The sequence below is a fragment of the Trematomus bernacchii genome, unplaced genomic scaffold (assembly GCF_902827165.1).
Source record: "Trematomus bernacchii unplaced genomic scaffold, fTreBer1.1, whole genome shotgun sequence".
In the NCBI taxonomy this organism is placed as follows: domain Eukaryota; kingdom Metazoa; phylum Chordata; class Actinopteri; order Perciformes; family Nototheniidae; genus Trematomus; species Trematomus bernacchii.
In genome coordinates, this window is record NW_022987708.1 from 3,383,885 (window position 1) to 3,455,973 (window position 72,089).

Consider the following 72,089-nt stretch of genomic DNA (forward strand, 5'->3'; position numbering starts at 1 on the left):
TACATTTGTGGAAAGTTGCATTGACAATTATTTTGAACTAAATACAGATTAAACTTCATCCAGCATTAGATGGGAAGCATTTAAAGTGTATATAAGAGGAGAAATGATCAGTTATACAAATTCAAAAACTAAGCAGCATAATCAAGAATTACAAACATTAGAAAACTAAATTAAGAAAGCAGAGACTGAAATTTACTGTCACAATGATCCTGAAAAATTACGTGATCTATCCGTCATGAGAGCTCGTTACGATAAGTTAACAAGTGACAGAGTGGCTAAAAGCCTAATGTGGACTAAACAAACGTACTACGATCAAGGGCAAAAAGCGGGTCAATTACTGGCCTGGAGAGTAAAGAAAATGCAAGCAGAAAGAATAATTAATGGTATAAAATCAGTATCTGGCAACTTAACTGAAGACCCAAAAGAGATAAATAATAATTTTAGAGACTTTTATAAATCAGTATACTAATCAGAATACAAATCAGAATACACAGAAAACAGGTAAACTCAGAGCAATTTCCTTGATAGGCTACAGTTTCATACTCTGTCAGATGATGAAAAAGCAAAACTAGATAGTCCATTGACAATAGCCGACCTTTGTGAAGCTATAGGGAATATCAACAGTGGTAAAGCACCCGGACCAGACGGGTTTCCCATAGAGTTTTATAAAACATTTAAAAAACAACTTGTAAAGCCGCTTCTCGATATGAATGAAGAATTTTTTGTCAAAGGAACGCTCCCAGATTCATTGAGATTAGCTATGATAACTTTAATATTAAAACCAAACAAGCCACCAACAGAATGCTCATCTTACAGACCAATTAGCTTAATGGGATGTGATACAAAAATACTTTGCAAAGTGCTTTCTGGACGATTGGATAAATATCTCCCTCAATTAATTGTTGATGATCAACAAGGTTTTGTGCAAAAACGACAGGGATTTCACAACATTAGAAGAGTTTTAAATATACTACATGAGAAACATAACGCGAAGGACACAGCAATGCTTTCAGTGGATGCGTGTTAAGCATTTGATAGGATTGAATGGACTTATCTTTTTGAAGTACTTCCAAGATTCGGGTTTGGTGAAACCCTTCTGAAATGGATTCAGCTGCCATACACAAACCCAACTGTTGAGATCCTAACTAACAACACTATCTCGGCACCCTTTAATTTAGAGAGATCTACCCGACAGGGTTGCCCTCTGTCTCCACTACTATTTAAATTAGCAATCGAACCTTTAGCTATGGCCGTTAGAGCACATACAGAATTATCAGGCATTACTCTTGGGGGGATAGAACATCGCATTTCTTTATACGCAGATGATATAATATTTTTCTTGACAAATATAAAACATAGTATTCCCAATTTAATGAGCGTAATAGAGGAATTTGGTGAATTTTCTGGATACAAAATTAATAACTCTAAATCAGTGTTGATGTTTCTGAATGACAAAGAGAGACACAGTCCCATAGTGGATACTCCCATTTATGACAACAACTGACGGTTTCAGATATTTGGGTGTTAAAATCACTCCGGAACTCAGAGACATAGTTTCAGCTAATTATGATCCCCTGGTAGATGGAGTGACTGAAAAACTAAGCTGCTGGTCCAACTTTTCTACATCTACGATCGGACGAATAAATATCATAAAAATGACCATGCTACCTCCATTTTTATATTATTTTCAAACGCTTCCATTGCCACTACCAAATGTTCTACGAAAAGCTTAAAGGGCCCATGTCATGGCCATTTCATAATTCCATTGTTGAGGTATACTAAAATAGATTTATACTGTGCAATTTTCCAAACTCACATTGGTTTCTCATACAGCATCTCTGTAAAGTATGTGTATTCACCAGGTATTCACTCTCTGTCCTAACCGGCTTGTTGGAGCTCCTGCCCCCCCCCCCTCCCTGTGAGCCCAGTGTGCTCTGATTGGTCGGGACGTTGAGAGGCTCGTTGCTGCGATCTGCTGCGAGGAGCGGACAGGCTTCCGGGTCGGCGATACAGCGAGAACAAGCAAAACTCATCCTGAGCACACACAAGCACTCACAGCCGAAGTAAAAACAATAAGTGTGGCTTGATATTGAGTAAGAAAAAGGTTTATAACGCTGTGAGAATGGGTCTGCGGAGAGCATTTCTCCGCGATCCCAACTTAGCAGCCCGAAAAACGTTTACCTATTTAAACAGTCGTGGTAGATACCTTGTTTGTTTTAAACATCATAAATACACAAACAACAATGAATACTTACAGGTTGTGTACCCGAATCTCCCGCTGGTCCAAACAAAGTAGGAACAGCATCGTTCTTCAGTGCCCTACGCTGTACATATCCGGCATGAATCGCTGAGAGGTTTGGGAAGCTTTGTTTCGTGAAAGGCTGCCAGAGGGTGTGGCCTCTGGGTATTCACACGTCACAGTACCCAGGAAGTTTTGGGGCAGCATAGACTGTGTTAGAGTTTTACTCGCTACAGGGTGTACTTTGAGGGTTTTTGACTCTGCAGACCATTTACATGCATAAAAACCTTCATAACACACAAGGGGACGGGTAATAACCGGAAAAGCATGACATGGGACCTTTAACAAATTATTTAGTCAATTCATCTGGAACAGCAGAAAAGCCAGACTCCGTCTTAAACTATTATACCTACCTTATGAGAGGGGGGGTCTTCAATTCCCTTATCTTAAATGGTTTTATATGGCTGCCCAACTAAACTCAGATTCATATTATTTTTGTACAACAACACCCCCGACTTGGGTAAACATAGAGCAGACATCAACTCCATATCCAGATCTGACATAAAAAATGTATCTTTACTCTTCAGATATTAATACATTGAAGAAACGTACAAAAAACCCTTTTCTTAAGAACACAATCTCAGTTTGGTATGCGGCACACAAACATGTAGACGACACACCTACGTTGTCTCAATTTACTCCTGTTTGGAGCAATGAGCAGTTTACACCTGGGAAAAGAGATGAAGGATTTAAATCATGGAATACAAAAGGCATTCAGAAAATGATGGATCTATAGGGAGGGGGAGGCTGTGGCTCAGTGGGTAGTGTGCTGGACTTCGAATCAGGGGATAGCAAGTTCGAGTCCCACTGCAGTCAGCATGTCGTTGTGTCCCTGGGCAAGACACTTCACCCCAAATTGCTCCTGTGGGGATTGTCCACTGTATTGAGTATGTAAGTCGCTTTGGATAAAAGAGTCTAACAAGTAACATGTAATGTATATACTGTACAGACAGAGTTTTGCTTTCTTTTGATCAGCTATGTCGGAGATATCAAATCCCTAAAAAGCACTTTTTAAAATATTTACAGTTAAAAAGTTACATGTCATCAAAACATAAACAGATAATGTCTATACCACCTTTATCGAAACTTGAGGAAATAACACTTGCAAGTTTGGAAGGAAAGGGCCTAGTATCTAAATTCTACAACATGATGGTTGCATTTGACACTGGATCAGCATTAGATAAATTAAGTGCATGGAAAACGGATATAAAAGAGGATATTGATGAGGAAGATTGGAATGCTGCTTGCCTAAAAGCACAAAGTCAGACAATAAATACTAGGTTCAAATTACTTCAGTATAAATGGTTATTGAGAGAGTACATAACTCCTGTCAAACTTCATCATGTGTCTCCCAATATTCCAGATGTTTGCTTTAAGTGTTTGAATGAGAAAGGAACTTTATTTCATTATCTTTGGGAATGTCCACAAATTCAAATCTTCTGGAAGGATGTTTTTAGGTGTCTGTCAGAGATGTTTAACATTAATGTCCCTTTGAACGTCAAACCTTGTGTACTTGGAATATATCCAAAGGACTTCAAACAGACTTCAAAACGGACCAAGCTTCTGGATTTTGGCCTTCTTCAAGCCAGGAGGGCTATCGCTTTATGTTGGAAAAGTACGGATGCCCCATCACTGAGGATTTGGTTGAAGGAACTTTCTGGTAGTGTTGGTCTAGAAAGACTGACTTACATCTCTAAGGGCAAGCGGAAGGACTTTGTTCAGCTCTGGGAGCCGTATATGCACATTATGAGGGATGGGAATGTGGACTGCCTCTGAAAAGAAACTGTGAAATAATTTTGTTTTATTTATTACATTTTTGTAGGCCTATGCTTTTAATACTGGTGCAAGTTGAGGGTGTGTGTATGCGTGTATGTGTTTGTGATGTACATTGTTGTTCAATAAGAAAATAAACATATTGTGAAAAAATAAATAAAAAGAAGTGAAAAAGCATGACTAGTGGTCACTAAGACAAACTTCTCTCATCCAACACACACATACGCTTATACAACAACATGAGCACATCAGGAACTCAAAATTGCAAACCATTATTGCTTTTTACATGAACCAGATGCCCATCACCGTCCATCTTTCAATAATGAAATACAGTTCTGATCAGTGTTATCAGCATCTAGACCAACTCGTTGTTGTGTGAAATGAAAAGCTGCCTCAGTGTGAGCCGTCACACACCTAAACCACATCAGAAGCTGCCAGGAGCTTCTCACGGGACGCTGATATCCAAAAACATTCCATAAACAAACAATATTTGTCTATGCTAGACAATCTGTTCCATCTTAATTTGAAATTAAAAAGCCCTTGAAATGTTTGTACCGAAAATATATGCATTGTAATGATGCTTCTGAATTTAATTATTTGAATTTTCAACAATTCATTTTCACTTTTTAATAAATATTCATGAATCCAGAATCAAAAGTTCATATTTAGTTGTTAATTAACATGCATATTAGCAGTATATTGGCTCTCATTATAAAACACTTAGTAATGCCTTATTCTACATGACCATATTCTACAAGTAATAAGCCATTAGTTGAGAGTTTTTCCTCAATAGCCCTCTAATTAGTGCTTATTTATTGCAAGTAAGGAAGTTGTTGTACTGAGTTTTGGTCTTAATATACTCTGCTCAATATGGGCCTAATAAGGCAGTAGTAGCACAAGAATAGTAATTATCCCATAATGACACTTAAAGGTGGGGTAGGTAAGTTTGAGAAACCGGCTCGAGTGCGCAAGAATTTGAAAATACACAACCGGAAAAAATCTGCCACTTCCTTATAAGAGCCCCTCCTCCAACACACACGAACGCGCACATGACCAATGAGAGCACGAGATAGGCCATCCAGTTATTTTAGCCGGGCCGGCTTTCACTGACGTCAGGACAGCGGAGCTGACCTATCAGGGGAATGAGAGGTTGCCGTGGCATGGTAACAGCATGGTAACACGACGCTCGTAACTCGGCCCCCTCCTTTGCAGGGGGGCGTGGTCAGCTGCAGCATGCAAAGACAGGGTGGAGGAGTGCAAAATAGAGCGAAATGAGGCATGGCTAAAATGCATGATCTGTTTGGTATTTTGAAAAAGAAAACGTATAAATATACCTTATATAGGTATGGCCCTACAATATATTATTCAAATATAGCATGATAGGTCCACTTTAAGTATATACAAGGTCACACAGTATGATCACAAATACTTAAAATCTGTTAAAAATCAGTTTTTATTAAAAAGTACAGGCTGCATGTGTTCTCAGCCTTCGAGAAACTTGACATGTTTTGGTATGTGTCTGAACCTCTCTTCAGTGGTTCATTAATAAAACAGATATTTCAACGTGTGCCTACTTTGTTCATCTCTCTATATGGCACTGGATGAAGCCATAGCCCCGCCTCTCCCCACCTCTGCTGCTTACTGCTGTAGCATGGCCAGTAGCTACTGTCAGTAGCTACTGCTAGTGCTACTGCTACTGACCATGCTACAGATGTTAGTACAAAATCTACAGCTCGACCATGCTACAGATGTTAGTGCAAAATCTACAGCTCCTCTACCACGACCATCAGCAACAAGTGGACATGGAGAATTACATGAACTACTACATGTTGCTAAATCCACCGCGGGGCTTAAACAGAAGGGCAACCATGGCAACCATGCTCCGGGGTCTTCTTCGCTGCTTTTGGTGTATTTTGTGGCGGCAGCAGCGCCACTTACAGGCCTGGCATATGTACTACAGCGTTTCCAGCGGGTCGAGCGCTCTCGTGTGAACAGACACGTTAAATGAATCGAATGCGTGTGAACGGAAGACGCATACGGTGCGTAAATGCAAACGTTCCCGTGTAAAGGCAGCCTTAGAATAGGGAACCTGTTCAGGTCAATTAGAGTCAAATTACTAGCTTATTGGTTATGAACAAGACTTCACTTTAAAATAGGGAACATGTTCTTAGATATAAATACCTAATTTTGAGTTATTTAGATACAATTAACACTTATATTTTCATGTATTGTTACATAAGAATAGATCATATTTGTTAAAGGGCCCATGTCATGCTTTTCCGGTTATTACCCGTCCCCTTGTGTGTTATGAAGGTTTTTATGCATGTAAACGGTGTGCAGAGTCAAAACCCTCAAAGTACACCCTGTAGCGAGTAAAACTCTAACACAGAAAATACCTCCCCAAAACGCATCGTTGGAGATATGTCACTGCCCATTTGAGTCTTCCATTTAGTTCCGGGTACTGCATGATGTCATGCCGTACCCGGAACGAAATGGACCAATCCCGAAGAGCTATGGCCACACCCAGCGGCGCTGGCCGCACCCTCTGCCAGCCTAATATTTACTGTTGGAAGCTCTGGTTCAGTTCACAATCGATCCAGTCATGCCAATGCCAAGGACCTGTTTCCTGAAATGTGAGGAGAAATCTGAGCTGTTTGTCCAACCGACGGAAGAACCACGACGAAGTCAGTGGTTGAAATTTCTTTTTAACACTGTTCCTTCAGAGGTTCGAAGAACGTTACTGTGTGCGCGGCATTTCACAGACGAAAGCTTCCAAAACATTGCCCAGTTTGAGGCCGGATATGCACAGCATTTGAAACTGAAGGACGATGCTATTCCTAGTTTGTTTGGACCGTTTGGAGCAGGGGAAGATTCGGGTACACAACCTGTAAGTTTGCATTGTTATTTGTGTATTTATCAAACAAGGTATCTACAGGGTTGCCAACTTCGGGTACCTGGCTGGAGTGAGATTTTGATATCATGGGTTTAATTCGGTTTAATTACACATATGCGCACGAAATGACTGCTATCGTGTCAGCAGCGGGACCTTAGCATATATATAGGATATTTATAAAACGGACAAGTAAAATCAAGCAATCTGATTGGTTCTTAGCCGTGGTATACTGAGCGTATACCACGGGTAGAATTGTAAGTTACTTTTCACAACAACTCAGTATCCCTCCGCGTCTGAGATAAACAGTATACAGTTGGGCTGAAAAGCAAACTGCCTGCAGTTTGCTTTTCAAACTGGAACAAGAAAGCAGCGGAGAAGTAACGGGGCAGAAACCCTCCTTTTTACGCAACGGTCCAGACATAGACATCAAACGGCAAAAACATATTCAGTGTGCAGTTCCTTTGGCATTAGGGCAGGGATATTTAGATACTTTCCAAGGTTTGACATAATGAATTGTGCTACTTTTAAAGCAAGCAACGATGTTTTCAAATCTGTAATCAAAAAGGTCCGCAAAAACATTTAAGATTAACTTCGACCTCCGGGGGGGGGGGGGGTCTTACTATGGAGGAGTGGATTGAGGAGTGCCTATCTCCAGAACAAAAAGCACCTAAACGACGACATGTAGAGCTACGTGAAGAGCAGGTAGACCAACTGGAAAAGTATCACCATTCAAAAGCTTCCTGATGCGGGTCTTGAAACAAAGCAGAGAAATTATGACCGTTAGTGGCCACAGGTGCGAAAGCTCTCTCCAGAGCTACTGGAAGCCGAATCTCGGGGACCGGAGAAAGTGGAGCAATATTCTCGCCACGCCAAGCAACAGCCTAGAACAACCTCAGCCTATACAAGTAACCACGTAAGCCATGCTACTGATGCTGGACAGTTTTTCAGTGGGTGCACAATAAACGGCAACATACACATTAATGTAAATAAATAGCCAAATAATGGATCAACGCTCTCTGTCTAATATGTTCGCTAGCTGTTGTTAGTGTTGTTGCATAGCAACCACCTCGCACTATGTTTCGTTCAGAAGGCAACAGAGGGACTATTTTATTTTGAACATCATTATTTACTAATAAAAACTATTTAAATTAGAGTGTGTATTTTTCTTTCATATTGCCACACTTGGTAACCGTTTTATAAAAGCAATAGCTCACTTCAGGCCGTGATATATGCTCATTATATCACAGCTAAGGGGGTTGTCGACCCTCCGCTTCGCGTCGGGCCGAACCACGCCCCTTAGCTGTGATATAATGAGCATATACCACGGCCTGTCGTGAGCTATTGCTTAAATATACAATATATACAAATACACAATAATGGACACAGACTATAAAGGGCACACAGTTTCATTCACTAATGAAAGTCAAACATGTTTGTTTCCACTGTTTTATTGTGTGCCTGTCGCGATAAGCAATTAATTGACTTATCGTACGATAAATAAAAATGAACTCGATAACTTTTCTGACCTCGATAAATTGCCATTTACATGAGGATGTGACTAGCAGTTTGAAAGGATGTACTTGAATTATTATTATATATTATCATTATGTCAGTGGTCTAAAATGGTCATACAACGGTGCCGACAATATTATCGTTAATCGCAATAATTTCCGGGAAAATGTGTCCAACAAAATTAATTATCGTGAGAGGCCTATACATGAAACACACACACACAAACAAATCTACAGACTTACTCCAAACTGCCAAATATATTAATTAACACACTCACTCTCATATACTCTTTGACTCTATTTTGGCCTAGTAGAACAATAAGCAGCAGACTTTTACTTTTTTATCATTTCTACTGGATCTTAGATCTGCGCATGCGCTCCAGAGTATTTTTGTTGGGTAATCTATGGTAGGGCTAACCCATACAGTGGTGGGGCTCAAGTCAGTATTTGCAATGTAATTACATACACGCTCCCCCCGACAGTGAAACGCCACGCGTGAGGTTTAGATTATTTCCCTGTCTCAATCCAAATTGAACTGTATGAAATAAAAAGGCACATTTGTCTTGTAGTAAATAAAAAGGGCGACCTGGATCCAATCCTGCAATTTCCCCACAGGTGAAAGAGTTGACATGCTGAAAACCCAACCCCTGCAGGGGGGTCTGGGGGGATTCTCCCCCAGGAGATTTTTTTTAAATACTAACATAAAATACACATTCTGGTACTCTCTTGAGAAGAAAAATAAATAAATCTATTACTACACATTTAAAAAAATGAATGCCATTTGAGTTTTCTGTGACTTTGTTCTGAAAGCTGAACCTGCTGCTCCTCACAGAGAGAAGAGGGAAGAGGCTGTGTGAATTACTTTACATTGTGTATAAGGGTGGATAGCCCCCATTGTTCTGTGTGTCAAAATGAAAGACAGCCCACACACCTATCAATCATCAAACCGTGGGGTCTTATTTCATTACGTGTTGATTTCTATCAACACGTAATGTTGTATCGATGTATAGAGATATACTACCGCAAAAGTATTCTCCGTCGGGACTTCCTGCAACAACACCACGCCGTTATCGTGATTCTGATTGGCCAGAAGACATTATCAAAGATGTTCTATTGAGAAGACGATCACTACGTGACAAAAGTTTTCAAAACCGTTTCTAGTCTTCGTATTCTTGTTTTTGGCGTGAGAATAGTTTGGGCAGCGTGAGAGCGTGAGATTGAGAGTGAAAGCGTGTGTCACACGCCAGATGCGTGAGAGTTGGCAACCCTGGTATCTACCACGACTGTTTAAATGTGTAAACATGTTTCGGACTGCTAAGCCAGTGCTAACTGTGCTAACTAAGTTGCTAGCGTTTCCATATCAACTCTAATATCAGCAGATGGCCTTACATACATGTATCTCATAGCAGGAGAATGTCTGCATTCACACACGAAATACTCATAGACAGTATACTCCAGGTGATTTACCGTACGGTCAGTCGCGAAACGTAATTACATTATAGCTGGCGTTCCGAGCGTGTATGCTACCGAGCTAAACAACAAGGCTACTAAGAGCTAGACATGAGTTTGCTCGGAAAAACATTGTTTTTATGCCAGCTACAATGAATGTAGCAGACTACCCATATAAGATTGCAATTGTAAACATGTGCTTGATAGCGTAATATGAACCACTATCTGTTGTTCATAGTATAGTATAGCATATTGAACAACTTTACAACTAGCAAACGTAGATTAGCATTGTAATCCAGCTGGCAAGCTGACGAACATCAAACAACTAAATTTATTTCACACTTCCAGCAGAGACAACGGGGAAATCCCCTCTCTTTGCCCGCTCACAGACCCCCAAAGGACGGTACATTACAGTTGGCTTTCCTCCGACGCTGATAGCATGTATAGCTAACGAGGCTAGCTATACATGCTAGCGGGAAACATTGTATTCATGCCAGTTACAATGAATGACCGAACGTAGCAATTAGCGATTGCAATTATAAACACGTTATTGCTAGCCTAATATGAACCACTAGCTTTTGTTCATAGTAGTTTTATTACACTCCATTATAGTTGCTGTTCCTCCGAGCTAACGTTCATATCGTGTTTGCTAACAAGGTAAACAAGATAGCTAGGTTAGTATATTAGCTGGCAAGCTTACTGTGTTGATTAGATAGATGGATTAGATAGATCCACACTCCTACCACAACTACTACTAACGAATCTAAAACAACTACGTTTCTCTAATATTTTGTGATTTGCATTTGATTTCGTCCAGCCAGATCCTGGCGGAAAATACATGACGGGGACGGGACTACCACACTGAGGCCTCGTCCTAAAAAGCCCCGGCTGCGATAGGCAAGATGCCGACAACGGGGAGGAATGGATGATATACCGTGTATATATGTATATTTATGTTCATTTTGTACATTTCTAAAAATAAAGTTTGATGGAAATACTTAGGCCTATCCTTTCTTCCCTGAATTATTTGCTCCTATAACATATCATTCATATATAGCAAACCATGATTTGATTTCTCATCAAACAGTAGTAGTTTATTACAGGTAAAAATAACTTACTCTTGTATAACAACAGTTGTAGGTACAGTTCGGTTAGTTAGCGTATAAAATATACGGCTGTACCGACGCCATTATAAGACTGATGTTCCGAGAGCGAGCCGAAAAAAGCACTGTTAGACATGGGCGGAGCCTCTCTGGTGGTTGACTAATCAGAACAGAGTGGCCGAGCTGACCAATCGGAGCACACTAGGCTCACAGGGAGGGGGGGGCAAGAGCTCCAACGAGTCGTTTAGTGGAGAGAGTGAATACTGCTGAATACACATACTTTACAGAGATGCTGTATGCGAAACCAATGTGAGTTTCGAAAATTGCACAGTATAAATCTATTTTAGTATACCTCAACAATGTAATTATGATCAGTGGAAATGGCCATGACATGGGCCCTTTAAGTGTTATTATGGGAGAATTACTATTCTTGTGGTACTACTGCCTTATTAGGCCCATATTGAGCAGAGCATATTAAGACCCAAACTCATGTACAACAACTTCCTTACTTGCAATAAATAAAAACTAATTAGAGGGTTATTGAGGAAAATCTCTCAACTAATGGCCTATTAGAATATGGTCATGTAGAATAAGGCATTAATAACTGTTTTATAATGACTAATAAAGAGCCAATATACTGCTAATATGCATGTTAATTAACAACTAGTTGATGGTTAATTTGTATACCTTAAAGTGGACCTATCATGCTATATTTGAATAATATAGTATAGGACCATACCTATATAAGGCATATTTATACTTTTTTTTTTTCAAAATACCAAACAGATCATGCATTTTAGCCATGCCTCATTTTGCTCAATTTGACATATTTTAGCTCTGTTTTTGCAAGGGCAGATTCTGTGAGAACAGCACCATCTACAGGCCTGGCATATGTACTACAGCGTCTCCAGTGTTTTCGAACGGCAATGGCCGTGGCTGTCTCCTCCTGATTGGTGGAGTTGGCCCAATAGCCGTAGCGCCACTGTCCTGACGTCAGGACAGTGTTCAAATCTGGATCAGTTTTTATCAGATCCGTTGCAGCCCCTTTTTTAGAGATTTGGGTATGGAGGAAAATAGTGAGGGTTGTGTTTTCTGACACTTGGTGAGTTCCCTGTGCCACACTACATCAGTATTGTTTTCTGAAACATGTGGACATCTGTGCTGCTGCACTGTCTGGAGCAGTGTGTTATTTTCATAATCTGTGCATCACAGAGGGCATAACCTGCTCCTCATACATTAACATACAGGTGCTAATAATGGCACACATTTGAGAGGAAATCCCAGAAAAGGTTCAATGAAAAAAAAAAGAAGGAAATTATCATGGCACATACAAGCTCCTACCAAACACACTGCTGGCATGTTTAATTTGTGGTTTGGCGTGAAAACCGCTTTTATTTTTAGTTCACTTCCAATCCTATTAGAACTAAATGCTTGTGTAGCGCCTGCTTGTCCCTGCCCCCACTAAATCCTCTGACCCCTTCACCTCTGACACCTTATCCTTACACATTCACAGTGAATATAGGTGTGTGTGTGAATGAGGAGTAGAACATATCTTAAACTGTGGGATTCCATGAATGAGGTTTAAAAAAGTCCCTTCTCTTTCTTCTCAGCAGAATGTTCAGTCCTCCAGTAGAGCTCGCATGTGACCACTTCCCCCTGCATCATGAGGGCCTGATCATCTCATGATGTTCAATGTCAGCACAGACTGCATCCTCTTTTGTGAACGACATTCATTATAGTTTAGTCATAAATATGTGTAAAGCACTAGGCATTCATCACTTTGAGAGAAGTGCTCATTTAATACATGTTTTGTGCATGAATGCTAGGTGCAATTACTATTTTGCAGCGTCCATACAATGTCACAGGCTATTCTGTGGTTTAGATCTCATTACCCTTGAAATATTTTAACATCATCCCTGCAAATCCTGCAGCACCTTCAACTGATGCAAAATGGATCACTCCAGTCTCCCACACACTCCCCCCCTGCCTGAAGCGCCTCCATTGGACTCCTTTGTTTAGTTCTGTAACAGTGACATCACTATGTAGCACTCGCGCTTCTATTGGCTATAGCGCACACAAACCTATAGACACATTCACACCCTCACATACACACATTGTGCAGAACATGTTTTATTTTTGGGTGGTTGCTCCTCAAGGTCCAGGGAAAGGGGGGTTTCCTATTGGTTCCAAGGAAAAAGACGTCAGTACAAGAAGACAATCAGAGGATGTCTAATGACAGGAACCACTGATAACAGGGCTCTCAGACACACACACACACACACACACACACACACACACACACACACACACACACACACACACACACACACACACACACACACACACACACACAAACACTAGGGTTAACACACAACAAACGGAGATGAATGTCATTATCCTTCTGCGGTTGAAGAATGCGTGCACTTTTAATGTGTATGTTTGTTCTTGTATGTGTCTTTGTTGTTGTCACCATACATCTTAGCATGTTCAGTCACAGGGACTCAAACAGGGATTTGGGAGATTCCTCATTTTCCAACACGCTAAAGAACACAGAAACCAACAACATGCTCGTAAATCACTACGTTCAACGCTTTAGTACTGAACTAAAACAGGCTGCTAGGATTATCCAAAAGCTGTCACTGTAACATGATGCCCATCCTCTCAGAGCACCCCTGTTACACTGCACTGTCTGTCATGTGACATATTAATTTAGTGGGAATGCTGATACAGCATTCCAACTATATGTTATGCTACGGACAAAATTCTTATTATTCCGTCCAATTATTTTGTCCGTCTTCTCCTCCCACATTCAACATCGCAGAAACTCCGTTCAAACATCAAACGTTCAGCTCGGTCGGGAATCGACTGCTATTACTTTTATCATTCATAACTTTCATAATTCCAGAGATACATCCCATAATTCATCACATTTTTAACATTTGAACTTTAACATTGCGCAGCTCGTTAAGTTAGAGTGCGTGATGTCACAGCTAGAGGGAAGGAAATCTTGAAATTTCTCTTCATATTTTTTTTTAAAACTGCCATAATTCCCAAACCCTACATTCCTGAGACATACTTTTTCATGAGAAACGTAGGAAAACATCTCGTAGCTTGAAAAATGACAAATAATTAAGCAAAATAATTAAACAAAATGCCTCTTGAGGGCATGAAGTGACAAAAACGTTCAATATGTCTCCATTAAAGCCCATTGTAATTTCAGGCAGATATTTCCTCACAGCAGCAGCCGCACACCTTTCTTAAACTGCCAAAAAGGCCACATTATTAACCCGAAAGTACACAAAAATTACACTTCAGATACTCAACTTGCTTGACATGCTTCACGTTTTGAAATTTCACAGATATCTGTTATCGTTCTTCCACAAAACGTTCACATGTAAGAGGTTCATCTCTTATTCAGAACAATGAAACCTTTGATCTTTTCATAGCTTTTTCAGGCAGATATTTCCTCACAGCAGCAGCCGCACACCTTTAGTTAAACTGCCAAAAAGGCCACATTATTAACCCGAAAGTACACAAATATTACACTTCAGATACTCAACTTCCTTGACATGCTTCACGTTTTGAAATTTCACAGATATCTGTTATCGTTCTTCCACACAACGTTCACATGTAAGAGGTTCATCTCTCATTCAGAACAATGAAACCTCAGATCTTTTCATAGCTCGTTAGCTCAACTATAAACACCTGTGCAATGGAACACGATGATGTCATCACTCCAACTGACAGCAGTCAGTTCTAACTGTTCATTTCATACTCACACACACACACACTCTCTCTCTCTCTCTCTTGCGGCTTTCACACCGGCGCTTTTCACTTTCTAGCTCCTCGCAAGAGCTTTTCTGGTTCAGCTCCCGTTTCCCTTTTCAGCTCCCGCTCTGTTCACACCGCTCACACCGCTCAAGAGCCGGGATGGTACTGCGTCATTGCCTCATCGTTTGCGTCATGACGTAACCGTTTACGTGCCTGCTTCCTAAAACCCAAACCGCGCGGAAATCACAACAACAATGGCCGATTGTATTGAAGCGCTGTTCGCTGTCTCCTCTTACGAGACGAAATGGAAGGCATCGGACGACTTTTCAAGGGACGACTGAATATTGCCATGAAGTTGTGTACAACCAACCCCCTTTACACCCCTTTCCAGAGAACGGTAGACAAGAAGGAGCTGACGTTAGATCTGCATTGATGGAGTATTTCAACATGGGGGACCACTAATATTACTGCAGTTAAACCTGATCTATTTTGTATCATGCCTCTTACAATAAAATCACTGGATCAGACTTGAATTGTGTTTTCTTTTGTATACAAATCACAGAATGTAAACAGATAAACAGGTATGAACAATATTCTTATAAAAATAGTGCATACCCAAAAGGTTTAGACCAGGGGTCTCCAACCTTTCTTCACCTGAGAGCTACATTTATTGACATAGTAGTCATAGGTTGAATTAAGCTACTTTTGTAAACATGTGAAATTGCAATCCCCAAAGTTTATCAAAAATCAATACTTCTCATTAAGGTCAAAGACAACGACAATTTCTCACATTATTATGGCCCACATACAGTAAGCACATCACTGAAAATTCACATAAATGTCCAAGAGAAAAATAAAATGTTATAAGACTTGACTTGTTTATTTTACATACAAATCAAAGAATGTATGAACAATATTCTTATAAAAATAGTGCATACCCAAAAGGTTTAGACCAGGGGTCTCCAACCTTTCTTCACCTGAGAGCTACATTTATTAAGCTACTTTTGTAAACGTGTGAAATTGCAATACCCAAAGCGTATCAAAATAAAAATAAAATGTGTGTGAGTGTGTGCAGTCACCTGAGCTGCTGTGCAGATACAGCTGTGCTCAACATTCATCAGGGATTGGTCGCTCTCTCTTTGGATGTGTTATGAACAATTTAGTGCTAACCTCAGCTTTATGTCATTACATTTGTGCTGGGTAAGGGCACAGTACATTTGAGTTTGTTTCCTTCACTTAGATTTATGTCAGTATTTTATATCCTAACTTCTTTCTAAAGAGAAATAGGAATAAAATAAATGGTGTGCCTTGCTCCAGCTTGACAATGACACATTTATTTTAGATAACACAGGTAACGATTCCATTTAGCATCATTTTGTTTAAAGAATGCATGGCAGAATCAGACTTAGCATACAAGTAGTCATACTTGTCATCTACCACTGTTTTAGTTCAGTGTTTTATCATAGTGACATTAGCTAGTTTGCAGTGGATCACTGAAAAAATAAAATGTAATAAGACATGACTTTTGACTTATGTTTATTGTACATACAAATCAAAGAATCAGAAGTATGGACAATATTTGTACTGTATATTATATAATAGAGTATTTAAAAAAGAATGTATACAAAGTATTCACAAAAAAGTGTGGAGAACATACTGTATATACTATAACTAAGTGTATTTAAAAAAGAATGTATACAAGTATTCACAAAAAAGTGTGGAGAACATACTGTATATATTATATAACTAAGTGTATTTAAAAAATGATGTACACAAAAGGGGCATGAACAATGGAGATACAAAAATAATGTCATTGTTTGCTGTTGGCCTCCATCACCTTCACCATCCTGTCTAACAAGCCAAGCATGTGACTGTCCTGCTCGGCCTTTGCGATTCTGGCGAGTCCGTCGATCCGGCTCTGCTCGATTCTGCTCTGCTCTGTGACGTTGAAGATCCGTAGGAACTCAGCATTGCCGTTCTGCACCTCCTGAAGCATCGCCCGGCTATGCTCTTCGTCCCTGGCTTCACTCCTCTCCATTAACGGGACAAGGCCAGATGACGAATCCCGCTTCCTTTTAACTACAAAGGGAAAAATAATAATGAGGTCAACACCGTGTTCATGGCATTCTATGAGGTGTAAATTATATACTGTGTAATGAAATGTTTTATTGTTATTATGGCTGCAGTTGCATAACTTCAACAACTACTACAATGACATGATAAATGGCAACAGGGAACAGTATTACCATTATGAACACTGTAAACCTTACCCTGTTTGTTACGGCCCACTGGCTGGGTTAGGGTCACCAGAGATTCCTGGGAAGAGCTGCTTGTTGTGGCAAGAGACCCAAGCATGTGCACGGGCGAGACACGCCGACGGTGGTGGTGGTTCCGACTCACTGCACTCCAAACGAGATATGCCTGTAAACACAATATAAACACAATGAACAAAAGTAGCCCTTCAACAAATCATACATAGTTAGTGAGAAGAAAGAAGATACATTGGAGGCGTTCGCTGTCTTTGCCATGGGGATACCTTTGTTTATTATTGTTAGCATTAGCATGCTAGCGCATGGGTGCCCACGCGGTAGCTGTAGTAGGTAAACTTTAGCTATTATTGCCAGGTCTGTCTATAGCTACATGGTTTAGTTTATGTTGTAAAACAAAAAGGCACAAATAACACAAATCAGTAATGCATAACTCACCAGCATTAAATGACTCGTCCTCCAACCCAATTGACGAGAGACAAAGCGAATTCACGGTGCATCCCACACCACTCGTCGGTCTGTCTCCGAGGACCGAGTTTAGCAAGTCAAAATGTGGACTTGTTTTCGTACGACCGCTGCCACTCCGTCCAAGCTCTTTCTTTTGGTCCCGATAATCCTTCTTCAGTTTTTTTTATTTGTTGCTAATTTGTAAAATGCTACGATCATAACCAGCGGACGCCATCTCTCGCTTCAATTGCTGCAGAATGGCTTTGGCCCGCGTGCTCCCCTCCAGCTTCCTTTGTACCTCTTCGGAAGACCAGATTGCCACTGGTTTCTTCAGTGGACCACTGCTGCTTATTCGGTGTTTTGAGGTCTTCCATCGTTGTGTACAAACTGGATAAAACGCAGGCATTTTGTTGTTGTTCAGGAGGTTGACCCCGCCTCCGCCTCGACGGACGTAAGAGAGACGTAAGCGACGCCGCGTCATAGCTCCAAAGCTCTTGCCTCTGGACCGACAACTTTTTGGAGCTGGAAGTGAACCGCATTCCGGAGCTATGACGCGCCGCCGCTGCGGTGTGAACAGGAAAAACCGGCGCTTTTCAGGCTCTAGCTCCCAGCAGGAGCTGGAAAAGCGCCGGTGTGAAAGGGGCATCTCTCTCTCTCACAAACTCTCTCTCTCTCTCTGTTCAAAAAGCGCTCAAAATTCACATGTGTGCTAACAGTCCAGCCGTGAAGACATCTACGAGACAGTTTTGAGATTTCTTCAAATGCCGTTGCCATGGCAACACAATGCTCGCCATGAAGCACGATGTCGCTGTAAGTCCAATGGACACGGTCCGATCGTCCCCCAATCTTCACTTGTATATCACCGGTCCATGCCTCAACAGCTCTACGCCAAATCTGAGATCTCACCATATGCCGTTTCCATGGAAACGCATCCCTCGCCATAAAAGACGATGTCGCTATAACTCCTATGAAAATGTTCAAAAAGTGCTAAAACTTCACATGTGTGCTAACAGTCCAGCCGTGAAGACATCTACGGGACAGTTTTGAGATTTCTTCAAATGCCGTTGCCATGGCGACAGACCACTCGCCATGAAGCACGATGTCGCTGTAAGTCCAATGGACACGGTCCGATCGTTCCCCAATCTTTACTTGTATATCACCGGTCCATGCCTCAACAGCTCTACGCCAAATCTGAGATCTCACCATATGCCGTTTCCATGGAAACGCATCCCTCGCCACGATGTCGCTATAACTCCTATGAACATTTTCAAAATAAGAACAACTTTACTAACTGACTAAATATCATAGTGTGATAAGATGTGTATAAGATGCTTATTTATAATGTTTTTCAAAGGTCATCTGTGTTTGCTGTGTGTTCGAAAGGCAGGGTGATTGTTATGCAGCATACTCCATTGCCTATATAATAGTAACCAATGTTAGACGTAGTCTCGTCTGAGTGGAAATTATGAATGTTAATGAGAGAGCAGGGAGGTTTTGTCCGTTCTGTGAGAGGAAATCATTTGTATGTAAACATGGTTTATCTTATTAGTCATCATATTGTTTCTGTTGACCTCCTCTCTCTGCCCACTGTGATGTTATTTTGAGCGTCCCCCTCCTAAGCTCTGTCATTATTCTCCTCTGAGGAATGCAGCCTTGTCTGGCACTGCCTGGACGTCATCTTCACCTGAACAACAGCTGCAGCAGATGTTAGGAGTCCCAGTGAGGTTGAAATTAAGATACTTCCTTACTAACTTTTTTCTGTTTACCCCTGAAAAACAGAGCCTGGAAGGATAGACCTAATTCTTATAGGGCATTGGGTGTGAAAAAAAGCTGATGTAAAACCATGTATGGCAGCTCGTTGTTATGATCTGCTGCTTTCTGTTAGCAATATGGACCTCCTTTAAAGTGGACCTATCATGCTATATTTAAATGATATATTGTAGGGCCATACCTATATAAGGTATATTTATACGTTTCTGTTTTCAAAATACCAAACAGATCCTGCATTTTAGCCATGCCTCATTTCGCTCCATTTGCTGTTCTCCAGCCCTGTTTTTGCAGGGGGCTGATTCTGTGAGCTGCAGCTGACCACGCCCCCCTGCAGGAGAGGGGAGCGCGCTCTGATCAAGTCAGAAGAGTGGGAGAAAAATAGATCTCCGTCCTCCATGTTTTATTATCTTATTATATAGAGTCGTTATTAATTTGTTTTAAAGCTCAATAAATAACAAAGAAGACCTTTGACCGGCACTTTTCTAATTTTGTCCGGAAGATTTAAACTTTAACGGACATCTTGACCGGCGAAAGAAAACCTAACTGAAACTCTGCCGCACGGTCCCCTCGTTCCTTGGAAGAGGCGGAGAGGTGGGTGTTTGTCATCTGCTGGTGGACTAACCGGAGAGAATTACAGTGCTTGCCCCGACGGGGAGGGATTGCATTGAATTAAAGCAGCAGGAGCAAACGCTTGCCTCGGGGAGGGAGAAAAAAAGCCACAGCGGAGAATAAACAGAAGGGTAACCATGGTAACCATGCGCGGGAAGTCTTCTTCGCTGCTTTTGTGGTAGACTACAGCGCCACTTACAGGCGGAGAGTTGGCCTAATAGCCGTAGCGCAACCGTCCTGACGTCAGGACAGTGTTCAAATCTGGATCAGTTTTTATCAGATCCGTTGCAGCCCCTTTTTTAGAGATTTGGGTATGGAGGAAAATAGAGAGGGTTGTGTTTTCTGACACTTGGTGAGTTCCCTGGAACACCGGGGACACATATTCATGTATAAAAGACGTACAAAAGTGCATTTTGCATGATAGGTCCCCTTTAAATAAACATTATGTCTCGAAAACAGTCCATCCTCTTCATTCAACTTAAAGTGGACCTATCATGCTGTATTTGAATAATATAGTGTAGGACCATACCTATATAAGGCATATTTATACCTTTTTTTTTTTCAAAATACCAAACAGATCATGCATTTTAGCCATGCCTCATTTTGCTCAATTTGACAATTTCTAGCTCTGTTTTTGCAAGGGCTGATTCTGTGAGAACAGCACCATCTACTGGCCTGGCATATGTACTACAGCGTCTCCAGCGCTTTCGAACGGCAATGGCCGTGGCTGTCTCCTCCTGATTGGTGGAGTTGGCCCAATAGCCGTAGCGCCACTGTCCTGACGTCAGGACAGTGTTCAAATCTGGATCAGTTTTTATCAGATCCGTTGCAGCCCCTTTTTTAGAGATTTGGGTATGGAGGAAAATAGAGAGGGTTGTGTTTTCTGACACTTGGTGAGTTCCCTGGAATACCGGGGACACATATTCATGTATAAAAGACGTACAAAAGTGCATTTTGCATGATAGGTCCCCTTTAAGTATTGTATATCAAAATGGCCAAACATTATTGACGTCTGAATCATAAAGTCCCCAAAAACCTAAGAGACTATTTTCCTCTTTTTTCAGACTCTGTGAACTTCAAACTGAACTTGTCCCCTTATAATTAATGTTTTACCATGGATGTGTACTAACTTGTTTTTAATTGTATTTAATTTGTCAGTATTTAGCCATATACTTTTGCCTTTTATTTGCACTGTACCTTTGCTGTTGTATACTGTACATTTTCACACTGCGGGATGAATAAAGGATTTCTGATTTCTCATAGTTCTACCCCACTATATATGGATATAGTATATCTAGTATAGCAGCCCACAGAGTGAAGACACGTGGTGTATGACACTCAGAGAGTGAATACATTCTAGTATGTTGTTCCCAAGTGAAAGTCAAAGTAATGGTGTAAAAATGTATAAAAGGGAAATAAATAGGAACATAATATCTACTCTGACCCAGGGGTCCAACGGCAAGACATGGCCTCGGACAAAGAACGTAACTAAGGCATCAGCCATCTTGCTTTTGAATAATAGGGTGGTGCAGGAATGATTCCTAAAAGCCAGAAATTAATAAGAATTGTATCACTTCTGGTTCAGTTTTCTTTTAACGTGTTCTGTTGTTAGATGCTTTAAATAGGGTTTGTGATTCACACAAGCTGGAGAGATTTCCACATTTTGTTCCACGACATCAAATACGTCATTAAATACCACACTGCTAAATGTATGAACATTAAATGTGTCTTAAAAACAGCCGTTGTTGACAAGTGACTGAATAAACTACTAAATGTCATAACGCCAAACATTAGCCGCCGTTAGCTTAGCGGTGGTGATGTGCAGCCATCTAACCTTTATGTAGTTATTTTATAGCCTAACGTTAGATACTGTAGTTACTACTTACATTGGCTAACTACTGGCGATTGGTATCATAAACGTGTATTTGCCACAGATCTTATTTTCTGCAATCTACCGAAATCCCATTGCTTTGTTGGGGTAGCCCTTGCGATGCTAACTTCCTGGTCGGCCTACAAAAATACGTCATTACTGCACTACTCCATTGCAACACAACTGTGACAACTGTGATCTTTCATGTGAAAGTACATTTGTGATGCATTTTCCAAGCTCAGACTAAAGTGAGATACAGACAGTAAAACATTACACATGTTAAGGGGAAGCATGGAATGAGGATGGAGGTAATTGGTAGACATACTTCTTAGTGTGGTTGACTCAGTCTCCTTACACACCCCCACAAAGTGGTGGTAAGACTCCATCTCAGCGGTGGAGATCCGTATGGTGGAGTAGGCTGGACCATATTTACCACAGCGTGGACAGCGAGACACAATGCTCTTGCGTCGCAGCCTGCCTACAACGTCCATCTCCGCTAACTCAAACCTCCAGCTAACATCATCTGGGTGAGTGGGCCTATCTATCTACCCATCATGCCTCTGCAGCAGACAATAATCCATGTTCCGACATGATTCTGCTGGCCCTTACACAAACACAGCACTGCTACTTGAGACATCAAGAAGCCTCCACCTTTCTATCTGCCTCTCCGTCATAATCTGTTAGAAAGTTAAGCCTATTACAGGACATTTGCATATGCCTGCCACAAACAACTTTGACCTGCTGTGAGAGAGACAGTGTGAACAGCATGCGTCACACTCTGTCATTAGACCTAGAGCACAGGGAAAACGTCCCAAAGATTCCCCACAATGAACCAGGAAATGTGACACTGTAGGGATCTGTCGCACAATAGATGTGGTGTTTTCAGATTTAAAAATATGACAAAATGACAAATAAAAAAAAGAGGTGAACATACGTATATAAAAATGAAAGATCCAGGAGAAACATCAAAAAGCATCCAGGTACCACCAAAATAAATATCCCAATGCCCGAAGTTATTTAGAGAGACAGTGCAGCCGCATAACAGTTGTGCAGTTGAAGCTGTGAATACCCAAACCTTTGGTCATCATTTGTTCTCCCAGAGCACAAATGATGTAAAGAAACACTTTTGCAAGACACTAACATGAAACTCGTTTTAAAACTCATATTGTGAAAGTGGCTATATATTATTCTCACCTATCCAATACAAATGTACAGGACAAAGCAAATGTATAGCAAGGCTGGAATATAAAATGGAGAAAGAAACTGCCCTTAAAGCCCCAGGTTTCCTATATGGAACCTTGTTAGGAGAAATGTAACTATGCTCTAAACACTGCTACTTTTGAAACTCATGAAAATGTAGCTTTCCTTTTGTGACTTAAATAATCATACACACAATTAATAGTGAAATGATTTGTGCCTCTGCAGAATGTAACAAACAAATAGAAGGAAACAGAGTAGAATGCCACACAATTAAGAATTTAGTTATTTGTTCTTCTTTATGGGGTATATCTTAGTTTGTTGGTTGTTTTCTGCACCTCTGCAAATGTGTTATGATTCTATCAGGGACTACAGTGGACATTTGTAGAACTTAAATTAAGTTTTTTTGTTGTTTTTTCTGGATATATTTTCCGAAAAATAAAATAATTTAGTTTTGAGTGTTGTTTTTAATGTTCTTTGCAGTATGTTTCCAAATACAGTATCAGTAAACAGTACCTTTACTAAAGTTGAAAATGCCTAAAAATAACAAATTAAAATCTAGACACAACCGTGGCGTATAAGTACATATTTTAGATGTGTTTGTTAAAGGGCCCATGTCATGGCCATTTCCACTGATCATAATTACATTGTTGAGGTATACTAAAATAGATTTATACTGTGCAATTTTCCAAACTCACATTGGTTTCGCATACAGCATCTCTGTCAAGCATGTGTATTCAGCAGTATTCACTTTCTCCACTAAACGACTCGTTGGAGCTCTTGCCCCCCCCTCCCTGTGAGCCTAGTGTGCTCCGATTGGTCAGCTCGGCCACTCGTTCTGATTAGTCAACCACCAGAGAGGCTGCGCCCATGTCAGTGCTTTTCCCGGCTGCTCTCAGCGTAACATCAGTCTTATCATGGCGTCGGTACAGCGGTATATTTTATATACATATATATTTTTAACTGTTGTTATAGAAGAGTGTGACGGCCCCAGGGCCTTTGTCTTACGATGGGGTGGAGCTGAAGAGGCTAATCAGCACGATCACGGACACCTCCGGACACAGTCTCTCTCCAAAGCGGCTGCAGGAAGACTAACTCTGCGATCCTCTCAACCACCTATCTTTGCATTTACCACAATAAATGTGCCGTGGTTTTGTAAACTCGTGTATGTCTCCTTGTCTTTCCGTTGTGGCCTACGAGCTACTCTCATAACAAAGAGTAAGTTATTTTTACCCGTTATAAACTACTACTGTTTGATGAGAAATCAAATCATGGTTTGCTATATATGAATTCAGGGAAGAAAGGATAGGCCTACTAAGTATTTCCATTAAACTTTATTTTTAGAAATGTACAAAATGAACATAAATATACATATATACACACGGTATATCATTCATTCCTCCTCCTCGCATCTTGCCTGCGCACAGTCGGTGCGGTGCCTTTTAGCACGAGGCCTCAGTAGTAGTAGAATCCCTTCCCCGTCATGGATTGTCCGCCAGGATCTGGCTGGACGAAATCAAATGCAAATCACAAAATATTAGAGAAACTTAGTTGTTTTAGATTAGTTAGTAGTAGTTGTGTAATGAACAGCTTGCCTGCTAATATGCTAACCTAGCTTTGTTTACCTTGGTAGCTAACACGATATGAACGTTAGCTTGGAGGAAAGGCAACTATAATGCAGTGTAATAAAACTACTATGAACAAAAGCTAGTGGTTCATATTAGGCTAGCAATAACGTGTTTATAATTGCAATCGTATACGGGTATTCTGCTACCATACAATGTAACTTGCATGAATACATTGTTTTGCGCTAGCATACAGCTAGCCTCGTTAGCTACATGCAGTATATGTACGGTCACAATGTACGGTAAATCACAGTACAGTATACTGTATGAGTATTCCGTGTGTGTGACTGCAGACATTCTCCTGCCATGACAAACATGTAAGGCCATCTGCTGACATTGTAGTTGATATATTTAAACGCTAGCAACGTAGCATCACAAAAATGTTTTTCTGACCGAAACTAGCTCTAGCTCCGTGTGTTAGATCGCTACGCCAGCTATAATGTAATTACGTTTCGCGACTGACCGGCAAATCACCCGGAGTATACTGTCAATAGGTATTTTGTGTGTGAATGCAGACATTCTCCTGCTATGAGATACATGTATGCAAGGCCATCTGCTGATATTAGAGTTGATATATGGAAACTCTAGCAACTTAGTTAGCACTGTGTCAATGGCTTAGCAGTCCAACACAGTTTACACATTTAAACAGTCTTGTTTGATAAATACACAAATAACAATGCAAACTTACAGGTTGTATACCCAGATCTTCCCCTGCTCCAAACGGTCCAAACAAGCTGTGCATATCCGGCCTCAAACTGGGCAATGTTTTGGAAGCTTTCGTCTGTGAAATGCCGGTTCTTCGAACCTCTGGAGGAGGAACACGCCGCTGCTGGTGTGGCCATAGCTCTTCGGGATTGGTCCATTTCGTTCCGGGTACCGCATGACATCATGCGGTACCCGGAAGAATCAAATGGGCAGTGACGTATCTCCAACGAGGCGTTTTGGGGAGGTATTTTCTGTGTTAGAGTTTTACTCGCTACAGGGTGTACTTTGAGGGTTTTGACTCTGCACACCGTTTACATGCATAAAAACCTTCATAACACACAAGGGGACGGGTAATAACCGGAAAAGCATGACATGGGAGCTTTAACTATAGTTTTTTTGTTCAGCTCAATAATACAAAATATAGTCAAGAAATAAATAACAATATTTTACTATGGATAATACTTTGTGACTCACTTTGGTGAAATGAACACTCTACCCAGCTATTTCTTATATTTTAGTATTTCATTAACATATCAACACTGCTGTAGTCCATGTACTGCAAATAAATGACAAAAACACACTTGAGACACAAATAAATATACTTATTTACTCCTACAGCTTGCTGTTATCAATATTGATACGCTAAAGTCCACTGGTACAGACCAGCGGAGAAATGTTATGAAGTACATTTACTCCAAAATGTTAAGCTAGTGGTACTGGTTTCCTTTTACACTACTTATTCTACTACATTTTGAGACAGATATTGTTCTCTTACTCCACATTTCAGAACAGCGTTATTACTTTACAGATTCAGATTACTAGCTGAAACAAAACATAAATAAACAAATAAATTAACATAGTGACACAAAATTACAAGTCAATATTTCCAGCCACACTATCTAAAGTAATTACAATTAGCTCAACCTTTACCAGCTTTGATAAACACATTGAAGCATCAATGATCGTAATCCAGTAAATAAATATGATTATGAAAATCACGCTCTTACTTTTGGGTTTTACTTGAGTATATTTTAATGCCAATACTTTTTTACTTGTACTTAAGTAAGCTATTCAATGCAGGACTTCTAACTTAGAATATCAGTTTAAAAAGTAGTATTGCTACATTTACTTATATAGTATATAGTACATGTATATCAAATCTGAATACTTCTTTCATCACAAAAACAGACCATGACTCCATATCAACTTCTCTGGCTAAAACAGGTCCAATTCACTTCTAATGGATCCTATCCTCATTCTGTCATGGGGGGCAAAGCCAAAGTGGTACCATGCAAACAAACAGTACATCATGTCCCGAAGTGTTCCAGAAGCTGATCCTTAACTTGTATTAGTAACAGATTATGTCAACATGTGTAACACTGTGAAAGCTATCAAAATGTCCATCACTTACACATTACTGATCCCATGCTGCTGCTCTGAAACAATCCACACGGACAGGGGGGCGAGCGCAGTGACTCCAGTCCTACGTCCACAGCAACATACCTCACACACACACACACACACACACACACACACACACACACACACACACACACACACACACACACACACACACACACACACACACACACACACACACACACACACACACACACACACACACACACACACACACACACACACACACACTCTATCACAGGTGACACTACAGTCCAGTCTTCAGAGCTGTCTGCTCTTCCTCGATGTCACAGGAGAAGCCCTCCTCCTGTGTGTGTGTGTGTGTCAGAGCAAGAAAGTGAGGGAGAGAGGAATGTGTGTGTGTGTGTGTGTGTGTGTCAGAGTGTGTGTGTGTGTGTGTGTCAGAGTGTGTGTGTGTGTGTCAGAGTCTGTGTGTGTCAGAGTGGGTCTGAGCCTCTCTCCCTCCTGGCAGCCTTGTGATCGGCTGAGCGGCTCAATTCTTAGCAGCGTTTACACAAATATCCTCAACAATGCTCCCATCAGGCAGCCGAGACTTCCCTTTCCCCATACATGCTTCCCTGTTTACTCCCGCCTTTCCTCCCCCCTCCTTTCTCTCTGCTGTATCTCTTCTAAGGGCTTTTTCCATTTTATAGTATAGTTTTATGAGAGAGAATGAGAAGGACCTCCACATTCCATTTTTTCTCTCTTTCCTCTTTTCCTCATGTTCATCTCCTCCACTTTTCCTTCTTTTTTACTCATTCTTTCCTTTTTGCCAGTTTCATATAAACAACCCTTTGTCCTTTTTATTCATGTGTCTCACTTGTCAGCACTGACCATGTGGTGGAAACAGCAGTCTGTACTGTTGTGCACTAGAAGCATCTTGCCATGATGAATGTATAATACATTATACATTTAATGTAGCTCAAGACATAAGCCTTAAAGAACACAGAGAAGGAAGAATAGGTGAAAATGTACTGTGTATTGTCAATGTTCTCCGGCCAAGTTGTTGCAGGTATAGTCAGTAGTGTCAATTGTGTGATTTCCATAAGTGTTCATCTCCTATCTTCTGTTGTAATCCAAGTTGTCTTTGTTTTTAAAGGGGCCCATGTATGCATTCTCCCTCTCCTGTAGGGTGGTATAGGTTTTTGTACATGTAAATGGTCTGCAAAGGCGGGGGGAGTTTCTCTCCCACATACTCTCCCCCCCCTCTGCCTTAAAGGTAGGGACACACCAAGCTGACACCAAATAACTGACACAGACGGACCCGACTGTTGTTTCGCCTCGCGTCTCCTGCGTCTTGGCCAACAGTCGCACTGGAACACACCGCAAAGACTTCAGCCGATGGCCAAGAAGCACGTACGAACTGCGCATGCGTGAGTGGCAATAACTCTCCTTACCAGCAGGCGGCGGTAGTGTGTATTCGTCATTCAAAAGAAGCAACAACCGGAACACAGACTGCGTGATACACCGAGAGAAGAAGAACAGACTGCGTGATATAAACAACAAATAGCATGTGCGTTCCATTTTCACTCTACAGCGAGAAGCTCATGGGGCTTTCCCGAACCTGTGTCGAGAGCTGGAGTTAAATGAAATCTCAGATTTGCCTTCTTAATAGTTTGTTTGGGTCCCTCACTTCCGTTTCGCTTCTCATGTACTGATTCGCTAAGCTGAACAGCCAATCAGAGTGATTTATTTGACCGACACCTTTGGCCGATTGCCTACCGATTCGACATGTAGAATCGGTAGGTTTTCGGCCAAAAAGGTGTCAGCACGGCCAAAAAGACACGACGGTGCGGGACACACCAATCTGAGTAGGGCGACAGGACGCTCATCGTCGGCCTGACATCCATCAACGGCCAAAATCGGCTTGGTGTGTCCGGGGGTTAAGGCCCCTACACACCAAACAAACACCAAAGAACACGTCCTGACGGAACACGACTGTTGTGTCGCCTCATGTCTCCTGCGTCTGGCCAAACAGTCGCACTGGAACACACCGCAAAGACTTCAGCCGACGGCCAAGAAGCACGTACGCACTGCGCATGCGTGATTCGCAATAACTCTCCTTACCAGCAGGCGGCGGTAGTCTGTATTCGTCATTCAAAAGAGGCAACCAGAAGACAGACTGCGGCTGCATCTCACTTCGGTTCAATGAAATCCTGAGAAGGGTCCAGCTGCAGCCGCAGCCGATGGAGGTTGAACCTGTAGGAAGTTGTAGGAAGTTGTACTTCCAAATATGGTCAGAGAGCGCGCCCAACACGTGAGACGATTATCGCTCCTCCGTTATCGCTCCTTGATCCTCGGTCCTCCGGCACAAATAAGGCCACTGGGACGCTACTCAAGATGGCGCAGACAAATCAACTTCCGGTGATACAGAGACCGAGGAGCGAGGAAATGAGAAATAACCGAAGTGAGACGCAGCCTGCGTACAAACAACAACAAGCTACATGCTACAGCTCGAGCCAAGCAGCACAGGGATGAACTATGCCAATATTTTAACAGTATCGGTGCAGTGCCTTTTCAGTGGGGCAAGATATAGCAAATATGTGTGCCTATCCTGCTATTTGTGTTTATTCTTTTAATCACAGCGTTAAGAAAAAATAAAAATGTGGAAGTGTGACATAACTGTCAGTTGCAGCCCTAGCATTATTATTGGTTTAACTAGCCTACATTTTAAAATGACCATCTTGAACAGCTACAACATTAAAATACTGCTAGGCAGATTGTGGACAGTAACAAAGTACATTTACTTAAGTACTGTACTGCTCCACTCCCATTCAGGCAAATAGTGTCTCGCTAAGCTGAACAGCCAATCAGAGTGATTTCTTTTGCCGACAGCCTCCGCAGGCTCCGCGGCCGATTCAACATGGTGAATCGGCCGCAGAAGGTGTCGGCACGGCCAAAAAGACACGACGAGGAGGGACACACTAATCTGAGTAGGGCGACAGGACGCTCATCGACGGCCAGACATCTATCGACGGCCGAAATCGGCTTGGTGTATAGGGGCCTTTAAACGCCTCGATTGGACTCCTTCATTTTCTTCTGTAACATAGTGACATCATTATGTAACACTTGAGCTTCTATCGGCTAGCAATCCAACAAATTGTACTTGATAGGTCAGTTAAACAATCACAACATAGCTAACCAGCTAACCAATTAGAGCAGACTGGGCTCTGGTTTCAGACAGAGGGTGAAAAGAGGTGCTGCAGCACAGGCAGTATGAGAACAATAAAGAGCTTTTTGAACATTAAAGCATGGAGACATTTCCCAGTAGAGGCAGAAAAATACTGATTTGAACCTAAAAATGTGCAGAATATGTAATTTAAAGAAAAAAAACATTGATCAATTGAATAGGGTTGCTTGGAATGTGATACATAGGGGAAAGCGCAAACTAGGAAGTTGTTGTCAAGTTAGTTACAAATAATTTTGTAGAGATTGTGGCTTTAATTATTTTTTTACATTCGCCTGTACAGATGATCATAATTGGACATTCCTCAATGTAGAAGATAAATGGTCATATAGTCAGGCAATCATGAATTTGCAGAAAAATGTGGAGGAATTCCTGGACATAAATCTATATTTCAGTACACAAAAATGTAGTAATTAAATTCAAAACATGAGTTTCTTGAATGCATCTGTGTCTGTGTCTGACCACAGTCACAGTTGGTTTGAATGATCTGAGTCTCAGTAAATCATGGCAGCATTTTCATCTGCAATTAAAGTCAGCCAAACATCTGGAGATACATCGTAGAGCTTCCTCTTGCTCCAGATCTGACTGACTGGCTTTTGTTTCTAGACATTTCCCATTATGTTATTGAAGAGGTGTATAAATGATGAATCAGTTGTAGTCTCATAGTCATGTGGACTATTAGAAAAGTCTAATTTAAGAATCATTTATGACCTGGAAGTACTTGAGTGTCAGCCATGATAAGAGCTGTTTGAATTCTCTATTCAGGGTGGGCATTTTACGGCCCGCGGGCCACATCCGGCCCGTTGGCCGGCTTTGGCCGGCCCGTGTGAGGTTGATCATAAATTATAACATAATGAAAAAAAACAGCAACCTTTTCAAAATAAAAGCAACACAGCTGTATTGCTTGCATGGCGTAAATACTTTTCTAACTGTGTTGCTTTTATTTTGAAAAGGGCGCTGCTGTTTTTTAAATGTATTTACGTAAACGCGCATGCCGTGAACAGCTACGAGTGATGCTGGCCGGCTAGTCCTCGAAATGTCCGCTAAGGGCAAAAAAAGAAAGATCGATACTGAATGCCGCATTTTCAACATGGACCAAGACATGGACCGCTAAGTATTTATTTACAGAAGTGAAAGGTAAAGCTGTGTGTTTTGTTTGTGGTGCGCAGGTCACTGTGTTCAAGGAGTACAATTTGAGTCGCCACTATGCTACCAAACACGCAGATAAATACAAGAACCTGTCTGAGGAAGAGCGGGCAAAGGGGTCGGATGCTAAGCCAACAACACATTTCCACAAAACATTCCACATCCAGAGATGCAGCTGTCAAGACGAGTTATGTCTTAAAAGTAAACCGTTTTCGGACGGAGAGTGCATTAAGGAGTGTTTGTTGGACACTAATATGCCCGGAGAAAAAGGAGGCATTTGAGAAAGTGCCGCTCTCCCGACGCACTGTTACGAGGAGAATTGAGGACATCGCGGGAAATCTGGAGCTTCAGCTGCAGAACAGAGCGGTCAACTTTGACTTTTTTTCCTTGGCTTTGGATGAGAGCTGCGATGTACGTGACACTGCCCAGCTACTCATCTTCCTACGTGGGATAACTACAGACTTCAAAATCACGGAGGAGCTGGCAGCCATGCAGTCAATGAAAGGGACAACAACAGGGAGTGATTTGTTCACGGAGGTAAATGCATGTGTGGAAAATTTGGGACTGAAATGGGACAAGCTGGCAGGTGTGACAACGGATGGTTGTCCAAATCTGACAGGGAAAAATGTTGGACTATTGAAGAGAATGCAGGATAAAGTGACAGAAATTAACCCTGAGCAGAAATTGGTATTTTTGCATTGCATTATACATCAGGAAGTGTTGTGTAAGTCAGTGTTAAAAATTAACCATGTTGTTGATGTTGTAACTAAAATAGTTAACTTCATCAGGACAAGAGCATTGAATCACAGACAGTTTGTTGCACTTTTGGAGGAAAGTGAGACTGAACATCGTGACATACCCTACCATGCAGCTGTCAGGTGGCTCAGCCTGGGCAGAGTGCTGAAAAGAGTATGGGACCTGAGAGAAGAGATTCAAGACTTCTGTGTGAAGAAAGGAAACGACATCCCACAGCTTTCAGATGCAGACTGGATGGCAGACCTTGGTTTTGCTGTAGATGTGACTGCACTAATGAGTGAACTAAATGTCAAACTGCAAGGAAAGGGCCTTTTTGTGCATGACATGTACAGTGTAGTGAAGGCTTTCATGAGAAAGCTGCAGCTTCTCTCAAGCCAAATGGAGGACAACATTCTCACGCACTTGCCAACACTGAAGGAAGCCACACCATCAGCTGATCACCTCCAGAGGTACTCATCCATGTTAGAAGCACTGCATGGTGAGTTTTCAAGGCGATTTAAAGACTTCAAAACAGTTGAGAATGAAATGAACATGATCTTTTCCCCATGTACATGCCATGTGGATGATGCACCCAGTGATGTTCAGCTTGAACTCATTGACCTGCAGTCTGACACACTTCTGTCAGAGCACTTTAGGTCAGTCTCACTGCCTGAGTTTTACTCTTCCCTGAAAGAGGAGAACTTTCCACACATCAGGAGACGTGCTCAGAAGATGATGGTCCTCTTTGGATCTACCTACATATGTGAACAGACATTCTCAGTGATGAAGTTCAACAAATCCAGATACAGATCCTCTATCACTGATGATCACCTCTCAGCTGTCCTTCGCATATCCACCTCAGACATTGAACCAGATTTCCGTGCACTTGTTCAAGCCCAAGACAGACTGGATTTTTCTCACTGAACAAGTAAAATGAACTGAAAAACAAAAATCAAAAGCACTCATTTATTTTTGTATAAAGCTGATTCATTTCTTATCTTTAACATACTGTAAAACACCTTTTCAGTATTGGTATATTGAGCAGAATTAAGTTCAACCTATTTTTGATTCGGCCCCCCAACACAGCTCGAGTTTCTGAAGTGGCCCCTTGTAAAAAATAATTGCCCACCCCTGCTCTAGATGATAGGAGAGGAGCTTAAATGCTTCCCTGGTTATCTCCTTTAGCTTAGGATACCCCAGACAATCCTTTATAAAAGGAAAGGAGATAATGCGGCCCATTATTTGTGGCCGCAACATTTAAAGTGACGTAGCATACGGACTTTCACAAAAACAACCTATTGTGACAGATAAACGCAGATCATGTAAGTTACAGTGCTTATTATTTTATTCTTATTCCATATCTTGTCAAAGTGTTTATACATTATGACATTTCAATATGTTTAACCTTGAGGCAAGCTATGAACAAAATACCATAAAATGATGGAATAATTATTCATGGTGAGTTTGGTGGTTATTGTTTTACTCAACATGTTTGAATACTGATATGCATAGTAGTAGATGTACAGTTGTCGGTGAAATGCCGCTCCTCTGTCTTCATAACAGTCAAAGCATGAGACTGAAGTTCCCACCTAGGGTCAAAATAATGCGCTGTGATGCAGTCGACACGTTGGATGCGATCCGAATGATCTAACGCAGCCCCTCGTCCTCCACAATGTTAAGCTGTAGCCACCCATTTAGCTATCGCTGTTGTTGTCCAGGCGTCTCCCCGGCAAACTTTCAAGCGTGGTCTGCCGCAAGCGAGCGGCAGGAGCGGGGCTGTCAGCATCAGCTGTGTGCTTGGCTTGCTGTTTAAAACAAATGTTCTTGTATCCATATCTCTCGCTAGAATCTCCCACCATCCAACTAACAACAACAACGTCAACCCTTTTGGCTCTGAAACTACGGGGCGGGCCGAGGGCGAATACACATACGCACGTTAAAATAATTAGTGGCGTTAAAAATGTTTTGCGTTAACGTGTTATTAACACGTTAACTTGACAGTCCTAATTATTTATTCAAATAGTTTCATACAATCATGTTTATTAGGATTCAGGTTGGTAGTGTACAGGAGGGTGAGCAGCCATTTAGTTTATTTTTTATTTAAACAAATAATATGTTTTTAATATTGTCCATCTTTATATAGCCCACAGTAAACTATATCATAACAACTCATGGGGAATCGTATCTAGATGTGCTTTAAGTAGTCCATCTAAGTTTTCCCTTGGACGACAAACATCAGTCACATCCTCCGTTGAATCAGAATAATTGTGAGAAGTGAAAGTCAGATTTTCTTAACACCAAAGTTGAATTTCCAAAGTCCTTCAACAAAAAGGACTTGGGACCTGATTTTTGGACAATTTGATCACAACCCATGTCTTGTTCAAGAGCACTTCAACAGGATTAATGTTTGCAATAGAAAAAGCTAGTCTTTATCCATCAACAACTGTGTGTTGTGACATTCAGCTGCAGGGAGGAGGCTTCCTTACATAATGGATTACATCATGAGGCTTTGAGTATCTCACTGAGAGTGAACGTGTGCTGTTGGATCCAGTGAAGCTCCTCAGACAGGCCTAGAGTCCCCTCCTGAGAGGATCCACACCATGAGCTCATCTCTGAGGAACGACTCACTGAAAGTGTCTGTCTGACGTTTCATATGCTCCCCTCATCTCTTTAATAATTGATGAGCAGAATGTTCCCACCTGACCCAACTGAGAGGAACAGCTGTTGTTTTCTGATCTCTGTTCAGACACAGTTGTTATTTTGAACAAGCTGCTTTTATAAAATCTTTACGCAAAAAGAAAATGCTCACCTGAGACATGGCCTAAAGCAACTAAAAAGAACAGTAGCTCCTAAAACAAATGGGATGAATCATCTAGGACAATATAGTTTAACACCAAGCACGTGTTTTGTTTTTCATATCATACATTTTGAACAGTTACTTTTGCACAGTGACTTATAAATTGTTTTTAGGCAATCCATTATCAGGGTTACTGTGTTACAAAAAGGTCAATAGGATCCTTCTGAAGAACGAATTAAAATGGCTTTACAACTTTAGGGACCAAAGATTTAAGTAAGGATCATTTAAATGTTCATACAAGGTAGTTGATTTTGGTAATACAAAAAAAAGACTTACAGACGTCTCTTTTCCAAAGTGAGTAAATGGGAATAAAATATGTTTGGGCCCAGACAACGTTACACGACTGACACGGAATTTGGCCAATATGAACATTTCTTTCAATGCCCGGCTCGCCAATGTCCAATGAGCTGTCAGCCAATAAGATAAGATATACTTTATTGATCCCAAATTGGTATTTTGTAAACATACATGTCTTCTACGCCCTGTGGAGTAAAACCACAAACATAAGAAGCCTGGTGTGCAGTCAGTCAGCCACTTTTCGAGTCGGTCACCAGCTCACTTGACCTCCATCAGCTCAGGATTGACCAGCTTAGAAATCTGTGAGTAAATTAGGCGTGGAAGTCAAAGTTCTCTCACTGAAACATTTCTATTGTTCAGCTGTGTTGTTGTGAGTGGAGCCGCTCAGCTGGCCTCAGTCCAGCTGACAACACAAGACAAACGTTTTCCATAGGATATGGAGACCCAGCAGCTCTTCAGAGACAGGAAGAGGAAGCAGAGAGAATGCAGCTCTGACGTCATAACAACAAAGGTTGGGGAGGGCTGCTGGCGGGGTCCTCTGGGAAATACCACTGACCCCAAGCCAGGCACATGAGATTTCACTAGTTGTGTATGGTGAGAAAATCCTTCATTAAAAAACCTAATGTAACTTATATTATGATGCACTGTGTCACCCCCCAAGGCTAGCACCTGCCAAATAATGTACTGCCAGTTGCAATGCAATGCAATAGTTAAAGGAGTAGTTAACCTTTTTCTGAAATATGTTTGTTTGCTTTATTTATGAGAGTGAGATATTAAAAATGGTCTTGGCTTAAAGAGCAGAAGCAGGAAGAAACAGCGAGCCTGGATCCTTCCAGTCTAAATACACCAACAAATGTAACTTTCTCTAATTAACATGTCGTAACGTGTTTGTTTACTTATTTAGTTGAAGTGTTTTTTGTAAGATCGACCCCAAGTCTAGTTTTCAAATTACGGCTTAGAGGTTTACCATCATGTCTGTACAGAGACCAACCGCCCTTTGACACACCCATAAAACATACAAGCTCGACAATATACCTATAAATAAGAGTTCTAAGAGAAATGCTTGTGTTTTTATGTTATAGGAGGATGCGAAAATGCAAAATGGGTGGTCTAAAAAGCACCAGTTTGCATTTAACATTATAACCATTATGTATGGGATAATGTGCAGCGACGTGGTCATTATTGGACAAAGAACACCCGACAGGGTGATCATGGAGACAGGAAGTAAACACCTGTCAGTACTACTGCCATATTAACCTCTGAAAGGTCCGAATTGACTAATCAGAATCGAGTATTCAACTAAGCCATGTAACAAGTGGTCAATATACCACACTTCCATTACTTCCTTACACCTTTCCTTTCTTCCTCCTTCCCTTCTTTCTTCTTACTTTTCTTTTTACTTTCCTCCCAATGTTTCTTGCCTCCTTTCCTTTCTTCCTTCTAAATAAAATGCTCGACTTAATGCTTTCTTCAAAAGATGCAAAGTGGGATTGCCTGTCTGCCTCACTAATGTTCTATAATGTCTCTCTTTATGGTTTTCACATACTTGTGAGCTGTGATATTTACTTGTATGGCTCTTCTTGTGGCCCTGCATTATACTGTAGTTGTAAGTAGCTCGTATCAGTGATAGTGAGGTATGTTTTGCATAAAAGGGATCTAGATATGTGAAGAATTCATCATACGGTTAGCTTTTCCGTCAGTAAATAAATACTAAATGTGACTCAGTGCACTATTGATGTAAACATTTCTTTCCACCACACCAGCTGCCCTGTCATTTCATGTTCATGAGGTTCTGTTCCGCCAAAGACCTCAACATGTCGTCTGATCCTGTCAACAGAACGTCTGATCAGAGAACTCCGTCCAGCTGCTGTCCTGACAACAAGCGCTTCCTTCCTACACCTGTGAAAAATGTGTGTAGCACTCAGAGCCTTTGAAGCCAACATATTGTAGTGGTTACCCAGACATGGTATGACGCTCTTTTTTTCATCCCACATCTTCTTGCCGCTCTCACTGTTTTTCATAAATACTATCAAGGTTCTTATCTCCCATGTAACCCAAGGTTCCTGGAGTTAATTACTCTGCAAAGTGTGGAACCATTAGGGTGAATATATGCAAAGAAAAAACATTCTCAGAGTATCAAGTTGTGGATTTAAGATGTTGGTCCATTATTGATGTCAAAATCATAATGGTACAGCATATAACAACCCTCCAACCCTAAAACACCTTGATGCAATTCATGATGGATTTATATTATTTGATTAAGATAATAAGGAGCCTTGAAACACTCTAGACAGGAAAAAGTGTTTTACTCTTAAAGGTGGGGTAGGTAAGTTTGAGAAACCGGCTCGAGATACACTTTTTGTTATATTCCATGGAATGCTCTTAACATCCCGATAGCAATGAATATCTTAAGTGCTTTGACAAAAAATCCATACAAAAATGTCATCTGTGGAAGCCGTAGTACTGTAAAAAGCACGACCAATCATCTGAGCCGGCCCGGCTAAAATAACTGGATGGCCTACCTGCCTGTCAGCCTTCCATCTGTGCACAAACTTATCTCGTGCCCTCATTGGTCATGTGCACGTTCGTGTGTGTTGGAGGAGGGGCTCTGTAAGGAAGTGGCAGATTTTTTCCAGTTGTGTATTTTCAAATTCTAGCGCACTCAAGCTGGTTTCTCCAAAATGTACCCCACCTTTAATTGAATAAAAACAATTTCCCCAAATCTTGAAGTAATTTTTCAGATGTATTTATTTCAAATGTTATATTGTTATTTTACAACACTCGGTCGCAAACATAAATGTGGGAAGTTTTGACTTTATTATACATTAAAAATGTAGATAAGGAGAATGAGTTGTGAAGTCTTATAGCCTATAAGGAAAGTTGCTGCTCCTCAATGTGGTGAAGCCTTTGAGCAAAACTATAAAGCCCCACTTTAGGAGTGTTCAAACCCTCAAATGAATATGAGTGTTGAGCACAGAACAGATCATGGCCCATAAAATCAGTTCTAAGAAGAAGATGAGTGTTGATCAGTATTCCTTCTCATCCTTTCCATGTTACACACTCAATCTACCAAGAGTCCTTCTGCAGGAATCCAGCATTATGAAATGATCTATATGTATGCTCTTAGCATCTAATGACAGTAATGTCCCCGCACTCACAGAGATAGAATCCTCCCACACTCTCGGTTGTCAAAGCAAAGAAACACACAGCAACATCAGACATCATCCCCCACTACAGCCTGACCTTTCTCTCTGGACACCCTGAAGGTCACCCTGTAACACACCCTCCTTTGATAAAGCAGCAGTTTTGCGGGAGTTCACTACTGAGGAGGGTAAAGGGTAGGTTCCAGAAAGCTTTAAATTGAACAAGAATATGATTGTGTGCAGGCTCTTATCTGCCGCCTCAGCACTAATCATCCTGACAGCACGCATCAGTGGAAGAGGAGCAGCCATTGTAAATCCGCAGCCATAAAGCAGCATGTGCGGTCATGAATGATGCATGAGGGAACAAGGTTACATTTCACATCCTGGTGCTGCTCTGATGTCATCAGCCAATAAAGGACAGAGGGGACATTAGTACATGGATGTTGATGTGCATAGGTGGTGGAGTTGATGCCTGTTTTTCTGTTGTTCAGTAAAACTGTTCCTATGGAGATTTTACAGCAAAGCCAAATGTAATTCACCACAAGGCTCACTGATATGCTGACTGGAACCATCCCATTTAAAGGGAGTGTAAAAATGCTTAAACACACACACATTGCGTTCCATACTGTACGATGTCTGCCACTACATTGGAAAATGTGCGTTTTATGTTTAACACATGTTGAAAACTGCTGCATGTGAAAGTCATATTATGTACAGACAAATGTGGTTTTGATACAAATATTATGAGATAAATATGCACGATGAAGACCAGGTGATTTTGCAGCATGTTTAAAACTATAAGTTCACATGTTTAATGCATGAAACAATTGTTATAAAGGTTTCTATAATAATATGGATTTTAATCCAAAGCTAACAACTATGTGAAACCAACAATCTGTAATTAAGGAGAGAGGGGGTTATAACAATTTCTTTTCACAGTCTTTAACCTATCCTGCCATCATGGAACAAGGAAGTTATTTTCTAACCACTTATGTAATTGTAAATAACTCAGAATATATTTTCAATGAACATGGTGGATCAGCACAAACACAGCGGCTATAAAAACCTTTCTTTAGAGCCTCACCTGTCTGCCAAGTGTGACGCCTAAATGTTTTTGCAGCTGCAAATTAAGTTATATAACTAACAGCCAATGCCATGAAGCCACAGGAACAGTATGAGGGGCCGTTTAGGCCAAAATTCAAACTAACCTCGCGCACACAATACTGAAAACATCTGGCCTTGCACAAACACATCTTTATACTCTCACAGTACTGACCTGAGCACCCAGCAAGCAGGTCTTAAAGTCACACTCTCCACCTAACAGTTCAAAAATACTTTACTAAGGTTGATGTACAGAAGCCTACTTGAGCCACGATAATTCATTGTGCAGTATATATTCACCACTTTTTCAACATTGGAGTTGGTCCTTATATTTCGTTTATGTGTTACTGTAATTTCATTAAATAACTGCTGTGTTTTACTTTATTGTGTTTCTCACATTCTCAAGTGGCATTCCTTTATGTTATTTGTTAAATAGGGCTTCTTAAACCTACACAATATTCAGAGCACATGTTTGGGAAATACTCTTTTACTTTTTTTATTTGTATTAGATGAGACGATTGATTTAAATATTAGGTACATAACTAAAATCAGGATGTGGTTAGCCTAGCTTAGCTGGAGCACTGAAAGCACCAAGGGGAGACTGGCAGCCTGGCTAAAAATATTCCTTGTATAGCACCTCTAACGCTGACTAATTAACACAATTCCACTCTTTCTAGATCTTTGATTTATCTTCATACTAACAGAAATGAAAATGTAACAACCAGAATTTGACTGTACTTCCAGGAACTCATTCCCAGACAAGCAAGCCAGCCAATTTACTAGTAAATAAGGAAGCCACAGCTGACTGAATTCTAACATTAACTAATAATTTGCTTGACACAGTTGTTATGGGAGCATCAGAAGGGATGTGACAGTCACATGACATAGAGAGAGCTTCACATGATCAATCTCCAGTGAGTTAACACATAGTAAAGGTCATCTTAGATCAATGATGTCCCGTCATTTAAGTATTTTGCTCCTCCTGCTGTGACTGTTCCACGACCTTAATGATAGGCGGTTTTTCCTGGGACTAAACAAGTAATTAGAGAGACGGGTAATTGCTTTAAAATCAATGAGGGAGGAATATTTTTATGATCAACATCCTGTGTACTCTAGTCTGCTGGTCCAAGCTGGAGCGAGTGAGCTCCCTGCTGGCTTGTTTTGGAAGGAAGATGAAAGAGAAACAGCTAAATATGCAGAGAGACCCCATGATGTGTTATGGTCCTTCTACAATGTTTTTCATAAGATAAATCTTTAAATGCAAACAAGGTCCTAGGACACTCCTGTTTATGAGTCTCATCCTAGTTTTTGTCATGTATTGTACGTATAAGCTCTACACAATACCCAGGTTTCTGAGTCTTTGATAGTTTAATGTCCAGCCTTTTTCGGTCCTCCAAACTAAACTGTAAAAAACGTCCAAAGTCGCACAGAAATATGATCTGATCTGAGGCCAGGATGCCCTTGTTCCAAAGTCTTTACATATGATCATCACCATGTTCATAGAACTGTTTTCTGACCCCTTCTCAGTCTATTGTATACGGTGGCAAACAGGTGCAAACGCACTACAAAGTTCAAAACATTTCCATTGCACCATGCAAATATAAAAACACAAATGTGCCAAAACACATTCACCAACTTGACAATACATGTGCAGCATATAAAAAACATTCACCAACTTGATTCAATAACCTGAGCTCTTGTTGATGTTCAGGAATTATACATTTGGCCAACTGACATGTTGGCACAGTAAGCCTGTTTCAGACTTAAAAGTGTTTCGTCAGTATATTTGAAATGACTAGGTTAGCTAGCTAGCTTAGAGCAGATCTGCAATAATATCAGAAACAATCATGTGATTACATTGTTAAAATAACCCATTTTATGTAAGTTTCCAACAACAGTGTCGATTGTGTTTCTATATCCGTATTGTTTTTAAAACTGCAAGGCATTTTTCTTAATGGAATTGTTTTCCGCCGTTGTAGCGTGTTTGCACCGTAAGGTACAACCATTGATGGTTTAAACAGAGTTTTTAAGTTTAAAAGTTTCCAAAGATTCCAAATATGTCCTGCTGCTTTTTCTGGAAATATGTCTACAATTAAGCCACGATGTAACATTACTAAATCATTTGGTGCATTCATAAAAGACATGGAGTTTTTGGTGTGGTTGTTTCACATTGTGAAAACATAACTACTTATGGCGCATTTCCACTACACGGCCTCGCTCGGCCTCGCTCGGTATGGCTAGGCCTCGTTAGGCCTTGTTAGGACTGGCTCACTTTATGGCGCATTTCCATTACAGTTTAGGAACTGGGGTAGTAACTATAGTAACGCAGTGTAGGCGGAGCCGTGATGTCATCTTCAATGAGAACCACAGAAAAACAACATCAGCCGTTAGCTGTTAGCACTCAGAGCTCACAGCTCCTCATATATGTTCAGAAACTAGACAAAAGTTAAACAAGTACAAACCACAGACTGTCTGTGTCATGGCGAATACAGTCGCTGCTTTATTTATGTCTGTATAGGCCGTTGTTGTGAGTGTGGACGGTCGGAGTATATACGGCGTTAGCTTAGCCGATCTCCATTTAGACAACACGCATTTTAAAAGGTTTTTCGCCTGCCGTCTGTCTGCAGACTTGTCAAAGCATTAATTCATGGTTTTTACTAACCGGTATCAGTATGTTGTTACTTCGGCATCATTTTGAAACGTGTATTACAATTAAATCACGGTCAAATATGTTCATCTTGTTGTAGTTGTAGCCCCCTTGCCAGCGATTCTCTCTCTAGTTTAGCATACTCAGCCCGACTCAGCCTGGTTGTTCCTGGCCCTAGAACCACGATTTTATGGGGCCAGAAAAACTGTGAATTAGGACCCGCTAGCCGGTACTAGGCCAAGTGGAAACGCAAACAAAAACGGGCCGCTGATGTCACAGCTCTCTTAAACGGGGCTCCGCGCTGCAGTGGAAACGCGCCATTAGAGTTCTGGAGATGTGAATCATTATCACCTAATTATCATCAGTATGTGTTTTTTTTGCATGTTCAGCTTTTCTAGGAAAGACCAGCTCAAAAACAAGAAAATAAACTACTTATGGAGTTTGTGATGAGATTGTTTTGTCAGTGGTCATCAGAGATGTAAAGTAACTTAAGTAATTACATTTACTCAAGTACTGTACTTAAAGGGGACCTATCATGCAAAATGCACTTTTGTACGTCTTTTATACATGAATATGTGTCCCCGGTGTTCCAGGGAACTCACCAAGTGTCAGAAAACACAACCCTCTCTATTTTCCTCCATACCCAAATCTCTAAAAAAGGGGCTGCAACGGATCTGATAAAAACTGATCCAGATTTGAACACTGTCAGGACGGTGGCGCTACGGCTATTGGGCCAACTCTCCACCTATCAGGGGAATGTGGGGTTGGGCCACGGCCGGCCATTGCCGCTCGAAAGCGCTGGAGACGCTGTAGTACATATGCCAGGCCTGTAAGTGGCGCTGTAGTCTGACACAAAAGCAGCGAAGAAGACTTCCCGCGCATGGTTGCCATAGTTCCCCTTCTGTTTATTCTCCGCTGTGGCTTTTTTTCTCCCTCCCCGAGGCAAGCATTTGCTCCTGCTGCTTTAATTCAATGCAATCCCTCCCCGTCGAGGCAAGCACTGTAATTCTCTCCGGTTAGTCCACCAGTAGATGACAAACACCCACCTCTCCGCCTCTTCCAAGGAACGAGGGGACCGTGCGGCAGAGTTTCAGTTAAAAGATGTCCGTTAAAGTTTAAATCTTCCGGACAAAATTAGAAAAGTGCCGGTCAAAGGTCTTCTTTGTAATTTATTGAGCTTTAAAACAAATGAATAACAACTCTATATAATAATATAATAAAACACGGAGGACGGAGATCTATTTTTCTCCCCCTCTTCTGACTTGATCAGAGCGGCTCCCCTCTCCTGCAGGGGGGCGTGGTCAGCTGCAGCTCACATAATCAGCCCCCTGCAAAAACAGGGCTGGAGAACAGCACATAGAGCGAAATGAGGCATGGCTAAAATGCATGATCTGTTTGGTATTTTGAAAACAGAAACGTATAAATATACCTTATATAGGTATGGCCCTACAATATATCATTTAAATATAGCATGATAGGTGTCCTTTAAGTAGAATTTTTAGATACTTGTCCTTTACTTGAGTATTAGAATTTGTTGCTACTTTGTTCTTCTACAAAGTCGCAAACATGTTGTGAAATATAATCAAGTCTTAAATCAGACTTTAGTTCCACCTGGAGTAAATTCACAAGCTACCCTGCAGGATACAAAGTCATTCAAACTACAGTAGCTGCACCTTTACCAGCTTTGATAACACTTTAATGATCAATCATTATAAAACATATCATATATATTATTCTGAAATGGACCAATCTGCACAATGAATACTTTTACTGTCGCTACTTTAAGTATATTTTGGTGCTAATACTTTTGCACTTCTACTTGAGTAACATTTTGAATGCAGGACTTTTACTTGTAACAGAGTATTCCTACACTCTGGTACATCTACCCTTACTCAAGTACAACATCTGAGTACTTCTCCCACCTCTGGCGGTCATATTCCATGTAAAAAACTAACTCAGCTTTAACCCAACATACAGTTTGTCGATAAAAAAACCCCCAAAAAGTCTTAGAAAAGAGACATCAATATCTACAACTCCATGACAACTAAAACAACACCTGATGAATGAATGTGTTTGTGTGCATTGGATTTGTATTATGTGTTCTCGATGTAAATCTAATTCTCCTAATGGCTGGGCATTCAGAATATGAATATGAAGAATATAATCTAAGAGAGAAATACTCAAATCCACAGCAAGAAAAAGATATCCTGTTTAATCAGCACCTTTATGCAGCCACAAATGATGCAAACATTGACGGCACCATCCCACATGAACCTGGCTCTTGATACATCGATTACAGTCCCCTTGCTCTGCAGAAGCTAGCACAGTTTCCATAGTTACTCTCTGCAGCCCTCCTCCACCCCCCTGCCCCACACTCCCATAGCTATGTGATGCAGGAAGTGCAGTGTTGGAGGAGTGCGACAGTTTCCAGCGTGGCACAATAACCTACTTCCCGACAAGCAGGGGAAGGAAATGACCCGGATGCTGCATAGTAAACGAGCAGAATGAAAAAATACAGAAGCAGGAGAGGAAAGGGAGACGGCAGGGAAGTAAAACCAATGGATAGAAGTGGTGGATGGGAGGAATGGTGGAGAGGGCAAGGACAGGAAGGACATTGGAAAATTAGCAATGGAGAGAATGAATAGGAAAAGAAAGAAGAGGAAAAGAAAGATGTAAGGAGAAAGCAAGAAAGAGAAAAGGTGATATAGGATAGGAAGTGCTTCATGGGATTATAAATCTTTAATATGTTGACCTTGTGAATCTCGTGAAAAACAAATGCTTTAACAGGATTGGCCATTCAAATGCATACATGTTTCCAAACTATAACCTGTGTACCTAAATGTAGTCTCTGTACATTTTCTTGTAAATCATTCAAAATGAAGCACATCAATCTGCAGATATTGACTCCCCCTGTTGTATTGCGATGACACACTTTCTCCTCTGCCCATGTGCAGATCATCCCCGCCCCCCCCCCCCCTGTCCTCAGCGGTCCTGATGAGAGGATGGAGATCCCCTGCATGGCTTTCATCTGCTCTGTTTCTCCTCACATTTTCCATCAATTCAAGGGTTTCCATTAAACGACACCAGCTTATAACGCAGCTTCCACCCAAGCAGGTTCTATTGTGTGATTCTCCCAGCAGAGGCTAATAACTCATCTTATTCTAACCTTAAAATAAGAAAAAAGGAATGTGAGGACTCACCAACATGAGTGATGACACACTGCACCCTCTGCAGCAGCTCCTGGACCGACATCTCCTCTTCTCTCAGCCAGCTCAGCATCTCAGGGTGTGGGTCGCATCCACCCTCCTCCCCTCCTGTCTCTCTCTCTCTCTCGCCACTCTCTCTCTCCACTGCCACGCCTCCGTTCGTCACCCTTCCTTTCCCGACAATCACCCCCTCCTTCTGCTCACTATAATCCAATTTTCTCCTGTGAATTGTGTCTCCTCCTTTCTCTCTGATGCTCCTTGTGTCTTGTAATTTCTTCTTTGAGCTTTAGGATGTTGATCTTCTTCTCTCCTTCATCATGCCTCCTTCAAATCTATATAATAACAAATCGGGGGGACACATATGATGCTACTCCTAGCCAGTCAGCAAAAACAGGAATTATGGGGGGTTAAATAATCAGCTTGGCAGCCAGGCAAAGGTAAAATAACCAGCCAGTCAGGGAATAAAAGTAGCTCAGATAGCCAGTAAATGAATTTAAAAGCAATCAGCCAGTGTTTACTGAAATATCAAGTTCATTGTCAGCCAGTCAATCACACAATACATTCTATAGGGAGTCAGTCAGTCAGTAAACAAAAGAGATAAATTGTGTCTCACCCAGAAAACAGAATTTATCTAAAACTAGCCAGGAAATCATTGTAGAAAAGAGCCAATTTTTCAGTTAATGTGCAGTAAAATGACCTGCCCATGCGTAATTAGGTTAAAAAAGGTCATTAGGAAGCAACAAAAACATCAGCCGCCCTATAGAGTCCTTTTCATGATGCTGGCAAACATATCCAATAATTCAAAAGAAGCCTCCAGGTCAAAGCACAATAGTCCTCACAGCCACAAAAAAAAGGAAAATGATCCTCAAAAATATGTTTAACACGTGCCAAACATAGCCAAATAAAAAGGATGCTCCTCAGTAAGTGCAGAAAATATCTAACCCACTTCACATTTACAGACACTCCTTAGGTTCCGGGTTGGAAAGCATGGCTGCTGCTTCTGTAATGATGCTCTGTTTGCTCTAATAAAGGAGCTGAGTCACAATGAGGAAACACGAATCAGAGGGCTGCTGTACCTGCCTGCAGGGCGGAGGGAGAGACACAGAAGCAGGGGGAGGGTGGATATTGGATAGATAGGGTGGGGGTTAATAGGTCCATAACAGAAATCCTGGGGCCTGGAACAACATGGATTGGAGCCATAATGGAACATTGACTGATCCTCAGACAGAAGTGTCACCTGCTTTTATTAGATCTGAGGTAGGGGACTTGAAAATCGTACACAATTGAAATTAATATTGTTTTTTCCTGAGTCTCTTTAAAGACAACATCCTTGCTTTGTGATTCACCATCATTTTTTGAGGGCTCAAACAAAACAAATCAATGGCCTACACCCATCATACATCATTCATGCTTTAGGCTCATTCACTGCTACCGTAGGCCACTCTGCTGATCCCGCTCCATGTTTTGATTGAAGCCAACAATGTGAGGCAGGGACATTAGCATCTCTCCATGAGCCTGTGTCCACTGGGACTGTAGAGATTGCCTGGGAGACGGCTATTAGCCAGAGACATCTGCACTCAGTCTCATCCTCCCACTCATGTAACTCCCCTCAGCAGCCAATAACAGGCCCTTCTGAAGGCTTTCAAACAATAGAAACATGCAGCAGAAATGGCGGAACAGCTGGCAGACAAAGCATAATCCAAGGCAGTGCATTAATTAAATAATATACATTCAAATGTTCAATCATTACCAGCCAATATTTTGGAAAAAAATAAAGGAAAAGTACAAGACTATGGAAAGGAGAAAGGGAAACAAGAGAAATTGCGCCTAGTCTTCAAGAAGAAGAAGAAGAAGAAGAAGAAGAAGAAGAAGAAGAAGAAGAAGAAGAAGAAGAAGAAGAAGAAGAAGAAGAAGAAGAAGAAGAAGAAGAAGAAGAAGGAGAAGAAGAAGGAGAAGGAGAAGGAGAAGGAGAAGAAGAAGAAGAAGAAGAGGGAAACAAGAGAGGAGAATAAGGAAAGGAGGAAAGGGGGGGAGAGGATACGTGAAAGGAGGGGCAGGACCATCTACACCATCCGCAGCATCTGATTGGTAGCAGTGATATGACGTCGGCGGAAGTTGTTTTCTCTTCTAGAGCGGGAAGCCGCTGCTGCTGCTTCAACATCGCTTTACACATGTCAACAACCAGACTCCACAACGCTGAGACACACAGTTATCAGAAGCTATTTCATCTTTAGGCATTGTTAAGAAGAAACTCATACCGTTGGATATCAACGGCAGGGTTTGTCTGACCAGCGGTGGATATATAAAGTAAGTGCGGTATGTCTTTCTGTATAATCCTCAGCTAACAATTGGCTAAAACTAAAAGCTAATAGCAGGCTAACTTAGCTACCTAACTGGGTGATTGTACTTGGCTTGTTCTTTACTATGTAATGCCAGCTATAACGTGTTATTTTGCAACTCAATTATATATGCAAATACGTTTGAACTCTACATGACAATGCTAAGTAACAAATTGTCAGTTTAACATCCGTTCTTTATATGAATGTTTAGGGTAAGTAGCATCATGAGGCTTGTACTAAGAAGCCAGTTCAACATACCCTGGATATCTTTGAGTTATCTGGCTTAAATAACCCTAACAAACGAGATCTCGCTAAACGGTCCTACGACGCTGGTTATCAACTCGATAAAGTGACATTTGACCAGTCACAAAATGGAGAAGCGTACTTCTTCATGAATGAAGAGTAAACTATAATATTAGTCAAATATGAAGGAGACTTCAACTTTAAACATCCATGACTGAATGGATGAAAGCAACATAGGTGCAGGGAGTATTCATTATATTTTAAAAAGTTCATATAAAAACATAATTGAATGCGGTAAGCACTGCAGGCTTAATTGTATCTTAAAGACAGTGGTGATTTATTAAACGTTCAATATAAGCATTTTCTAATGTGAGGAGTTTATTTGTTCCTTCTTTTACATGTTCTTCTGTCCTGCACCTCTCCTGGATGTTTGTGCTTTTGTAAAAAGTGTTTCATTCATAGAAGTTAGTTACTGTAAACACTTCTGCATTCAGTATGCAACATAGGGCTCAAGAAGCTGACACACAGCAGCTGTTCACAAATCAGCATAAAGAAATGTAATGCTAACGTGTGAATGTTTCTCTTTTTTATTTGGAACTGGTCTACACTACACATTTTTACTGAGTACTAGTTCGATAGTTTGTAAGTCACATTTCAACTTTAAGGGAAACAAATTGGGTCATTTTTTAAAACCAATTGTGGATAACCTTTTTTTAGCTTTCTGATATACAGAGAACCAAACTGTCATGTTTATTTGTTAAGAACAAATCTGTGCCTATGGGGTGACAGTCGTCTAATATAGGTCAGATTTGAGGGCCTCTGTCTACTCAATAGTTGGTTGGATAATATGTGTTACATTTGTGTCTGTTTCTGCATCTGTATGTGTATTTATCCCAGGCCTTTCTTCTGCTTTTACCAACACCAGGAGCAGTCATGCAGGCCTTTCTGAAAGGAGCGACCGTTCAGACCAGCAGACCTCAGAAAGACAAGGCAGCAGCGGGGCCCGGCACGGAGAAGAAAGCCAAGGCTGTTCCATGGGTAGAAAAATAGTAAGTTTGAATCACAAAGTGTACTGGGAATTATGTCAGTTTGTAACCAACCAATGATAAAGACCCACAAATGGCAGGCCTCAACACTTGTCCTGCCATCCCAGGGACTGGAAAATTAGTTTAGGATGCAGTCAACTCACAATAACGCATTTAGGGAGCACATATATATTTTCCTTATAATGCTTTGTTGCGAACAACATAACCGGTGTTGAAATCGACAAAAAAAAACATGTTAACATGGGGTGTTTTTTCAAATCCCAGCAGGCCAAAGTGTATTGATGATGTGGCCTTCCAGGAGGAGGTGGTCGCCGTGCTCAAGAAGTCTGTGGAAGGAGCAGATGTAAGTATGAAGCTCTCATGCTGTGTTTGAGGAACTGTTTGACACTCTTCTCATGTGAAAAGGGTAAAAAAAGGATAGGAGAGATTGCAAAAATAAACCTCTAAGCCCCAACACTTTAATCAGCACAGGGTTCTCAGGAGTAGCATTTGTTCACCGACTAAAAAAACTGTGCACACTACACGGCTACATAACTGCTGATTTTATACTCACTGCACACACACTCACTTCTCTGCATTAACAAAATACTAACAGCATAGTCCATGCGGCCTATAGCTGATTATTCTATAAAGCAAAGAGAAAGGGATGGGCGGAGGGAGAAACATTGAAATGTTTTGTATCAGACACAACCATTGTGTGTAACATTTTTTTATAAATGGTGAGACAAAATCATTTGTTGGTGTCACTAACTGAGAAAGTTGGTATCACCAGTGCTACCAATGTAAAATAAATACTATATATCAGGGGTCTCAACACGTCGATCGCGATCTACCGGTAGCTTATGCCAAAGCAGCTTTTCAGTAGCTCGCCGCTTGCGGTTCACAGACTGTGTTGGAAAAATCCGACGACAATAAATGCACCTGAATCAGTCTGTGTCGCTGCGGCTCAGACACACATGGATTTATGTTAAAAAATACTCGCGTTAGCACCATGTCAGGTTTTTGGTGGATTTAATCAAGTCTTGGATTGCAGAGTATGAATGTCCTCTTGCTATTTTCAGTTGATAAATACTTGTGTAAAGTTTGTGAAGGCAGGAGGAAAGCTTCCGCGATCACCGTCTCCTCTCCGTTCCTCCAAACCCCGCCCCCTCCCTGAAAATAATGAGTGACAGTCTGATAGTGACCCGATAGAAACTTTATTATTCACTTAATCACTGATTGAGATATGATGAAGCTAACTTAATCTCATACATTCATGGGATTTATGTAACAGTAAGACAGAGAATAAGTGTGTACCCACATGCACTATTTTTGTTTTTATATGCTGTTGTAAATACTCCTGTTGTCTGCTGTGTTCAGGACATTCAGTGTTTTTAACAGAAGACCATTTCTAGAAGCTGAAGCTAGACTGCAGAAGTATTAGTTTTTTGTTTTTGAGGATGGAACAATTTCACACACAGATATAGGGAGGCTAGACCTATACAGTTGATTTATTATGGTTTATAATTTCATGTCAAGACGAAGAAGAAGAAAAAGATGGCTGAACTGTTCAGTGTCAATCCTGTGGAGATGGAGATGAAAACTATAAGAACATTCACCAAGCATCACTGAAAATGTCTGCTTTATTTGGCTCTACATACCTTTGTGAAGCAGCTTTTTCTGACATGAATGAAATCTAAATACAGAACAAGTATGACTGATGAACATTTAAATGACTCTATTAGAGTGAACCTAAGTGGGTCCAGCATACACCTCTATGGTGGACTCCATGCAGTGCCAGTCATCTCACTAACTGTACAAAAGAGTGAATGCACTTATTTCACACATGTGCCATAAGATGCTTGTAAGGTGGGGATTAAGGTGATGTATTTACTATGTGGACCATAATAAGAAGTGAAAACATTTTCTTTTTCTCTTGGACATTTATGTGAATTCTCAGTGATGTACTTACTATGTGGGCGATAATAATATGAGATAAATTGTCGTTTTCGTGGACCTTGATGTGAAGTTAAGATTTTTGATAAGCTTTGGGTATTGCAATTTCACACCTGTACAAAAGTAGCTTAACCCTTATGTTGTGTTCGGGTGACCCGTTTCAAGTTAAAATGATATAATAACTACGCTCTAGTTTTTTTTTATCGGAACGAGGCTTCATGATATCCTCCATCACAGCTATATAAACACTACAAAACAGATTTTGACAATTTTAGCCAAGTCTGAAGGTCTCTAAAAAAAAGTGTATAATTTGGTGTTCAGGTCTGGGAAGACCCAGCAGAATTGTTTTGGGTGACTTGGGGTCAAATTTGGCCCAATCAAAATTCATCTTTGACTTTAGACAATATTGGATGATAGTCCTTTTTTGTGTGTGTTTTGGACTGAGATAAATCATGGGTCAAAATGTACCCGCGAACACCACGAACAGTAACAGCTTTCGAACACAACACAAGGGTTCAACTGATGAGGGCTATGTGAATAAATGTAAGCGATGTGATGCAAGTAGCTCTTGGCCACTTTCATTTTTTCACAGTAGCTCTCAGATGAAGAAAGGTTGGAGACCCCTGCTATATATAACATATCCAAATCTTTCTGTTCAAAAGTGTCTTTGAGAATGACAGTGAACCCCACATCTTTCACAATGCGTTTATGTAAGAAATCACTTCTGACATTGTCTCCTTCGTAGGAGACTCAAAATGTTGTAGGCGTAATGTTTTTCTTTTGTTATATCCTCTCTATTTATAAACTCAATCTATCTTCTTAGTGCACTTCTGTAGCAAAACTAAACATAGCATTAATAACAATGTCACAAAGCGTTGATGTTGCAACGGATAACGGTGATCAGTACACGAGGATCAAAAGTACACAAATGAAGGCAAACATCTGCTAAATCATGCAGTTGTTCAGTTTCCTCCTTCATACCCAGGATGGCTTAATCACAGTTTCTCTTTTTGTTGTATCTGCAGCTTCCCAACTTGCTCTTCTACGGCCCCCCCGGAACAGGAAAGACCTCCACCATCTTAGCTGCTGCCAGAGAGCTTTATGGGTGAGTGCGCTGTTGATATTGTGGGTAAAAAGCAGATATATTTCAGCCAGGTTCTAATCTGATCATTCACCTGTTTTCTCTTGGTATGAACCGCCCCCCCTGCAGGCCCCAGCTGTACAGGCAGAGGGTGCTGGAGCTCAACGCCTCCGATGAACGAGGCATCCAGGTAGTCAGACAGAAGGTGAAGAACTTCGCTCAGCTCACCGTGGCCGGGTCACGCCAAGAGTAAGTCAGCATGGACTCATTCTCAAATATAGGGCAAGTTGTCTCATGGTTGCTCTGTAACTCATCATCAATCATCATTTTGTTTTTAAACAATTAGTGTTAGAAATGAGTGATGTACCAATACCGATTTAGAATAGCAATTTTGATTATTTATCTTGTTTTTATTTAGTCTCCTTTAGGGAAACAAAATAATGAAATCTTGTGAAAAAATATGAAGTGTTTTTCCGCCCTTCCTCCATCTAACTCTGAATAAGCTAAATTAACTCTAAAAAAAAAAATCTTCTCATTGGGAAGATGCTAAGTACCAGCAGAGGCAGTGGTTGCATTTAATTCTTGTTATCCGCCATACTCCATTATTGCCCATTATTTTTTTCTTATGATAATAGATTTAAAATCCATTCAATTAAATTGTTATTTAATACATTTACAGATCAAGCTTTTAGTTTATGCATTTATATTGGCATGAATTGGCAATCTTGGCAATATTGGCAATCACTTTTCATGTCAACACATGGATCAGATGAGATTTACTTTATTACAATGGCAGTAAAAAAACGAGTTCACAAAAGCTGATATTGATATCTGGTCAATACACAGTGCATCTTGAGTAGGAATGAATAGTATCAGATGTGTATCATGGTTCATTCTAATTGATGAATGAAACGTTGAGTCACTGTGTTTTGCTGTGTTTGCAGTGGGAAGCCGTGTCCTCCTTTCAAGATCATCATCCTGGATGAAGCGGACTCCATGACGGGGCCGGCCCAGGCGGCTCTGAGGCGCACCATGGAGAAGGAGTCCCGCACCACCCGCTTCTGCCTCATCTGCAACTACATCAGCAGGTCATCTGTCCATCCCTGAGCGCACAAACACTCCCTCTCTCTGTGACTGATCCTGACCCTGCTCCGGTCTGTGTGTTTTATAGGATCATCGAGCCCCTTACCTCCAGATGTTCCAAGTTTCGCTTCAAACCTCTGGCCAATCAGATCCAAGAAGAGCGGCTGCTGGATATCTGTGAGAAGGAGAGCCTTAAATACAGCAAAGAGGTAAAGGAGAACAGCTGACTCACTACTCCACTGTTGCTTTGATTACAAAAATAAAATGAAATTGCCTAAAAAAGAGGGTGAACAATAATAGAGGGGTTGTTTACCTATAGTTGTTTGCCAAAACAGAACTTTAAAACTTAAAGATCGTATATTTGAGCTATGAACGGTGGGTTTTGTCCTTCATCTGTTAAATTAGAAGTATGGCAGGATTGTAATGGCCAGTATTAGGGGTGTAACGGTTCACAGAATTCACGGTTCGGTACGTACCTCGGTTTGGGGGTCACGGTTCGGTACGGGTTCGGTACGGGTTCGGTACAACAAGAAAAAGCAACAAAAAAAGTCCCAAATGCATAATTCCAGGTTTGTTGTTATTTATTTTTAACAGTAGTGCAAGTTTCAGTATAAAAATAAGGAACTCTAACATTTTGCATAATTAACTTTATTACACAGTGAAAAACAAACCACAAACAGTACCACACACACTCAGATGGCCATATTATCTATAATGGCTGAACAAAAAGGTTTCATCAAGCTGTAAAACAAAAAAGAATGTCTTGAAGATATTACATAATAAATGATAAAGTGTTTCAAGGGCGCATAGCAATTGAAATATATATGCCAATAGCTTCCGTTATTTATTTTGGTCTCTTGGCTTTCATGTCTATTGGCTTCTTAAAAACAGCGGGGATAAGCTGTTGAACTGCTGTGGGCTCCGGTGAATGGCAAATCTGGGTGATGCCTTCTGATATGATTTAGCCTGTTTGGCGTGTGTTACCATTAGCATACGGCACCGCCGTCGAATAACGCTGTTATCTGAAATCGCCATACTAACTTTTCTTCTTCTTGTATTTAGTCCATTTAGTTGTGTCTGTGGGTGTTTCTCAATCGCGAGTAAAGCTGCTTCAGAGCCACTATTTCAAGCATACTACGTCATCGAGTGCCGCCGAAGTACTGTTCCAATCTCCAGCATACTTGGAAATCTACCGAGCCCGGCGTACTCCGTTTGGAGAAATATCGAGGCTGCACATGAGTAGACTCCGCGGTCTTAAAATCCCCACAATGCTTTGCGCACGGACCAATTTCCCCAAATCTGTGGCGGAAGATGTAAGGCGGGGCCTCTCATATGACGCACACTTGCACACTTGCTAGCGTGTTCCACACTTCGTTTTCCGAATGCCAGGAAGTATTCTTGACTCGCTTCTGAAGCAAGATGCTCGGCAGACATGTGCTACCAAGCAAGCGTACTCGCGATTGAGAAACACCCACTGTTTTCTTCTTGTTCTTCATTTGTTGTTTAAGGGCGGCAGGCAAACAGCTTTTAGTTGCAATACCGCCCCCTGGATTATTTATAGTGTAGTGGATACTGCTCTAAGTGACAGACTTTTTTTCCCACTCAAAAAAGGCGTATTCGTCGTGTGACTGCATGAACCGAGCAGTGACGTCCGAGCCGTGACGGTTCGGGACGAATACGGATACCGTTACACCCCTAGCCAGTATACATGTTACGCCCCTGATAAACGGGCTGAAATAGGCCATCTAGTACATTGCAAATCATCACTGTTGGGGTATATTTAGCTTTTGCTTAGATGTTTAACCTTTTAACCATGACCATCACGTTTTCCTTACCTACTTCTATAGTTTTAGTCAATTGTTGCATGGATATTGTAAAATATAATACTTTTCCTCACAACTAGTTGTTAAACATTGTTTAGTCTTAACAGAAATCTGTTTATAGGTGTATAAGACTATACACCTACAAACAGATTTCTGTTAACGTCATGCCGTACATTTATTTAACATCGATTTATGATTTGACGGGTTCACCATAGTCTTGATCTGCCAGTAAACATAATAAATGTATTCAGAGATGCAGATTTCTCTACAGAATGCCCCGTAACTTCCTGAATACCGGTTCTATTGTCTGATCTATTCAGCTCTTATGCCAAAACATGTTTTTTTAATAGCTACAACATCCTCTGGGACATGCAGGCTCTGACTGATGACTGCAACATCAAGTGCAAATGATTTAGAATTTCATATTTTTTTAGTTTCTCCAAAATTGTTTATTGACAAAAGCTGTCTGCTTTCTGTTGTAATTATTTAAATCAATGCATCAATAATATAAATAATGCCGTTTTCATTTAAAAAATTGTTTATACAACAATACAATAGCATAAATAAAGACCATCCATCTAATGTTATCCTATTACAGTATTGTATTGCAGAATGTTGCTATCATATACAGCAATATAGTTTTATTATAATACTTGAATTCATTATTGAAAGATAAATGATAGAAGTTATGGTTATTCATTATTTTTAAGCTAACCAAATGATAAATTGACTTTGAGAAAATCAATAAATTAATCAAAACAAACTGAGATTATTAGAATCATTGAAAAAATATTTGATGGATTAATCCATAACAAATAATTGTAAATTGCAGCCTTAATGTGTTTTAAAGTGCTGAACATATGTCTGTTGGAACTGATACATTTCTATTTGAAGCAATGCTGCTCCACAGCACCTCCTGCATATCGCTGTGGGCCTCAGGAAGTGATCTACAGCTGGTGTAACCAACATCTCACGCTTTCTGTTCTTCAGAGTATAGCAGCGTTAGTGACGGTGTCTGAGGGGGACCTGCGGAAAGCCATCACCTTCCTGCAGAGTGCGGCACGCCTCAACATGGACAGGGAGATCACGGAGAGCGCCATCATTGAAATAGCTGGGGTGAGCCTCAAAGAACAGAGGATGTATTTACTGCACTTGAAATGTTGTGGACATATCAAACCCCTTAATGCTCACTCTGTTGTTATTTACTCCAGGTCGTCCCTCCCAAGATGATTGACGGCTTGCTCCAGATATGCCTCTCAGGAACTTTTGAGAAATTAGAGGTCGCAGTCAGGGTAGGGGGTCTCATTTATTGTTATTGTATCCTAACTGTTAACACTAAAAAAACAATATGTCATATCCTCACGTGTTTAATGTACATGGTCCCAGACAACTAAACAAATCTAAACTAATGTCTCCTCTGTCAGAACATGGTGGATGAAGGCTACGCAGCCACACAGATCCTGGGTCAGCTCCATGAGGCTGTCATAGAGCACGACCTGAGTGACAAGCAGAAGTCAGTCATAACAGAGAAGATGGCGGTAAGTGATCTGATGGAGCTCCAGGTTAAGATTAAGACCTTTACTAATCCCAGAGGGGAAATTCAGTAAAGGCCCAAAATACACGCTCACATGCACAAGAAAGACCTGTAGACATGCGCTGATGGAGAGATCGCCGATCGAAGGGGCTGCCAGTGTTCTGGAAGGGGTTCGGTGCCTTGCTCATGGGCATCTCAGCAGTGCCCAGGAGCAAACACACCTCTCCAGCTACCCTTTGTTTCTTGGTCCGATCAGGACTTGAACCGTCAAACCTTCTTTTCCTAAGCCAACTCCCTACAGACTCAGCTCAAAATGTCAAAACAAAATGTTTACTTAATATTTGGAGAACAAAAACAGAGCTATGATTGGAAAGCTAAGAATGTCCGCTTTTCACAATGTGTTTAGGGGTCAGTGTGACTGATATTGAAACTTTCTATTTGTGCTCGTGTTCCCTTTTTTGTTCAGGTTGTGAGTAAGTGCCTGTCGGACGGTGCGGATGAGTACCTGCAGATGTTGAGTCTCTGTTCAGTCATCATGCAGCAGGCCTCCCAGCACAACTGAAGCATCACACAGCAGAACTGTGGTCCGCTCCCAGCAGGACCAGCATGAGACAGCAGCACTTCACCCCCATTCAGCTCAGACCACAGCTGGGGAGGTCCAGCAGTAGATTCCACATGATAGTGGTGTCGATTACTGTCAGAGAACACAGCTGACAATTTCTCCATCTGTGTCTTCTTCCACTTAAGACGATTACTCCAACGTGCTTAAGAAATCTGTTACCATCCAATGTCTCTTTATTCATTTCCATGAATGTAACTACTGACCAACATATCTTTGTACACTTTTTGCATTTTTGGAAAGTAATAAACTACTTTTTGTATATTTTTAGTGTTTGTATCATTGAAGTGATTGCTCATAATGAGGACCAGTGGTGGAAGAAGTACTCAAATAGTAGTAATACCACAGTTAAGAAATACCCTGCGCACAAATCTTACTTAAGTAAAAGTACAAAAGTATTAGCATACAAATATACTTATATGGAAAGTACTATAAATTAAAGTATGGAAATATACTTATATATTATTGCTGGTCTATAATTATATTGTGTATATCACTTTAATTGTACAGCTAGTAAAGGTGAAGCTAACTTTGCCTATTTCCATATTGCCAGATATCTTAATTTAGAATAGTGCATAACCTATAAGATTTATGTATTGATTATTTGAATCTGAGTGGATATATTTGTTTAAATGTAGCTGTTGGTTTGGTTCTTATCAATCAATATTTTTTATCTACATTGCCTTTATCCTTTTATTTTCTGCATTGCTTTTATTCCTTCTATATATCTGGTGTGAAGCACTTTGGGCTGCAATTATTGTAAGAAAGGTGCTATACGAATATAAGGCTTATTTTTATTAAGGTTGGGTCGAGTTCCAAGACTGCCTTCAAAGAGCTTTCACAAATAAAAATGGTCTACATCAAACACAATGACCCGCTGTCACCATTTCAGGTTTTCTACAGTTTATTTAGTGGTTCCAAGTCATTTGGTGGGAATGCTGATACAGCATTCCCAAAATTCTTATTCCGCCGACTTATTTTGGCCCTCTTCTCCTCCCACATTCAACATCGCAGAAACTCCGTTCAAACATCAAAACGTTCAGCTCGGTCGGGAATCGCAGGCTATTACTTTTATCATTCATAACTTTAATAATTCCAGAGATACATCCCATAATTCATCAAAGTTTTAACATGGAAGTCAATGGAGACATTCTTCAGACTTCAACAAATCTTCATGCGACTTTAACTGCTAACTGTTCATTCATACTTTCACACAGAAACCTCATTCCAACTTTAAAATGTTACACATCTTTCTGACATTATTCGTGTAACACAACTTTTAAATCTGATTCTTACTTTTAGAGATATTAAACATTGTTCAGACCTTGTTAAAGAGGTTTTCTTCAGATTTTAACATTAACTAGAGTGCGTGATGTCACAGCTAGAGTGGGAATTCTTGAAATGTGCCTTCATATTTTCTTTTAAAACTGCCATAATTCCCAAACCCAGTGGCGGCTGGTGGAAAATATTTTAGGTGGGGCTGTGGAAATGGTGATCAAACAATACTAGGAGGGTCCGGGGGGATGCTCCCCCGGTACATTTTTTTGAGAAAAGACCCCCTAAATTATGGCTTCTGGTGATGTTAGAGGGGGGGGGGGGAAGGACAATTTGAGGCTTAAAAATATGAGAAGACTGATCAATACCTCCATAACTTCAGTGTGGTTAGCTATGAATCTTCCAAAACTTCCAAACACCTTGTCCTGGACATAGTTTCTACAGCATAAACTGTGCTAACAAGCTGAGATTCCACAGATTCTAGAAATATAAGTATCATCACTGAGCGATCAGAACTCGCGACAGGGGAAGCAAATTACAGACATCACACGATGTAGCTTTAGGTAGCAAAAAACGGAGATATGCTCACCTTTTGCAGAATAACAATTCTGATCAAAAACGAGAAAAACGCAGCTGAAGGTTAATCCATAGGTTAATCCAATGTGTCTGTCACTTTTAAAAAATGATTGATGATCCATAATTCCATTTTTATCTCAAAAACGGAGTTTTCATTAGCTGCTAATGGTAGCTTCCAGAGTGTATGACAGCTTCCTGTTTTGTCTCCTTGGATACGAGTCCAAACAACTCACAGACTGCACCGGGCGCTCACGTTGGAGCCCTGTGACCATCAGATTTGACGACGCTGATTGGCTGAAATTATGTTTCGGCGGCATAGTTTAAAGATAGCAACAGTTGGTTCTATTTCGTATATGGCTTCGCCCTCTAAGGCTATCGCTATTGGGTAATCCCCCTGCGCACCCGCGCAGCACTGAAACACTTGTAGTCCACGCCCGCCCGCAAGGTGGGCCCCACCCTCGGCCTCCCTTCCGGTATAAATAGGAAGGAGGCCCGACAATCTGCTCCCTCTTTTTCTTCAGCACCCCGTTACTGAAGCACAAGAGACACTTTCATTAACAGAGCAATCATGAGCAGCAATTGTGTGAGAGATTGTCCCTCATGTGGCTCTGGATACATTATGAGTTACGACCAGCACACGATGTGCGAATCCTGCCTGGGGCCAGAGCACGCATACGCGGCTCTCAGCCAGCAGGTCGCATGCACACACTGTGCCCGTCTCCCCTCGGACGACAGGAAGCGAAGAGCGGACGCTCTCGCTGCTGCGGCCGAGGAGGACGATTGGCCCCTCCAGGCTTTCGAGCCCGTGGACGGCGGCCTCATGTCCCTGGAGCCGAGTGCCAGGCAGGTGTCGGACGACTCCTACCCCGCCTCCCTCCACGGTTCACCGTACGGTTCTCCCCTCCCTCCTCTCCCCCGGACGGGGGAGACAGAGTCGGAGCAGGGTGCCGGCTTGGCGGACGAGCACGCGGTCCCCTTCTCCGTCACCACGGCGCTGCCGGTGATAGGTGGCATCCTGGGGGAACTACCGGAGATCATATGCAAGGCGGCCGCCTGCAGAGGTCTCCCCGTTCCCCCAGCTCAGGAGAGATGTGCTCCGGACGATATGGCCGGAGTTTTTTCGCGGGTGCAGACGGTCAGGAGTGACCCGGTCTGGCCACGCTTCCCCGCCATCAGGAGGTACCAGGAGGGGGCGGCGGCGAATCCGAGGACCCTGAAGGCTCCGGTGGCCACATTTGTTCCCCTCACCAAGGTGGAGGGGTTCACAGATGCTGGTTTCCCAGCCACCCCTTCTTTGGAGCCGAGCCTGACGGCATTTTTTGGGGTGAGACAGGCCAACGTGATCGCCGGACGGCGCTCTACGTTGGCCTCCCCCAGGGACCAGTATGTCGCCCACCAGGCCGACCGGGTGCACCAGTGTGCCTTTCAGGCGTCGGCGGCAGCGAACAACATCGCGCTGCTCTCAAACTCGGTGGTGACGCTGGTGGAGCGGTCCACCACCTTGGCCGCTGATGAAGCGGAGGAGATCGGCAAGGCGGCCAGCACGGCGCTCACACTGTGCGCGTCCGTCGCTGTCTCCCAGGCGAGGATCGCCGCGTGGGTGACGCAGATTCAGCGCCACCTCTGGCTGCAGCAGGCGTCACTTACGGAGACGGCCAGGATGGTGCTTCTGGACGCTCCAATCAGCCCGGACGGGCTGTTCGGACCCCAGTTCCACGCCATGGTGGAGTCCATGAAGTCTGCTGCAGAACAGGCGGACGACATCCGCCAGCATGTCAGCTGGCTCCAGCCTGCTGGGCGGCCACAGCGGCATCAACGCCCGCAGCAGCCGCAGCGTCCGACCCGGCCACAGCGGCAGGCGGAGAGACGCCCACAGCCGCGGCGTCAGGGTCCTTCAGCGGCTGCAGGGGCTCCGTCCCATGTCTCCGCTCCCCCGCCACCCCAGAGACAAAGGGGTCTTCCAGCGGTGGGTCAACGGGGAGTGAGGCACTCCCGCTCTTGGTCTGCTCCACCAGAGCCTCCGAGGAAGCAGAGACGTTTTTGACGTGTTGGGGTTGTGTGGAGGAGAGTTCATTTTCCAACTTTTTGTCTGAGTCATCAGTATCAAGTGTTTTCTCACCCCCCACTCTGTGTAAGAGCCTGCAGTTTTTAATCTATCGGTTAATAAACTGCAGAGTTCGCTAATTAAGCCAGCTGCCACCAATCTGTTGATTAGTAGACAGCAGGGCTCGCTGCAGAAGCCTGCTGGTTTTAACCTATCGGTTAATGAACCGCAGAGCTCGCGGCATTCCTCTGTCCGAGATACGTCTCCTCCACACATAATAAGCCCATGAGCGCAGTTATGACGCCTCATGTGGACGTCACGGCACACACCTCCACTCATCCCCTGAGCGTGTACACGCCTCATGATGAGAGCCGGAGTGAAACACAGCGTGTGGAGGCTCCCTCACAGCCCTTTTGCTCCAGGCCCACCTTGGGTTGCCTCACGGCCTGCGGCGGCGAGGGCTCTGACGTGGCTCATCGCCATGACGACCACAACACATCTCGAGCATGTGCGCCCGCTCTCAGAGTGTTTCTCAGAGTGGTAGCGCGTGTGTCTGATGGACAGATGGATGAGCAGGCTGATCAGCAGAGGGTACACCCTGCAAATTCCTGCGTTTCTCTTTTCAGGGAATATCAGACCAGACAATCGTCTGCTGTTTGGATGTTCCCTGGCTCCTCGCATTTTGTGTAGAGAAGGCTGGAGCCACTACACAGAGGATGGATGAGAGAGTGTGGTTTTATCTGGACGATCTGCTATTGCTGGCTCGCTCCAGGGAGGAAGTCGCTTTACAGACGTTACATCTCGTATCGCATCTGTCAAAGCTTGGTTTCCATAATGGATTTGAAGAAGAGCTGTCCTCTTCCCCCCCAGACATTCATTTATCTGCGAGTGGAATAAAACTCAGCCAGCAGAGTGCGGCTCTCGCTGCAGCGAGTGGAGGAACTGACAGCTCCCTATCCAGCGTGTCACATCCCACAGCGTGGTGACAGCCCTCTCCGTGATACAGCTGCTCAGCATGACGTCAGCTGATCACATGGGGATTCCCCGGGGTCTCCCCCACAGGAGGGGTTTCCAGAGGTGGTTCATTCGCCCACGCACCGACCCCGTGCGTCAGAGGTAAATGTGCTGGAGCTGTTCTCCGGGTTGGGAAGTATTCCAGCACTTCGCCCCGTTGCTGTACAATCAAACATGTGTTGATTCGCCCAGCCAACAGGCCACGGCAGCCTACCTCAATCGCCAGGGAGGACAGCCGTTTATGCTAACCCGGCTTCATGCCTAAGGCTAAGGTCATCACAAACTCTTTTAGGTCAAGAGTGATCACCCTGGCTGGCTTCTTTCCCCCTCCTCACAGGTCGGAGGAAGAAGCCACATCTCATCTCAGCTGTCCTGCTATGTGGCGCGCACGGCTGCCTTGCGCCGTTCTCAGCGCCTGTTTGTGCATTATAGAGAGCGCTCGATAGGGCAGTCTCTATCTGCACAACGGCTGTCACACTGGCTGTGTGAAGCTGTGTCACATATGTCTCCGCTGGGGTGGATCCCCCGGAGAACATCAATGCGCACTCCACCAGAGGAATGTTTCCTCCTCCACGGCTTTGCACGGAGGAATGTCAGTGGAAGACATTTGCAATGCTGCATCTTGGTCTTCTCCCTGTTCATTTATTCAATTTTATTTGAGGGATGTCTCCCCTTCCTCTCTGACACACCCTGTGCTGAGTGTCCTGTCAGAGTGAGTGACGTCAGGGATCCAGCTGTGCACCTCTCTCCTGCCTCGGCACACGGAGAGTGGCCTGTATTTCCCTTTTATGAGAGGGACGTCCCCCTTTTTCCCCTGACACATTTCGTACGGAATGTCTAGTCAGAGTGAGTGATGTTGGGGACCCAGCTGTGCGCTCTCCTGCCTGAAGTTACCTACTGTAACTCCAGCTTCTATGAGTATTGGCGTAGCCCTCTAAGTTCTGGGCCCCACTGTCTCCACGAATAGCTGAAGAAAAGTTGTTTTGTGTGGGAGCAGATTGTCGGGCCTCCTTCCTATTTATACCGGAAGGGAGGCCGAGGGTGGGGCCCACCTTGCGGGCGGGCGTGGACTACAAGTGTTTCAGTGCTGCGCGGGTGCGCAGGGGGATTACCCAATAGCGATAGCCTTATGGCGCATTTCCACTACACGGTCGGCCTCGGCCACGCTCGGTACGGCTCGGTACGGCTTGGCCGCGTTGGGCCTTAACAGGGCCGACTCACTTCATGCTGCGCTTCCATTACAGTTTAGGAACTGGGGTAGTTACTATAGTAACGCAGTGTAGGCGGAGCCGTGACGTCATCTTCAATGAGAACTCCAGAAACACAACACAGCCGTTAGCTGTTAGCACTCAGAGCTCACAGCTCCTTATATATGTTCAGAAACTAGACAAAAGTTAAACAAGTACACACCACAGACTGCCTGTGTCATGGTGAATACAGTCGCTGCTTTATTTATGTCTGTATAGGCCGTTGTTGTGAGTGTGGACGGTCGGAGCATATACTGCGTTAGCTTAGCCAATCTCCATCTAGAAAAACACGCATTTTAAAAGGTTTTTCGCCTGCCGTCTGTCTGCAGACTTGACAAAGCATTAATTCATGGTTTTTACTAACCGGTATCAGTATGTTGTTACTTCGGCATCATTTTGAAACGTCAAATATGTCCATCTTGTTGTAGTTGTAGCCCCCTTGCCAGCGCTCCTCTCTCTAGTAGTGATGGGAATTCCGGCTCTTCTTGGTGAGCCGGATCATTTGGCTCGGCTCACCAAGAAGAGCCGGCTCTTTTGGCTCCCAAACGGCTCTTCAGTTTACCACATATTATACCTTTTATAATTCAATCAAATAGCCCTGTTTTGACTAATGATTTATATGTGTACACATATCACTTAAATTATTCAATACATCCTTTGTACTGAAGTATTCAAAAGTAATAATTACATGTTTAAAATCAATTATTTGCTGCATGTGGCCAATTGTTTTCATTGCATTTACAGACCCTTGTATCTCTCTGATACCACCCAATGAATGCACAGACTTGCTTGTAGAACCACGCTACACAAAGCAGATAGCAACACCTATAAAAACGTAAGCATAGACATTTAAAAAAAGGGGCTACTGTATCGACATTTTAAAATTATATTTAAAGAAAAGGCCCTGACAAAACAGCCGGGCTCTATTTCAGTATTAACTATAGAAAAAAAGACAGCAACAGCTGACATCAAATCTTTGCTGAGCCCAAGGATAATCATAAATAAATAACATAGTGAAAATAAATATATTGCAATGCTCAGTACAGCAGCATCCAACCGTCTCTAATCATAAAAAAACATAATACAAATAAATGTATTGCAATGCTCAAAACAGCAGCATCCAACAGTCTCTAATCCTTGGATATTACATGTCACTGCATGCATGCACGGAGCAGCTGTAGCGCGGAGATCATCATATCATTCTGTCTTGTATTACTTAACAAAAAATAACAAAAACAAAAAAACGGCTCGTTCGCGGGCGCGAGCCGGCTCCCGTCGTTCACTTAAAAGAGCCGGCTCTTTGAGCCGGCTCGTTCGCGACCGACACATCACTACTCTCTAGTTTAGCATACTCAGCCCGACTCAGCCCTGTTCGTTGGCCCCGATAGAACCACAATTTTGTCGGGCCAGAAAAGAGGTGAAAAAGTGGCCCCGGGCCGGGCCGGGCCGTAACTAGGCCTAGTGGAAGCGCAACCAAAAACGGGCACGGCACGACACGGCACGCTTAAAGCGAGCTCCGCGCTGTAGTGGAAATGCGCCATTAGAGGGCTACGCCAATACTCATAGAAGCTGGAGTTACAGTAGGTAACTTCAGCTTCTGCTGCACTTGCTGCACTCTCGTCTGGGCGCTGTGCATTGCGCCCGGACGAGAGGGAGTAATGATACACGGGCAAGGCCAGGCAGGAAACATGTGACTTATCAGTAACTTTAGACATCGTAACGAGATTTTATTGTAGATTATACATTTTACTGATACCAATTATATAATATTTACCTTGTTTATTAAAAATAAAAATAAAAATAAAATATATATTTTTTAAATATATATTTTTTTATTTATTTTATTTTTAATGTGGGAAGAGGGGGGGGCGGCGCCCCTAGCGCCCCTATGGGCCGGCCGCCACTGCAAACCCTACATTCTTGAGACATCATTTTTCATGACAAATGTAGGAAAACATCTCGTAGCTTGAAAAATGACAAATAATTAAGCAAAATAATTAAACAAAATGCCTCTTGAGGGCATGAAGTGACAAAAACGTTCAACATGTCTCCATTAAAACCCATTGTAATTTCAGGCTGATATTTCCTCACAGCAGCAGCCGCACACCTTTAGTTAAACTGCCAAAAAGGCCACATTATTAACCCGAAAGTACACACAAATTACACTTCAGATACTCAACTTCCTTGACATACTTCACGTTTTGAAATTTCACAGATATCTGTTACGGTTCTTCGACAAAACGTTCACATGTAACAGGTTTATCTCTCATTTAGAACAATGGAAACCTTTGATCTCTGCACACCTCGTTAGCTCAAATATAAACACCTGTGCCATGGAACACGATGATGTCATCACTCCAACTGACATGCTGAGAGCAGCAGACTTCAGATAAAGGTTAATGGTCCTGCCCTCAACAGCTCTACGTCAATTATGGGGTATCATCATCATATGCCGAAGATCAAGAGAAGAGAGAGAGGGCGATCAAGAGAAGAGAGAGAGTGATGTAACCTCCTAATGTAATGTATAACTCCTATGAAAATGTTCAAAAAGTGCTCAAACTTCACATGTGTGCTAACAGTCCAGCCGCAAAGACATCTACGGGACAGTTTTGAGATTTCTTCAAATGCCGTTGCCATGGCAACACAATGCTCGCCATGAAACACGGTTTTCTCATAACTTCAGTGAAAATACTCCAAACAGCCCAAAACTTCACAGGTTTGGTAACAATGCAGCCATCAACGCATCTAAGCGTATTATGGGGTGTCATCAAAAGCCGTTGCCATGGCGACAGACAACTCGCCATGAAACACGATGTCGCTGTAAGTCCAATCGACACGGTCCAATTGTCCCCCAATCTTCACTTGTATATCACCGGTCCATGCCTCAACAGCTCTACACCAAATCTGAGATCTCACCATATGCCGTTTCCATGGAAACGCATCCCTCGCCATAAAAGACGATGTCGCTATAACTCCTATGAAAATGTTCAAAAAGTGCTCAAACTTCACATGTGTGCTAACAGTCCAGCCGTGAAGACATGTTTAATGTTTCATGTGGAACCTACTTGAGCAGGTCTCCCTTGAAAAAGAGATCAATGATCTCAATGGGATACAACCTGGATAAATAAAGGTTTGAAATGAAATGAAATCTACGGGACAGTTTTGAGATTTCTTCAAATGCCGTTGCCATGGCAACACAATGCTCGCCTTGAAACACGGTTTTCTCATAACTTCAGTGAAAATATGAGTCAGTCAGTCATTTGTGTGTTGTATGCAGGTATGGGACTTTCCAAATGTACAGAGCACTCCAAGAATGGACAACAGTTTGCCAGGGTAAAATAAAACATTGTCAACATATTATTTTGTGCCACAAAAAGCAGAATGTTTTAACAGTACAGTAGTTTGAATATATTTTTTGTTTACCTTTATCAGACCTCTCAGGCACCCTAAACCAGCGTCTGATCGGGTAAGACTAATTAAAAATGTAATTATACCATGTAGGTTTGAATTTGTGAACATGAAATCAATAAATACCTTTGTGTGCTACTGACAGTCATTAGATCAACTGCACTTATTTCTCGGGTAAAAATAGGATGGAGCACCAACCCCATTAATGGAAGAGGTCCAATCTGCCCCGGGTCAGAACATCTTCTATAGGTAAACGATGTTGACAGTTGCATCGCGACACAGTTGTTTGGTGTGTATCTTTATTTTTACATTTGTTTGTTTGTATAGCCTCTAATCACAGTGGGTAACATTGCCAGGAAGCAGAAAAATTATACTTTTATATCAAATGTTTACAAGGATTGTGCAGGAGTATGACAAAAGTGCTGTTGTCAGTTTAGAAGCCAATGTATTAAAAAAAACAGGAAGAGGATCGACATCCTTTTTTAGACTGTCATCCATATATTATGTATTTTAAGCGCTTTGAGCACCAGGAAAAGCGCTTTATAAATGTAATGTATTATTATTATTATTTGAAAGTAATTATTCAACTGTCTTCTCACTGCAGCAACTACACAAATGTGTATGCTCCGATCATCATTGATAGCCAGTCTGAGCCAGAAGAGGAAACAGAGCCAACTGCAGAGGAAAAGTATTAATTGCTACTATTACCACTTCATTTTTCTATTCTATACTGTACATCTTATCACTAAGCTTCATCATTTAATGTTACAATACATCACTTTGTATTTCACAGCACAGAATACCTGACTGCGCCAGACGTTGTTGCAGAACTCTCTGCAAAGCTTACGAATACATCTTGCAGCAGGTTTAATATTAACCGAGCCAATGTGTGGGATGGAGCAATCCGAGGCTTCAAACGGGCCTCATTCGACCCCTCTCATCAGATGCAGGTTAAGTTTACTGACGATGAGGGACAAACTGAGGATGGAGTGGACACTGGTGGTCCCAAGCGGGAGTTCCTGACCCTCCTAATGGAATGCCTGAGAATGAGAAGAATATTTGATGGTCCAGAGGACAGGAAATTCTTCACGTTCGACAATGCAGGTAATGATGTTCGCAAATCTGTCTGTTCAATACTGTAAATATATGCTTTTGCAGCTGGATTTAAGTGAAAATTCAATTATCTTATATCTTTATGACAACGTGGCAACTGTTGGTTAACGTGATAATAATTTGACAAAAAATATCAACAGCTGCAAAAGGTGACGAATACTTTCATGCTGGGAGGATGATTGCAACTTCTATAGTTCATGGTGGTCCAGGCCCCCGCTTCCTGTCAGAGACGCTCTACCAGCAACTCACAGGAATGAAAAACACCAACATTGATGCCATCATTGAAGACATTACTGATGACACTATGAGAGCTTCCCTGCTTGAGGTAGGCTGGCATATTAACAAGGCAAACATTTGTTGTTTTATCACAGCCCAACATACACCATGAAGTTGTCTCCCTTATAACCTGTGAAGAATTTGGTTTTTATATTGTCCGGCCTTGATTTGTATCATCTCTCCGGCAGTCGATAGTTTGCTATTGGGCTTTTATAGCCTTTTTTGCAACCATAATGAACAAGCTTAGCTAGCTGTTATGGCAAACCATTAGAAATGATGCAGTATTTATTTATCATACCTAACTGTCATTACAAATATCATTAATGAAAACAAATTGACACTAGTAAGAACAAGTTTCTGTCATCTTAGAACAATATTAAAAATGTATTCCTCCTTTCATGACATGGATATAGTTATATACGCTTTAATATCTTGCCATTTTGATTAATGCAACTCCTTACAATAGGTATCATTCATAATTCTTTCTCCCCTCTGCAGCTGGTCAAAAATGATTGGGGTGATTACATGTAAAACACAATGTTTAATAAGAATAATAAGAATAATAATAACTTGGATTGATTTGCCTTTCAAGAAACCAAAGGACACTTACATTTATGATACTATTTAATGAGAGTAGTAAATTGGTCAGATTTAAACCGAACACCATAGGAGGGAAAGAAGATGTTACAATTATTGAGAATATATATATTTTATTTGATAAATTACCTATGTCTTCCTTCATATGCGAGTTTGACAGCATATTGATTTTATGTTTATGGATTATGATTGTTTTCTACCCTAGATATCCAGCGTAGCTACATTGGAGGAACTACATGCATCAATCGACATAAATTCCAGCTTGTTGCAGACTGCAGGTTGCTTGCAGTACCCTGATGGTGTGGATGGCAAAAAGTCATTCATAAAGGATTTCATGCAGTGGTACATCATTTACCGCAACCATTTTGCCATACAAAGGTAATGTTTCTGCACTATTTAACCTAAGTTCAATATATTTTAATTGTTGTCAAGTCAAACCAACCTGGTCTCACCAGAATGCGTGACTCCACCACGACTCCTTAACACCGCAGTGCGTGGTGGAGTCACAAACTTTGCTACATTTACGTGTCTGCACCACGCAAACAACCCCAATGTAAAGTGAATGAGGCTCCTTTGTCGAGGTGCACACACGCATTTCTACAACGTCCAGCAGTGAGCTTTTATTCTATAAAACGTTTTTAAAATCTACTTTATAGCTTGTAGTAACTCACGGGAGGCTTCTTTTATTGTATTTGTATTCATAATAATTTTTATTTTTCGTCAGAATGTATTATGGTGCATTAGTTACGAATTTTTGTTCTCAAAAAACAGTGCATTGTGTGTAATACAACTGTGATTTTTATTAAATTAGTTAGTTTTTAAGGAAGGCCAGAGCTTCAGCTGTGTCAAATAGATTGTTCCCTTTAGTTAACGTTATTTAAAAGATAATTATATTCCTATTTGATCATGTTTGTATTGTATTACGGACCCAAAGAGCGATGTGAGCGTCCATTCCCATTGGATAACGGAGAATTTTACACCCGGAAGTAAGTATTCTCCTTACTGTCGATTGATTTTATTTACAGTGATATCTGCACTACTCATCAACTCAAAAACACCAGATTATCCTTGTTAATTACACAAAATTGATTGGTTTAAATTGTGTACAATGCTTTTGTATTTTCCACTTTCGATTCGGAGAAACAAATAGAAAGAAAAATAGTAAAATAGTGAAAAGTGAAATAGTGCAATAAGAGTCTATATACAAGTGATTGGAATATGATATATTAGATAAATAATTTCTAAGTAGCAGCCAGATGAATGTTATGGATGTTGTTTCAAAGTTCAGGTGTTTAAGTCTTCTGGCCTGTGGGATGAAACTGTCCCTGAGTCTGGTGGTTTTAGTCCGGATGCTGCGGTACCGCCTGCCAGACGGCAGCAGACAGAACAGTTTGTGGTTGGGGTGATGGGGGTCTTTTATAATCCTGAGGGCTTTCTTTAAGGTTAACCTGGTATTTTTACTCCACTACATTTATTTTAGTTACTTTACAGATTTGGATTAATGATGTGAAATATAAACAACCCTTAAATCAGACTTTAGTTACACCTGAGTAAAATTCAGTGAAGGTGATTGTCAAGTGCCAACAATCAGGCGAGATATTTGGTAGTGGGTCCTTGAGAAGACTAAATATTTATCTGCAGATCCCTATAAAGCATATTCCTTACTCGTTATTCTCTACTAATAGTTAAAGCTCCCATGTCATGCTTTTCCGGTTATTACCCGTCCCCTTGTGTGTTATGAAGGTTTTTATGCATGTAAACGGTGTGCAGAGTCAAAACCCTCAAAGTACACCCTGTAGCGAGTAAAACTCTAACACAGAAAATACCTCCCCAAAACGCCTCGTTGGAGATACGTCACTGCCCATTTGATTCTTCCGGGTACCGCATGATGTCATGCGGTACCCGGAACGAAATGGACCAATCCCGAAGAGCTATGGCCACACCAGCAGCGGCGTGTTCCTCCTCCAGAGGTTCGAAGAACCGGCATTTCACAGACGAAAGCTTCCAAAACATTGCCCAGTTTGAGGCCGGATATGCACAGCTTGTTTGGACCGTTTGGAGCAGGGGAAGATCTGGGTATACAACCTGTAAGTTTGCATTGTTATTTGTGTATTTATCAAACAAGACTGTTTAAATGTGTAAACTGTGTTGGACTGCTAAGCCATTGACACAGTGCTAACTGTGCTAACTAAGTTGCTAGAGTTTCCATATATCAACTCTAATATCAGCAGATGGCCTTGCATACATGTATCTCATAGCAGGAGAATGTCTGCATTCACACACAAAATACCTATTGACAGTATACTGCGTGATTTGCCGGTCAGTCGCGAAACGTAATTACATTATAGCTGGCGTAGCGATCTAACACACGGAGCTAGAGCTAGTTTTGGTCAGAAAAACATTTTTGTGATGCTACGTTGCTAGCGTTTAAATATATCAACTACAATGTCAGCAGATGGCCTTACATGTTTGTCATGGCAGGAGAATGTCTGCAGTCACACACACGGAATACTCATACAGTATACTCCGGTTTACCGTACATTGTGACCGTACATATACTGCATGTAGCTAACGAGGCTAGCTGTATGCTAGCGCAAAACAATGTATTCATGCAAGTTACATTGTATGGTAGCAGAATACCCGTATACGATTGCAATTATAAACACGTTATTGCTAGCCTAATATGAACCACTAGCTTTTGTTCATAGTAGTTTTATTACACTGCATTATAGTTGCCTTTCCTCCAAGCTAACGTTCATATCGTGTTAGCTACCAAGGTAAACAAAGCTAGGTTAGCATATTAGCAGGCAAGCTGTTCATTACACAACTACTACTAACGAATCTAAAACAACTAAGTTTCTCTAATATTTTGTGATTTGCATTTGATTTCGTCCAGCCAGATCCTGGCGGACAATCCATGACGGGGAAGGGATTCTACTACTACTGAGGCCTCGTGCTAAAAGGCACCGCACCGCACCGGCTGTGCGCAGGCAAGAGGAGGAGGAATGGATGATATACCGTGTGTATATATGTATATTTATGTTCATTTTGTACATTTCTAAAAATAAAGTTTAATGGAAATACTTAGTAGGCCTATCCTTTCTTCCCTGAATTCATATATAGCAAACCATGATTTGATTTCTCATCAAACAGTAGTAGTTTATAACGGGTAAAAATAACTTACTCTTTGTTATGAGAGTAGCTCGTAGGCCACAACGGAAAGACAAGGAGACATACACGAGTTTACAAAACCACGGCACATTTATTGTGGTAAATGCAGAGACAGGTGGTTGAGAGGATCGCAGAGTTAGTCTTCCTGCAGCCGCTTTGGAGAGAGACTGGGGCCGTAGTGTCCGGAGGTGTCCGTGATCGTGCTGATTAGCCTCTTCAGCTCCACCCCATCGTAAGACAAAGGCCCTGGGGCCGTCACACTCTTCTATAACAACAGTTAAAAATATATATGTATATAAAATATACCGCTGTACCGACGCCATGATAAGACTGATGTTACGCTGAGAGCAGCCGGGAAAAGCACTGACATGGGCGCAGCCTCTCTGGTGGTTGACTAATCAGAACGAGTGGCCGAGCTGACCAATCGGAGCACACTAGGCTCACAGGGAGGGGGGGGCAAGAGCTCCAACGAGTCGTTTAGTGGAGAAAGTGAATACTGCTGAATACACATGCTTGACAGAGATGCTGTATGCGAAACCAATGTGAGTTTGGAAAATTGCACAGTATAAATCTATTTTAGTATACCTCAACAATGGAATTATGATCAGTGGAAATGGCCATGACATGGGCCCTTTAAT

The 72,089-nt window shown here is 41.8% G+C and overlaps 1 protein-coding gene and 1 long non-coding RNA gene across 2 annotated transcripts; one reads left to right on the top strand and one right to left on the bottom strand.

The window, feature by feature from the left end:
* Window positions 1–16,806: 16,806 nt before the first annotated feature.
* On the bottom strand, window positions 16,807–17,648 carry LOC117490962. Its single transcript, XR_004556715.1, has 3 exons — window positions 17,505–17,648; window positions 17,070–17,220; window positions 16,807–16,878 (listed from the first exon to the last, which is right to left on the bottom strand). It is a non-coding gene; the product is annotated as an uncharacterized LOC117490962 (long non-coding RNA).
* Window positions 17,649–47,145: 29,497 nt separating this feature from the next.
* rfc4 (replication factor C (activator 1) 4) lies at window positions 47,146–57,000 on the top strand. Its single transcript, XM_034140694.1, has 11 exons — window positions 47,146–47,334; window positions 48,535–48,658; window positions 48,920–48,998; window positions 51,616–51,695; window positions 51,801–51,920; window positions 52,616–52,759; window positions 52,843–52,963; window positions 55,568–55,693; window positions 55,789–55,869; window positions 56,002–56,115; window positions 56,578–57,000. Exons 2-11 carry the CDS (start codon window positions 48,543–48,545, stop codon window positions 56,671–56,673), a joined length of 1,077 nt encoding a protein of 358 aa, XP_033996585.1. The 5' UTR covers window positions 47,146–47,334; window positions 48,535–48,542; the 3' UTR covers window positions 56,674–57,000.
* Window positions 57,001–72,089: the final 15,089 nt, after the last annotated feature.

Coding starts and splice junctions, on each gene's coding strand:
- rfc4 (XM_034140694.1), top strand. CDS start 48,543: ATGCAGGCCTTTCTGAAAGGAGCGACCGTTCAGACCAGCAGACCTCAG. Junction 48,999..51,615: donor AGTCTGTGGAAGGAGCAGAT/GTAAGTATGAAG, acceptor TTGTATCTGCAG/CTTCCCAACTTGCTCTTCTA. Junction 52,760..52,842: donor ATCTGCAACTACATCAGCAG/GTCATCTGTCCA, acceptor TGTGTTTTATAG/GATCATCGAGCCCCTTACCT.